Raw genomic sequence first — 63,459 nt, 5'->3', positions numbered from 1 at the left:
CACCATATTTTCACAAGGGACTTGTTGCTTTTGCCACCTATCAACAGACAGTCTATCATAAACTTTCATATATCGGTAATTCGCATCGACTTCAAACTGCAACCTTTTAAGTTTCTGCCAACCAGGGCCAAGCTTAATCAAGTCACCTTCACCAATAGCTCTACAATTCCTAATGGAAAGATCCTCAAGTGTTCCAAGTTTGCCAAGGTATTCAAGCCACTCCACACTACTCACATTAAGACACCTTATAAGGTGAAGCCTAGAAAGATTCTTGCAACCGACAACGAGAGACAATATTCCACAACCAGTTATTCTCTGAGTGAAATCCAACCTCAAAGATGCCAACTTGGAAGAAGAAGCCAAGTAACGAAGACCAACATCGGTAATAAAAGTGCAGTAACTTAAAGTAAGATCACATAATAAAGGGCAATGATTTGCAAGAATTAAAAGACCCTTATCATCCAATTGTTTCCCTAATTTCGACATCCAACCGGAATATGCTATCTCTACTTTAGACAAGTTGAGAAACCTAACACACAAACTCGTTAAAGCTTCATTGGCAGGATCCATTCCACATCCAACCTTAAGAAAATGTCTCTGTGCATTATCTATATAGTAAAGCCTTTTACAAACCAATGAAACATTGTTTCTGTCACTAGTTTTCTTTATTCTACTCAATATTTCCCATACTATATGATCTGGTATATTATCCATCAAACTATTCTTCTCTGCAAAAAATTATTAACACAAAATCATCATCTCAGATTCATACATTACATACTTATTGTGACACAATTACACAAAAAAAAAAACATGTTTTTTTAACAATCCAACATCATGTGTGTTTGATCCAGTGTCTGTCATCTAAAAATAAGATCATGTAATGTAATAATTAATTAATTAATCAGTCAGATCTGACATGAATTTCGAAAAAGGGTGATTAATGTGTAATTTAATTGGGATTAGTATAAAATTAAGCAACTGGGTATTTGAATTGTATGAGAAATTGAGAATCAGGTTGGTGTGGTGTAAAATTGAAACTGAAAAACAATATATTGTTAATTTTTGAGGGAGAAAATGATAATATGATAAATTAATGAAAGAATGAAGTGATGAATTGAATCGATTACCTTAGATATTCATATAATGGATCAGAATTCTGGAATGCCACACCAACAAGGAAGGAACAAAACTCATCGAAAGTCGGAAATGATATTTAGGAATGATTAGATATACTCCCGTATTTTATTTTTTTGGTCCAAACCCGTTTCTTTTATATCGCTAAGTGACGTTTTTGCCCACACTTGCAAGATATTTCGGTTTTTATAAACTGATTTTTTCCATCGTTTAAAAATTTTGATTAATGGAAACCGAAATTTTGTGTTGTTCTAAGAAAAAAAACCGAAATTTTATGTTTCAAACTTCGATTGAGAGTGAAAAAAATGCAGCTTGTGGAGGTAGTTGAAATGAGTTCCGCTATAGATATGATTCCATGAAGAAGAAGAAGAAAGGGTCGATGGTTGAAGGTTGAAGTTGCGCCTCCGTTGACGAAAACGAATGCAAAATTTGCACTTTATTCGGCGTAGATTTTTGAAAATTCAAAGTCTACGGAGTGATTTGATAAAATTTTCACTTAAACCAATAGGAAACAAAAAAAAAATGTGATCAAATTGCAGAACAGTGATTTTCTAACATTGATCTTATGTTTGTGACTTTGCAGTTTTTTTTTATTTTTTTATGAAATGATGAGAAAATTTCTCTTCCGACTCAAGTTTCTTTTATATCCCCTAACTGACGTTTTTTTAATTTTTGGTTGTTACGAACTCGATTTTTTTTCATCGTTTAAAAATTTCGTTAGAAGAAACCAAAATCTTGTGCTCCGAATTTTTTGAATTTACAAGGGCAAAATGGAATTTTAGATGGAAGAGAAATTTTCATATATTTTAGTACATGTTAATTCTTCAATGGATCCCAAGGCCCAAAACAACATCATATTATTATTGACCATCTAAAATAAGAGGATTTCTTTTTGCACCCTTTTATTTTTACCACACGCCCTACTAATATACAAAAATATTCTTGTCCGCTATTTAAGTAGCGGATATAATCCGTTAAATCATTAGCGGAAAGGTAAAAATATTTTAGATTCACCAACTTTTAAGATTTAACCCCCCCACCCTGCAAAAGCACCTTTCCATTTTTTTTTGTCATCCGCTACTTAAGTAACTGATAGGTTAAAAGCGTCTGCTACTAATTAAGAAGGAGATTGTCATAACGTATATAAGGAAACCCACCATCATCCCCCTAATTCTGTCAGTTTGATAAACACACACAAAAAACTCCAAAACTGTGTCAAACCCCCAAATCGCAAAATCAACTTCAAATTCATCGATTTCTTCACCATTGAGTTCAGAATCAACTCGAAAAGAGCTTCAACCATCATCATTGATGAGGTTGGTTCATTTCTTCAAATTTTTTCATTTTTGCAATTTTTTATGGGGACTGGTTAATTTCGCTATTTATGTAGCGGATTACTACGATGCATGAGTGAATCTGTAAAAAATGGTGTCTTTTTTTTAGGATTTTTTGCAAGGTTGTTAAAATAAAATTACATTTTGTAACCAATAAATTAAGAAAAAATTATGGATTTAAAAAAATACAATTGGTTTCGTAAAAAAAATATTGTGACTGGTTTTGCTAAGAAACATATAAATAGTGAGAAATTCTTAGGTGAATACTCACCTAAGCATTAATGGTTAGGCACCACCAATAATAATTTTACAACTCATTAATATATTAAATAATTATAAATAAATAATAGAGTATTAATAAAAACAAATCTTAACCAAATCTTGGAAAATAGGGAAATAATGAAATTCATGTGCCAGATTATTTGTTTTTGCGCCATATTATGAGTAACTTGTTTTTGCCCCAGATTTTTAGTACCATATATTCATCTCAATTTGTATGTGTTAGTTGTGGGTGACACAAAGAAATTGAATTAAGTGCTACGCTAAAAGTCTAAAACTCATTTTGAATGCATGTTCTTTCTTGATACAAGTTGTATGCATCATCCTTATTATTCACAACATGACCAAGAAAAATTTCTTTAGAGCCATCATTTTCCATATTTTTCCTACAAATAATATAAATGTATTTTAAATGGCATGAAAGAAAATAGATATATAATTCTATAATTAAAAAATATATGTACGGTTTATAAACATAAAAAAGAAGAAAAAAATAATATGGATTCCAGTAAAAAAGATTACATATACAGAAGAAAATATACAGAAGAAAATACAATGATTTTTTTTTTGGAAAAACAACATTTATTTTAACGGCAAATATATTAGTATTATTAATAATCGGTCTCCGCACAAGACGAATAAATACCATGAAAAATGAAACTACAAAACAAATGCGTCATAGCGGAACACAAAACAATTATTTTTTTTATTGAAGAGTGGAATAGGTACAAAGAGTGCTAAATTCACTTAAAAAAAAATTCGGATACAAAGAAACCACCAAACAGTGCTATACTCATCCCTTTTGGCAATGATCTAAATATATTTTTTCCTTATTTTCCGGATTTGGTCATATTTGATTTTATTAATACTCTATTATTTACTTATAATTATTTAATATATTAATGAGTTGTAAAATTATTATTGGTTGTGCCTAACCATTAATGCTTAGGTGAGTACTCACCTAAGAATTTCTCATAAATAGTATGATGTTACTTTCTATAATTAGGGTTTAGACTAAGTTTTTTTTTTTGGATTAAAAAAGTTGAATTTGAACATGGACCAAGTTTTTTTTTTTTTTTTTTTTTGCAAACATTATACATTTCCAACACCTTAATGCCCCAACTTAGGTTACAAACAAGCGTTACCAAGCTCGGCTGGACCAAGTTATTTATATCTGCTGAATTTTGTAATTAATTATATAAAAAAAAGAAGCGGGTCGCGGGCTAACCCACGAATTTAACCCGCATAACCTGCGATTTTAACGGTCCAACTCATACGGGCAAAAATGTAAACGGGCCAAAAAAATTTGATTTTAAATCCGTGCGGGCTGCGGGTTAAACGGGTCGCCCCGCGGACCTTAGTCCGTATACCCGGCTCTACCTATATCTAATCGGAGGAGATTACGGAACGGATAAGATTAAGAACACACGTGTTTATCATGCGAGATGCGGACCGGACTGGTGAAAACGCAAGAAAAATAAAATCACATGATAAATGATAAGAGATAGAAGAAAAAAAAGAAGGACCATCGTTTTCTGGCAATAAATATGACAACTGCGTGGTTAACATATATCCAGCACAAGGTGGAGTAGTGAGTGATAAGTGATAATGGTGAGAGGGAAGAAAAATAAAACGCAGGACCATTTTTGTCTGCCATAAATAGACATATCTGGAACAGTTCCAGGCTGGAACCTCTCATCAACCTTAACCATACACATAAATAGAAATTTTTTTTATTATCTTTAGGATTTAATTGTTATGCACCGACGGTGTAAAATAATTTTACACTGTCAATCAATACCAATCATGTTTTCCGCCACATCACCCCCACTCCACCCCACTTTCTTGATATGACATGGCAAAATAATGGTTTTTTATTGGACGATTGTGCAAAACTATTTTACACCGTCGGTGCATATCAATAAAACTCTTATCTTTATCAATATTATTTTTTATTGTGGTTGGTGAAAACTAATTTTTATTAAAAAATATGTATGATGGATATTCTCCCTTCCAATAAAACACAAATTATTTTCATATAATTTAAATCTAACTTCTCACTATCTACTTAACAAGTTAAGATTCATATAAGGACCAAAGTTATGTACACTTCTATATGCATAGTTCTTACCGTGCTAGATACATGGGAGAAATTATTTTTATTTAAAAACAATTTTCTTTTTCATTTTTTAATTAAAAAATATAAATAACTACATTTTTGTGAGAGGAACAGGAAAAATTGCATCTTAAGAAATGCATATAAGTTTTGTCTTTCATATAATCCGGACAAATTCACTATTGATAACATTAATTTTTTTACTCTAATTTTTAATGTTAAAAAGACATCTTACAATTTTTTTTACTCTAAAGTTTAGTCCAAGTTTATTTATTGATTTCCCTAATTTTATTTTCTCTCTTTCTTTTCTTTAAACCAAACACACCATTAGTGTTGGAAGTATGACCCAAATGGTTATTTCTGAGTTAAGTCGGCTTACTTTGTCTTTCGTCAGTCCACAACTGATGAGATGTTTTCCTCTAAAGACAAAACACGATTACTCCCAAAAATATGGAAAATGTGACCCCCCTCAAAAGTGACGGTCTTCTCTTGGCAATTTCTTTAGGATAGATTGCCGACTCGTCTTAATATCTGGAAGTGGGGTGTCATTACAAATGCTAGTTCTTCAATGTATGTCTTATGTAGTTTAGAGTCTGAGTCAGCTGATCACTCGTTTGTTTCTTGTAACCAAATCTCATATGTATGGTATGATATCCTTATAGGTGTTGAGTGTGTGTCTCCTCGTGGTATTCTAGGGTGCTTTGAGGGTTTCTTTGACATAAGTATGGGTATGAGTAGGAAAAATAGATTGTCGTTGATGTTAACCTGACAAATTATTGTGTTGACTATCTAGAACTCCCGAAATGACATTTTGTTTTCTGAATGAACTTTTCTCCTAAGTGCCTAGTCGATAGGGTAAAACTTTCAGTTTAGAAAATGCTCCTAGGTAAAAAAACGGACTCCCCCTGTTCCTTTTACGAGTGGGGTATACACTATCTTTTGCTGGAACCGATGTCCGATAAAGTTTGTTGGGGGTGTTGAGGTGGGTATTCGTGAGGTCTGGTTGATAGTAGATGCCTCTTGTGTCTATCCTACTTAGTGGTTTGATCATTGTCTCTTTCTCTCTGAGGGGTCATTACTCATTGGATCTTCTTTATGGCGGTGAGTTACAACTTACAAGTGTTACAAGTGTTCAACTTTAATATTGGTGTGTCTTCTTGTATGACGGTGTGTTTTTTAAAGTTTATTATGTGTTGAGGGTGTGTACTTCTAGTACCTAGCTCTTTTTTTATGTGTTGGCGGAGTATACTTCTAGTACCTATTTGTATTCTGAAATTTCTCTTGTTTTATTTCGTATTATATATAAAATAGGGTTAAAAAATGCACCTCTTTGTATTTATGAATTTTTATGTGCAAAAAACAAAAAAAAAAAATCATATTTAATTCAAGAGAAATTCATATAATGTACTAAATATGACCGCGAAAAAAAAATTCGAATAATATACCAGAGTACAAGATTACGTCATCATGTCGGATGATTTGCAGAACCATTCGACAACAATTGCCTTATGTTATCCACTAGATCGACCATCTTCATTTTGTATGCATCGTCCATCTGTAATTCATCAATATACATAAGTATGTTTTTCACTGTTAAATTAATATAAGCCGTATTATATTTATTTGATCAAACGGTAGAAATTTATTAAACAAGTTAATGATAAAAATAACTTGTACATTATGCCACGTCATTTTTATTACTAATTTATATGTATCTATATATAAAAAGAAATAATATTTGAACAACTATTTTGTGATCCTACGTACCTTGGCAATGATAGTGATGCCAAGAGTTGAACTACCAAACGGCAATACGCTGGTGCTGGTGACAAACAAATGAAGATTTTCAAGCATTTCTAATATGTTGAGTTCAATGCCATTTTGTTTCTCACAATTGATGTAAATGAGTATATTTTTGTCCAACACTTTTGCTTTGACATAAGGGAGCAATTCATTGTGGAGTGTTATAGGTTCTTTGCCTCTATTGTTTTGCTGTTCTAACTCCTTCACTCGTTTTTTGAGTTGTTCCACGTGATTGATAGCTCCCATAACTATAGAAGCTTTGTCTGTCTGTATATTTTTAAAAAAAAATAATAATTCATATACAAAAGGTATAAAAGAAGAAAAAAATTAATTAATTCATATGGTTTTTTTTTTTCAAAAATTTAGGTGAGGAGATGGTGCCCCAATCCAAGGCAGGGAACACCTTGAGACTATTAGAGCACTTACAAAGGTAATTATATTTACCTCCCTCCAAGAACAGTAGTGTGGCTCGAACTCGAAACCTCCGAATCCAAGACCTATCTTTTTACCACTAGATCAAACTCTTGAAATTAATTAATTCATATGGTTGTAGCTCACCAATTGGAAATCTTACTCTTTTTTTGACAAATTGAAAATCAGACTTATACACCGAAAATCAATCATTAAATGGAGAAAATTGGTCACTAAATCATTTACTGATTTTTTTTTTTTGTTTATAAGCAAATCATTTACTGATTGAATTTACACGCAATAAGAATTAATAAACTTCCTCAAAATAATATTGTACTATGTAAGATATAAGTCTTTCACCATGCACAAGTTATGAAATACTATAATAACGAATACGAATTTTATAGAATCCACCGTTGGATTAAAGTTTATATCATATAGATCATCCATAAATTTTTTATTTTTATTTTTTTGAAAATCTTTGATATGTTATATTGAGACCCATCGAATTGTGGTTGGATGTTCTGCAAATGTATTTGTGTTGCTGGCTGGATTTATTGCGTGTAACTTCATGATATTACTACATATTTTTGAAAATCTTTGATATGTTATATTGAGACCCATCAAATTGTGGTTGGATGTTCTGCAAATGTATTTGTGTTGCTGGCTGGATTGAGATTAATTATTGCATGTAACTTCATGATATTACTACAATAGCAAATTTAAATATGTCGCATGGGTTGATAAATGATAACACTACTACTTTCTTAGGCATCTATTATATGCACAACTTGTACTAGTATGCATCTAATAAAATTTGCTTTGAAAAAATCAAATCAAAAGAGAGATCGAGTAAATATAATTTGTTGAAATTAATAGTATGTATTACCTTCTTGAAGCGAGGAATTGTAGCTGAAAGCTCTTTGAACATGTGTGCGAGTTCAAGTCTCCTTTTCCTCTCTACCATAATCTTCTTTTCTCCTTCTTTCGTAATTGCTTTTGCTTCTGAGCTCTTTAGTTTCTCAGAAGTCCTCTTTTTTGCTGAACATGGAGGACGCGGTGGTTTGGACGATATCACAGATGATTTTAATGGTATAACTGCAGAATTATCAAAAGGGACAGTGCAAGTTTTAGAGGATGTGGACGGATGAGGTAGCTGCTTCGTCATCTCACTAGAAACTACCGATGGTATGTGGCAAATTTCTTGTAGTGTATTTTCTGTGGCTGCCCCGGCCATGGCCGGGGCTTCTAAAGACAATTGATCATGTACCATGTAGTCACCAAGGTAGTCTTCTTCTTGGCACATCTCCAACCAATTTTCAATATCCATTTCCTGTAACAATCATTGGGATTAAACAAAGTGTCATGTTATTAAATTATTATACGTACATATTGAAATATTAATATTTTTCAAGTTCTTTGAATATATACTGTATGAAGATGCCATATATCCTCCCACGACTGCTCCATGAGAAATTAAAGACTAGATATGGCTTACTCCAATATGTTCTTTGTTTCTACTTTCCCAAGTCGAATGAGGAAAAATTACGTGTACGTATATAATATTAAGTTATTTAATAATTCAACAACAATTTTAATGACTCTCATTTTTCCACCTCAACTCTCAATTTGAAAATACTTTACAAAATCTAGAAAACGTGTTTTTTTATTTTTGAAACGGAAAATCTTGAAAACGTGTTAAAAATAAGTCATTAAAATTGGTGATCAGATTGTACCAAACGAAAAATTAATTGCAATAAGATTTTTTTTTTATAAGAGCGATAAGATTTTTTTTTTGACAAATTATTGCATAAGATATTTATTGATAAATTATTTAGGTATATATTAAAAATTAATGGTAATATTCTTTTTTAGATTTTAATTAATTCTTTGTGCTTGTTCAAAAAATATTCTATTTTACATAAATGATTTGTGTGCAAATTTAATGGGTTATTGTAAAATAGAGAGTAACTTATTTGAGGTTTTAGGATGTTTGTTTGATAGTATATATATGCTATATTAAAAAGAAAGATAATATTTCAACCAAAACATTGAGTTTAAGTGGTTAATGAATCAATCTTAAAATGAATTATTCGGAAAAAAATTGTGTTCGATTTATGGTAAAAATAATTTTTGGTCAGTTTTAATTTAATTACCTTATGACCGAATTCTAATTTATTGATGGTCTCTTTCCCTGAAAAAGGTTAAAAATAAAAAAGAAGATAACATTATATGCGTTTATAAGTTGTCTAATTAGTTGTGGATAGTACTCAATCGAGTTTATGCATATGGGTTGGAGTTAAGGTTTTTTTCTTCAAGTAGTTTAGTAGTTAAAAATTTATCTCTTAAAATAATACAGAAAAAATGTCAGGGAAAGGCATTAATGAATACTGTCGTCTCTACACGTGACATTCAGGAGATGTGAATTTGACCTATCAATCAGTTGGAATATTCAATAGTAAATGTGATGTAAATGCAACCAAAAATAAATCCAGGAAATGTGAATTTGACCTATCTTTAATTTCCCGCCGCTAAACAACAATTTCCCATCAATATATCTTATCGGTAGTATCCTACTTGTTAAAAAAAATTGTCTTTGCTTTCGAAAACATAATCACGTGAGATCTCAGAAAAAGAAGACAAAAGAAAAATAAAAGAGAGAGAACTTAATTATGGCAAACTCCAAAGTGGATAGAGAATAATATAGAATTTTACACCATCAAAATTATTAAAAAAAAAATTAAAAGAAAAAAATGGAGAGGATCTATAAAATATAGAATTTATTTTCTTTTTTTGTCATATAATCACGAATGATCATTAATTAATAATTTGAATTTTATCTTATGTAGTGCATAACCTTTATAGACGAATCAATTATGATCACGAGCAAAGTAAGTGTAGTGATTTTTCTTTCCGTCCACATGAACAATTTTTTTTTATGACTGATGCTAGCCAAATCGAGCGGAGCTTCAGAGAGTGGGTGCGGAGCTCCATTCCATCGCATTCAATCAATCCAAACATAATCTTTTATATGCAATCTTATATGTTCTTGTAATATTGACAATAATATTAAATCATACATCTAATATTATAAACAACGATAGACATCTAGCAATACATTGCTGCCACACAAATGACGAGAATGTTATTTGATTTGACAAAAAATTTCGTGATAACAATCCTATATATGTATAATCACCTAATTCACTATCTATATTGAACATAAGAAATAGATTGTGTCACTCTTGTATAGTCCAATATAATTTTTTTTTATGCGGAATATATTGAGTAACAAATAAATTCAATATCCCATATTGACCTAGTTTAGCATGATGATGCATTAAACTATCTGATTTAATTATTCGCTGTACCACATTATCTTATAAGTTATACACTATAAATCCATCTATTATAAGTTATCCAATATTTTTTTGTCAAACAAAACCTTGATATAAGTCTTTTCTTTTACAAACTAATTATACAGTCTTCAAAATGATTAAATATAAATACAAGTCTTGAACTTCAACATAATTATTTCGATTTACTAGATTATTACAAGATGATATTGCATCATCAAAAGTTGATTCATTATTTGCATGATACACTAGTACGGATCGATGGTCCTCAAGTACTCCTCCTCATATTAATCAAAGGCACTTGCTGTAGGGTTTTCACCAGATCATCCACTGTCAATTTGTACCCATCACCCATCTGCACCAAGGAAATTATATAATGTTATGTTAAGTATTTATTGCATTGCAATAATTGGAATATCATGTGACTGATTTTACTTCAATAATTAATGAGACTCATAGTTAATGTGAATAGGCCCAACGTAAGTATCTTATTCATTTCTATGATTTTTATTTCTTTCATTACTAAATTTTTTAAATATTTTTTGAGGTATAAAAGAGATTTTGACTTATTTAATGTCATACTTTTACGTCCAAAACTAGAGCTGGGTATGCGAGCTAGCCCGCCCCGTTTAACCCGCCCCGCATAAACCTGCATATTAAACGGGGCGAACAAGTCCGTCAGCAACTATAAACGAGTTATAATATTAAGCCCGAGTCCGGTCCGCATAAGCTCGCGGGTTAAACGGTTAACCCGCGGACTATTACCCAAAAAAATAATAACTTTTTTCAAAAAATAAACTAAATTAGTAAAATATTGATATAATGAAAGCTTAAAAAAATATATTATTAATAATTTTATGTTATAACATATAAATTGTAACTAACAAATAAAAATAAATAAAGTTTGTGATATCATTGAGTTTATTTATCTTCTCTTTGTAAGTAATGCAACTAAAATTAAATTCAACCAATTCTTATCGTCATTTTTGTACCGTCCATTTTAGTGAGAAAAACTTTCTAAATGTACCACAAAAAGCATAAAAAGATTAACAAATTCAACTTAACTAAATCACATCAAGGTAACCAAATTATTCAGAACATAATAGCGGAAAATACCCTCAAGAAAAATAACTACCCATTTGGACATATATCTTTTAAATACTAGCAAATGTATATACAGCTAAGACAAAGTAAAAGATAGTGAAAAAGAACAAAATATTATAAGTAGAAGAACATGTCTGAATCCTGATGTTTTGTGTTGTTGTGTACTTGATTAAAATTGGAGTGTGTTGTTGTTTTTTATAATTAGGGTTTAGACTAAGTTTTTTTTTTTTTTTTTGGTGGTTAAAAAAGTTGAATTTGGACATAGACCAAGTTATTTATATATGATAAATTTTGTAATTAATTATATATAAAAAAGAAGGCGGGTCACGGGATAACCCGCGAACCTACGGATTTAACCCGCATAACCCGTGGTTTTAACGGTCCAACCCACACGGGCAAAAATGTAAAACGGGTCAAAAAAATTGGTCTTAAGTCCGTGCGGGCTGCGGGTTAAACGGGTCGGCCCGCGGACCTTGGTCCGTATACCCGACTCTATCCAAAACTATATACAGTAGTAATAATGGAAAAAATAAAAAAAATACAAATTGGAGAGGATCCCAACTCAACTAGTAGTGTTTGTTTGTTTCAGTAGTAATAATGGGAAAAAAATACAGTACTACTATAGGCGTGTTTATTTGTTTGTTTCATTTCAAGTGTCCATTTAGGTTGTTGTCAAAAACAAAAAGTATTCCAAAGAAAATAAGAGGACAAAAAATAGTGAAAGAAAATTATATAATAAAAAATGAAGAAAAAAGAAAGACAAAATTTAGTGTATGAGGTAGCGATCGCAATATAATTATAGGTACGTACGCGTACCTGAGCAACAATAGTAAAGCCAAGATTTGAATTCCCAAAAGGAAATACAGTGCTTGCAGTGACAATCAAATGAAGATTTTGAAGATGGTTCAATATTTTGAGCTCAATGCCATTTTCCTTCTCACAATGCATCTCAATGAGTACCTCATTTCCCAAAACTCTTGCTTTGACATCAACGACTGATTTCTCATTTGTTTTTAGGTTTATTGTTGATTCTTTGCTCTTCTTGTTTGGTTCCTCTAGCTCCTTCACACGTTCTTGAAGTACCTTCACATAATTAATTGCTTCGCAAAGTATAGAGGTCTTGTCCGTCTGTACGTTCGTTAAACATTCACAATGTATGATTAGAGCGTGCAGTCATATATATATATATATATATATATATATATATATATATATGTTCGGACATTCATCCTCGATAACACTTATAAAAACTAATAATACTAATATTGATTTTATTAAAAAAAAATATTAAAAAGTTCAAACTTTTACTTCACATATTAATTTTTCAAACTTTGAGTTTCTTAATTAATGGTATGGCTATGTAATGGTGACATGTTAATGCTATGTAAATGGTGGTGATAGATATTTTTTTTAATTAAGGTAAAATCTTTAGTACCAAATTTACTTTGTTGGCCGGATACCGGTACATCTGAATAAAATTATTTAAAAATTGAATTTTTAAATATAAATTAATATAAAAATATGACATAATATTGAATTTTACCTAAAGTATACTATTATATTACAATGTTAAACTGTTTTTAAAGACAAATAAAAAGAACACAAGTAAAAACAAACTTAAACTTTACAGTTTACACCAAAAAAAATAAATTAGACTAGGCAATAATGTAAGGCATCAAACAAGATTTTCAATACAGTAACAATCCATAAAATTGAATTGACTATGGTTAATAATTTGTTTTGTTTTGAATTATGTCTTGGGAATGTCAAGATCCGATGTCATCACATCACAAGTGTGTGAGAGTATCAATGTGAAGATTTTTTTCTCTATGTGCTTGTTGTGCTTTTCCAATTTATAGTGCCAAGTATATATGATGAGTTCAAAGAAAATAAGTGACACATATGATATTGGTGTGTCCTCAATTATTGCTCCCTCCCGTACTAAAATACCTCGAGTCACATACTGTAAAGGTATATATAATTGTACAATTTTCTCTATAAACAAAAATTAAATTGCACTATATGATCAAAATAAGCAAAAATTAAATTCCACTATGTGATCAAAATTTGAGTTAAATTTCTTGTAATTATCTTACGTATATAATATATAATAGAAGATTATATATCTAATAAATACTAAAAATTAATAATATAGAGATAAATATTATGTTGACAATTTTTTTTTATTATAATGAGCTGGGGATCGAACTCATGACCTATATTTATTCATCTGAGAGGGGTGGTTTTAGGTCATTTTGACCTAAAATTACCCATCTACATATGTTTTTCTTTCTTTTCATATAAATAAATGATCTTTACACTGATCAAGTTTTTTCTTTTGTATTTTTTTTTTTTTGTGATTTCATCGTCCGAGTGCGGCGTTTTGTTGGTTATCTTGTGCGGCGCTATTTGATTTCCTGTATTGTTGTAGTGTTCATTTGATTTCTATTGAAAGACAAGCTTCAGCCAATTAATGATTCAATCAATTATTTGAGCATCAACGTTACAGATCCAGAGGCATGGATATTTTCATGACTAATTTTATCATATTATTTGTTGTAGACATTTTACCATTATATACTATTAACTTTGATGCTATGAATTTGTTCGTAGATTACTTTACGTTTTTAGCCATATCAAATAAGGGATTGCATTTGATGTACTTTCAATTTATTTTTGAAAAAAAGAAAAATATAACACTATTACTACTCCTCTTGTCCTACATGTAAGAAAATGTGGTGTTTATAGGTTGATCAATCTAATCCAAATTTCAAATCAAATACATATCAATTTTTATCAACTCAACTTTTTTCTTATATTTACAATCAAAGATTATATAAAATAAAATATATTTAATAAAAAACAATTTAAATAATATTAATTAGAACTCATATTTTTTAAAAAGTCAAATATATAAAAAAAAACCAACAATTAAACACAAGACGTGCCCAGCTAAGAAAAAATTCTCATACAAATATTGTTAGAACTCCGGATTCCCACAATTCTCCATATTTAAATGTGTGAGACTCTAGCCACTAGACTATTTGATAAAAAAAAAAAAAACTCATTGAGAAAGAATGAAGCAAATGCTAACTACTAACTAGTGTTCATCCGGAGCATTAATTCAAAGTACAAATTAAAAAATTAAGAAAAAATTCTTAAAAATTGTATAGTCAAATATCTTAAAAAGTCTAGTTTCTTAGCTAGTATACTGAATGTCCTAGTTAGCAAAACCCGTTAAAAAATTAAACAATCATCAGAGATCTAAAAATAAATACATAGTATAAACAAAGATAGCAAAGACACAATTTATATGTTAGATGAAAAATGAAAAGTTTAATTAATTTTATTAGTATAGTATTAGTATTATTACCTTCTTCAAGCCAGGAATAGTAGCTGAAAGTGCAATGAACTTTTGTGCTATTTCCAATCTCCTTTTTCTCTCAGCCATAATGTGATCCATACACTGAGAATCACTTCTACTTTTTTTTCCACTTTTTGTACTACTACTCACTTTCACTTTTGGTAATTCCAAACTCCTCTTATTATCATTATTAGATTTTCCACAGCTTCTACTTTTAATTCGTGGTTCTTCTTTTTCTTCATCTTCATCTTCATCTTGTGTAGTAGTAGCTGGTATTATTGTTGATTTATCAAAAGACAAAATAAATGTCCTAGGACTAGGAGTGTTACTTGACAACGTTGTTGAAGGGTTATGAACCTTTTTTCCTGACCAATCTGAACCGTCCATCTCATTAGAAGATGATGATAAACTGCTTCCAGAATATGTAACAGGTGGCTGCAATATTATGTCTCTCAAAAATTCTTCATCATCACCAAATTCCTATATTGCAACAATTAATTCAAAAATTAATTAAAACACACATGATTATTTATGTAACAAAATAATACTAGTACTAGTTTTGTTTTGAACGGCAAATATATTTTATAGACATAATAATAATTAAATAATATGGAACATATTAATTAATTAATTAGTACTACATATATATAGCTATATCTAGTAGTTTTAATAATTAATTACCGAATGAAGAGGCCAATTTTCCCAAGATTGGTCCATGGGAACGTTGTGTTGAATGAATGAATGTAGGGATAAGGGACAGAGAGAAGGGAGAAGAAGATGAAGAAAGAAGAGACAAGATTCGAGAACGACGATCTATAACATTAATTAATTTCGACTGATATATATATATATATATATATATATATATATATATATATATATATAAATGGAAATGCAAATGCAATGCATCGTAATTCACATTTTTTAATCAAAATTATAATTGTGGACCGTATTGCCAAACAATCGGTCGGCCCAATATCATGTGGCCCGTCTGTACAAATCAATTGCATCATGCCAATGTACATATATCATATCATATAATAGCATGTGTTTTATTTTAAGGTAATGCTATTAAATATTTTTTTAGATTTTTAAGGTACTAAATGTATACGTTTTAAGATAAAATTTATGTTTAACATTTTTCTTATTTTTATGGCAAATAATAAATTGAGAAGAAAAAAGTGAGAAAAGATAGAATTTGGCACTCTAAGTAAGTAGTACACTACAGTTAATAAGATGAGAAAATTATTTTTAGTCAAAAAAAAAAAAAGAGAAAATTAATTGTTGATATTGTAACCATCAACTATATGTTATGAATAATATGTGCATGTAATATTAACTATTCATTTTTTTGTTAATAATTGATATTATTCACTTCATTTTTAAAAGTGAATTGTTCACTTTAAATATCCTTTTTAGAAAGATAGTATGATAAGGAAGGAAAATAGGAAGGGAAAGGGGGGGGGGGGGGGGGAAGGATTTTTTTAATGTACTAAATCTCATAGAAAACAATTATAAATTCCAAACAAACACATAATCAAGGCCTAAAACCTCACAACTCTTTGTCAACGAAGAGTGTGATAGAGTATTTTGGCCCGATTTTAGGTATTTTGATGTGGAATTAAAGATGGTTGCATAAGTTAGAATATCAATTTTAGTGTGATGACTATTTTTAAAATATCAATTTTTCATAATTTCTAATAATACATAATTAAAGATATTAATGGTCAAAATTGTGAATCAGTAAGTGTGCATTAGTCAAATGCGATACTTATTTTGGGACAAAGATGACGGTTCTTTGACTTAATTTTATGTAACAATTTAGTTATTTTTTTAAAAAAACTAAATTAACAATTTAGTTATTTATCCTGTATAACTTCATTTTTGTCCTTTTTAGGCCTTCGTTGAGGTTTTTATTTGATTTTTCAAGCTTGCAAACCTATAATTTTCTTTTATCATTGAACTTAAGATTTTATATGCATATTAAACAAATTTCTCACTAGACCAAACCTAATGATTTAAACATAGTAGAATTTGTTTGAAAATATTTATTAAGAAAATGAAATTACAATCATGTCCTTCTCAATTTAGATTTTTTAAATTGCACACGTGTTTAATGAAATGATTAAATGCATTTTTATAGTAGATATATCCTTCGTTTTTAATATGATGATGATGATGACGATAAAAAAAGAGTAAGATGGGAACAGAACAGAGTAAATGGGAAATAAATTGACCCAGTATGTATGTGAATGAGATTGACTGTAAATGGGAACAGAACAGAGTAGTACTGTACTGAATTTGAATGTAATAAATGCAGATACAGGGATGTAGATTTCCTGCAGTAGTTTTTCACAAAGTTTTCACACAGTTTTAAATCTGGACCGTTGAACATAGATCGGACGGTCCAGATCAACGCAGTTAACAAATCACATGAAACAATCTCTACCACATGTTTTTGATCGGATGGTCAGTACTGTAATTACTACATGAATCATGAATGAATGAAAGAAAGAAATGAGAAAGTGTGAAAGTAGAAGAAGATAAAAGGACAAATGATTTGGTAACTAAAAAGTAAAAAATGAAAACGACGTGTCTCTACCTTCTTCTAGAGAGTACCGACCAAAACAAACACGTGAACGATCACAAACAAAGAAAACAACCTTTCCATTTTCGAAGGATTATATATTTATTTTTTTTCTTTTGTCATTAATCATCTGATTATCAGAAAAAGAGTTCCAATAATTCGGTAAATATTCTCTGTCTAACTAATGTGTGACGAGTCTGGTCTAACCATAAATATTTTTGTGTCCAGTATTTGAAGAAAAATAGAATTCTCTTTAGTATTTATCACCGTTATTGTTTTTATTAGATTTGTTTGTGTTGGCGGTCGATTCATTAACCATTTTTTATGGTCGCAAATTTTCACTCAACATCTTTTTTTGCTATCCTAATTTTGAGTTCGTGTGCGGATTCGCGAGCTAATGTCTATCTTGGGTTTGGTTTGCTTCTGTTTTTGTTTTATTACCTGTTAAAGTTTTTTTTTTTTTTTGATAACATGTTAAAGTTGTTTTTAGACCACTTGTAGTCTATGTCTCCCAATTTATTGTATTATCTTTCTTTTTTATTTTATTTAATATATTTAGGGTATTTAAGTTGGCTTGTCATATACATTCTTTTTGCTTGAAAAAAAAAATAGTTACATTTAATATAAAAATCTAATATGATACTATTATGGTGTATTTGATTTGTTAAAGGGTAAGTACTGGACAGAACAGTACAAGATAGAACAACACAACACATGACAGAACAGCACAGAACAAACTTTTGGGATATTGAACATTTTTTTGTCTTATACGATATTTTGTTAATAAAATGGTATTTTGGCATTTTAGACAACTTGTACTGCGGACAAAAAGTTGTGTTGTGGTTTAGTGAGGTACAAAAAATCCTGTTTTTGTCTTATCCATTGCTTCCCAGTTTGTCCAGTTCCTGAAACAGTTTTACAATCAAACACAGTACAACTACAGTTGTCCTGTCCAGTCCCTTATATTTAGCGAATCAAACGGACCCTTAGACTCTATCTCTTCAAGATACTCAATATTTATAGGTGAACACTTCGGTATACATATTATGTAGATCTGTACTGGTATACGGTTTAGATGGATGAATGGATGATTGTGATTGGTCTACAAATAGTATTAATATAGAAAAATCAATAAACATTAATATTTGTAAACCAATCAAAATCATCCACATTTAACAAATGTACAGATATATATCCACATAATATGTGTACTAAAAAATTCACCATATATATATATATATATATATATATATATATATATATATATATATATATATATATATATATATATATATACACGCACTGAACTCGATAGTGTTTGGCGTTATGAGTTGATGTTCTTTTAATTTTTAAGTTGTAAAATTATTAATAAATTTTTTTATAAGTATATGAGTTTAACCTGTAAATTAGTGGAAAAGAAAGCAAAATTAGGGGGAAATAGTCATTTTCGTCCCTCATTGTGCAACTCGCTGTCAATTTAGTCCCTCACTGAGGAAAAACTATTTAATAGTCCCTCAATGTGCACTCCGTTAGTCAATTTAGTCCCCGACGTTACATTTGGCAGTTAACTGAACAAAAAAGCTGATGTGTCATTTTTTTGGGGACACATCAGCTTGTTGAGTTGGCAATGAGGGACCAAAATGACTGTAGATACCAAATTTTCCCAATTTAAATTCCTAAATCTCACATATAAGTTTAATTAGCCATAAGTTTACTTAACTCAAACAAAAAGTGACTTATTCTATTGAATTGGTTCTTTTAAGATGGATGAAGTGGAGAACTTTGTCATTGTGATTAAACTGTGGAGGACCTTCAAGCACTGGAGTAACATTAATTTTAGCTGTTGTACCTCTATTACTCCTTAACAATTCATTTGCATAGTCCCAAATCAAACCATATTGCCCTTTATAACTTCCCTCTGCTTTTTCTTTTGCTTCCTTTAATGCTCTGAATAATTTGGTGTCATTAATTTGAATTCCAAACTCCCTCTTCAGGTATGAGTAATTGTCATCAGCAACTTCCTCTTCAACATTTTGATCGAGATCAATACTTATCCTTATCCCTTCATTTTGTCTTCCCCTTTTCCTACTACTTCGAGGTTCATCTATTTCAATCTCATTCAAATCAGACTCAACATCCATAAATGACTCATCATCTTCACTTAAATAAGATAAATAAGAAGGCAAATAATCGGAATCTTCGGAACTTTCATCTTCATTCTCATTATCAGTCTCACTCACATTATCACCTTCGTTAATAACATTATCAGTTTCATTAACAACATCATCACCTACAGCCACATTAGCATCTTTAGCTTCATTAATACTATCATTAGTTTCATCCACATTAGCCTCTTTAGCTTCATTAATACTATCATTAGCTTCATTCACATTAACCTCCTTCAACTTTTCATCACCTTCAGCCCCATTAACCTCTTCAGCCCCATTAATACTATCATTAGCTTCAGCTCCATTAACCTCATCGGCAACTTCGTCAAGTATTTTCGGCTCATCAACGGGATGTTCAGCATAGATGTGAACTTCATTATTGTGGCGTATAGCAGTGGTGCACATATCATGGATGTCTCCATCCTCAAGCAATTCAATGTAACCACACCTGTCAGGAATCAACCACCATATGTTCTCAATCCTACTGTACTTTCCAACAGACTTTAACTTATTTTTCAGGATCATCTTGTTAAGGTTGTCACAATCATAATCTTTCCAAACAAAAAAATCACCACCTTCATACTCCATATTACCGTTACCATATTTTCGAAAATATCCACCATGATGCAAAATCAGAGTAGCCACAGGTTCCATTCTAAAAAAAACAACATGGATATGTATTAACAACTATGAAACTTAGTAAAAAAAAACTATGAAACAAACCCTAATATTCAAAACTAATAACTTTAACCCTAAATCATAAATCCTAAATACACAAAAATAACAGCAAATAACCTAAACTAGTACACAATCAGAACTATGGAGATCAAAATATTTGATATTTGCATGCTCAAACAAAAAGGAACAAATAGTTTTTCACTAACCTTGTGGTACTCAGTTGTGATTTCTGAGATACTCAAACAAACTTCAATGACGTTTTCAGAGAATGAAGAAGCAAATGAAATAACGACGGCGGCTTTGCGGTGGTTATGGGGTTAGGATGATCGGCAATGACGGTGATTGAGTGGAAGACAAAGTGAAAAAGGTGATGGAAAGGTGTCGTGAGTCAAATTGGTCCCCTTGTATTTATAGACAAAATCAATCTTTTGTTTTTTGTTTTTTTTGTTAAATAATCAATTTTTTTTTTTGTTTTTTTTAAATAGAAAAACAATCTTTTTTGTACCAAAAAAAAAAAAAAGAAAATCAATCTTTTTATTTTTTTAATAAAATATAAATTTTGTCATTTTGGTCCCTTTCTTCACTTTGGTCCCTCATTGCCAACTCAGCTCCTCATTGCCAACTCAACAAGCTGATGTGTCCCCAAAAAAATGACACATCAGCTTTTTTGTTCAGTTAACTGCCAAATGTAACGTCGGGGACTAAATTGACTAACGGAGTGCACATTGAGGGACTATTAAATAGTTTTTCCTCAGTGAGGGACTAAATTGACAGCGAGTTGCACAATGAGGGACGAAAATGACTATTTCCCCGCAAAATTAGTGAGACCATAAACTTGTGGCATTCAGTTTGCAAATTTTACATCGAAGTATAAAATGCAAAAAAAAAAAAAAACACACAATACATTTGATATTTTTTATTGTTACTAAAAAACTATAAACAATTGTTCACTTCTACTTTTATGTTCTCTTACTTTCAATTGTTACAAAGTGATGAAATAAAAATAAAAAAATTAAAATTGGGACCTTTGTTGTGGTGTAAAAATAATGTTTTTTTATTATAAATTGTCTTGTTATCTAAGATTTATTCATGAAAGAGTAAAAACAATTTTTTGTTTGCTCTCATTGTTTCTTATACAAACTTTTTTTTTACTAATTCTTATACAAACTTTTAAAAGCATAAAATAGAGTATACAAGGAACTCTTTTGCAATCAAATTAAAAACAAAATTGTTTTCTCAAACTATATACTCCATCCGGTCTTTAATATAAGGAAAAAAAATTACTTTTTAGATTCATTGAGAATTTAATATATCTGGTTCATAATATAGGTCAGATACATTAGATTCTCAATGAATCCATAAAACAAAGTTTCTTTTATATTTAGGATAGGAAGGAGTATATTCTAAGTTTCCTTTCCTTCTCGCTTTGTTTCCTATGCTCCAATGGTGAGACAACACCTGTTCATCCTACTTGTGTCTATATCATTGTATCTGGTTAATAGTTAAGAATGCCCTCCGAATACAATGGCACATGCATACATTTATGGTGACCCAAAAGAGGGGGCTCCATGTGCACATGAGGAGGTGCAGCTTTCACAAATCACATACTCCTATCTTCCACATAAATATTAATTTCATATTTGCTTCTGTATAGGGACTGTTTCTTTATCATAGGATAAAGTGACCAGTTCTAAATCCATAGGTCACTTTGCTCGTGCTCTTGTTAATGTTTGTGGAATAATATGCATTCTTTGCCCTATTGAGTATGCAAGTCCAAGAGTGCTAGAAACGCTCTTTCTTGAACGTTCATTTTTTAATTGAGTGAAACTTACGTGGTCTCACCACTTTTATGTGGGACCTATTTTTAAAGTGAAATCCATATTAATTTCAATCCTATCAAAGAATGAATATTAGAGAGAATGTTGAAAAGAGAGTTTTCTAGGCATTTTCGTGCTAATAATATGCAAGATTGCCTTTGTTGTGCATTCTTGATTCTTGAATCAACTCAATGTATTATTATAGATTCATAACATGTAATAACTTGTTTGATAAATTCATCGGACATGGGTTCAGTGCAGTTAGAAATATATTGACTATAGTGCAGTCGGCTATTTGTAGACTGTTTGATCAAGATCAGACGGCTCCGAGTTTAAAATTTGATCTTGAAATCTGAGCAATCTGATCTTGATCTGACGTCAACTACACATAATCCAAATCCCTCGTTCATCCCCTACCAACTATAAGAACTATTATTACTTGTTCGATACACTAGCATGGATCACATGTTGCATGTCAAATAACTTCAAAAGATCCTGTCTCAACTTTTTCACCAATTCTTCCTCTTTTATCCTGTATTCCTTACCCATCTGCCACATAAATTCCATCCAATTAACATTTTATTGCTTCAAAATTTTCAAACAAATATTCATAATTGAAAAGCACATAAACATTATTTTATTTTTACCTTAGCAATGATGGTAATATGGAGGGTATTCTTTCCAAATGGAAGCATGCTGCTAGTGGAAACAGATAGGTCCATACTTTGAAGTAAGGCCAATAGTTTGAGCAAAATGCCTTTAAGTTTCTGACACTGATAAGTAACTCTTTCTCTGACTCTATGCCTATGGCTTCCACTTCAAGGAGCCCTTCAATATTACAATCCAAATTACCATTACTTCCATTTGGATAAGATTGAGATTTTCTAATAGAGATTATTGATTTTGTACTTTTCCTCTCAAAACTCTGTTGCTCCTCTAGCATTGATATGCGTTGTTTAAGCTGTTTCACGTGATTAATAGCTTCACCAAGGACAGAGGCCTTGTCTATCTATACAGGTATGTATATATACCAAGAGGTTAAACAAATGATAAAGTGAAATATTATAAGGAAAATATAAAATGTGAGATATGATACCAAAGTCAAATTCTTTAAAATAGCATATTAGATATTGTTTTAGACTGGGCCTTACCTAAGGCCCAACAACCGAGGAACTCGTCTTCTAATGTGTCGAACTCGGCCCAACCGGACGTAGACCCAAGGTCGCGTCCTCCTGCTCAACGGTCAAGGAAATCAACCTAACGGCCGACATCGGAATGCTTGACAATTACTGTCAATCATGGTTTCTCAGCCGCTATTCCGACAATCATTAATGGCAAGGACGTCTATCCATCCTCACATTAATGGTCTTGGCTCTATGTTGAGGACTATATATATCTTTCTCATTCAGAAGATTCGGGTACAATATTTTGTATCCTAAAACTTTCACTTCATGCATAAACTGACTTGAGAATCGGAGTGTATATATGCAGGTGCAGCCCCCTTTACCACAACGTGCTGCAGAGGACAACTACTGACTACGTCGATTCTGATCAGGTAAGATCAAATATCAAAGCAAGACATAATCCCATTGATCTATTAATCGGTTAATCCATTTAAAGATAAGTCGGATTACTTATTTAAATATGTTTATATGAGATAAACATTTAAATAAGCTAAATGTAAGTACCTCTCGGTTGAGACTCAATTATAAATTTATCACGTTGTGAGAATCTTACAATTATAAATGTAAGTACCTCTTTAAAAACCCAGATAAAAAGAACAAAATCTGTTTGACCAAAGTTTTATGTGATCACGTGACTCACTCAGCAAGTTGAATCGTGTAATACTACTAATACTTAATTTGTTAAAGTAACAATTTTGATTTTCTCACTTTGACAGAGTAAAATGCTGTGGAGTTAAATTTATCAAGGACCTTGGTTCTGGAATCTCGAACCTTGGTACATTGTTATTAATCTCACAGTAAAGAAACTCAACTAAAACCGAAGAGTAAATAAATTTATACGACACAATCTATTCTTTATATTCAAGATATATATTATAGACTAAATAAATTAGTTGTTAATAATGAACCTAAAAAAGTAAGTTATTTTTCATAAAAGAGATCGGAGGAAATATGTTTTTAAGAAAATGTTTCTAAATGTTAACTGCAGAATGCCCGCCCAGGGCACTAGTTAAGAAAATTAAAATAAGTAATTCTTTTGTACTTTTAAAAAGTAAATTATACTAGTTTCAATACTTTCATACTTTATTAAGTTCTTTAACTAATATATATGTGTGTGTTGAGATAAAAGAAGCAGTGACAGACTAACCTTCTTCAATCCAGGTATAATAGAGGAAAGTTGTATGAATCTCTCTGCCATTTCATGTCTCCTTTTTCTCTCTGACATTATGTGATCTTGCATCTCCCATGAGCTTCTCACCCTCTTTGTTCCCTGTATAGCAGCATCAGTCCCTGAATCAAAAGAACAATGGCCCAATTTGGGAGAATTCCTTTGGCATTCATTGAATGACTTATTAATGTCCATATCCATATCCTATAGACACAAAGAAGAATGAGATAGCTACCTAAATTCTCATACATATACTCTGACAATTAATATTTAACAATGAAATTCATAAATTGATGACTAGTTAAATAAATTACCAAATCAGAGAACCAATTCTCCCACCAATCCTCCATGTTAGCAATAGATCAGAAAGGAGAAGGAGGAATTTCTATGATCTATTTTAAGTGTGTGAAGGAGAGGGGGATTAAAGTGGAAGACAAGATGGGAATTAAAAAGATATAATGAGAGTACTTTCTTTTCATTATTATCATTGAAGTGAAAAATGGTAAAAACAATCATTTTTCACATGAAAAATAACCCATCGAGTGAGTTTATGATGACATGACTAATTATACGCCAATCATTTGACCTTGGGAATCCTCAAGTAGTCTGGGTGACCATAATTTTACCCTTCAAATATATAAGTAGATTGTCCGAAGTTCGAACGTCATCCCTGCATATATACATGCATTAAAAATTGGGCATAAGATAAGCCAAATAAATCAACAATGAGTGGTATGGTAGGAGAAAGACACATCTATTTTGGCTTGTTCCATTTACTACTCTTCTTTTGCTACCATTTATAAAAGATAAACACAATGATATATTAATGAGATCCATTTTAATACAATAATAAATAGAGCAAAGGGAAACTCATTTTCATCCACTGGAATTACAGCAGTTTGCAGCTTCCAGCGACAGTAAATGACAATGGTAGATTGGTAGAGATGTGTAAAACTTACAGTTACAGTACATAGAAAAAAAAGAATGTATGAATAAAACTTTGTAATTTAGAAAGCAGTAACGCAGTCTGTATGATAGTGACACTACTACCCCTGACTTGTAGTAGCATGGTATGGGCAATGCTGTAAAATATTGTGACTGCACTCTGGTAATTTCGTTGACAGGAATCAGTGATTCTTAAAAGGTACGGTTCAATGATTCACTATCATATGTCACCACCACTACTGCTTCATTTTAATGAGACATAAATAGATACACTACAATGATTCTTAACATGTGATAGATAAACATTCAAGGCGATTACTCAAATAGGAGTACAAATTTAGTAGAGGCAACAAATACATACATATAGATACATGTAATTTCACTCTAATTTTAAAATAAAATTAATGGTTACAAACTCTTGTGAATTAAGGTGTATATAGTCTAATTAGAGAGACTTGAACAAGGATGAATTTAAAATTATTTATATTTGAATATTTATATAAAATTGAGTCTAATAATATATGTAAATCTACAAATCAATTCTAAAAGTAAAATGCTTCAAATTTTAATTTCAATTTAGAATTAACCCTGCTTTTTTTTTTAAAGAATTAGATAACCATTTGAAATTTGTGACCTTCAAGCTACGAAGCCTCATAAACTATAAGAATAGAATTTATGTTCTCTTCCTATGTATTGATTAAAATGTATTTTCCACTCCCTACAACCCTCAATTTGGTGAAGTAGAAGGAAGTATCTTTATATTCCTAACAACTAGAAAGTTTTTTGGATATTGTCAAACATTAATTTTAGTATGAGAGGATTGCCTGAATAGGATTTTCTAACTTGTAGTATATCTTTAGTGACTGCCAGATACTTGTATGTAAACATTTGTCTATTTATTTATGTACAAACAATCAAACATGACATATTGAAGTTTTAACAGAAAAAATTCAGGTGGAAGCATCTCAACTCGTGCCTCCATCCCCCAGTTCAGTTTGTATAAACTTGTGAATATACGGAGGGGAATTTAGGAGCAGACGAGAGAGGAAGGAAAACATTACAATAGATGGTTTCCTTGTTTGTTTGGGAGCATTTAAAAACAAGGGATTGCAATATTTTTTAAAATCTTCCAAAGTCTTCCCCTTATATTTCAATATCCCTCGAATTTGCAGGGGTGTGTTTCCTTCCCTTCATCCCCTTTTCCTTTCAACTCCCAGCAAAGTCTAATGGAATGATTCAATTTTCTATCATGCTTTTCTTCCCAGCTAAGAGCTTCAAGTTGACGAGGATCCTTTTGAAATGTCAGAGACAGTTCCACCATTTGTATCATTTGACAATGGCAGCTGTTCTACCGTCGTCCCACCCTCAAGACAAATCATGAGGTTACTAAGCTGCGCAGTTTGAGAACAAACCAAACAGTGGTTTGATTAGTTTGATGCACAAATGTTATTGTACGCCAAAATCAAACTCCCACCCCTCATTTAAAAATAAGAAAGAAAGAAGTGAAACAGTATATTTTACCTTCTTTTCTAGGCCCGTTATCTTATCATCAGTCAGTTTTAAAGCTTTTTTCTCCCTGAAAAATGTACATTATGCATCAGTTTGCAAACATCTGGACCTGATTTGCAATTACTTGAGTTCAATACAAGGGAATTTATAGCATGACAATTACAAAGTTGAGAAAAGGAAAGGAACATCCCTAAAATTGACAAACGCAGCGCACATTAAAGCAGCAACTCTTCACATTTGGTTTTATGAGACAAGAGACATCTTAAATAAAACATTATTTTGAGAAAACATATCACCGATGACAATGAGTAAGAGGGAATGAATAAAACCATACCTCTCTTCAATCTCGAGTATCTTGGCTTTCCAAATCTCCTCGTTTTTCAAAAGATTGTCATTAAGCTACAAACATAAACACAATATAAACATTTGCAAGAAGATTTCATGTCATTGTGACATATTAATGAGACAACACAAAATCCTAGGACATGGTTATAATATTTTTTTGACAAAGAAGTATGGTTATAACTTGGGTATCATATTATTGTGAAAAAGAGATTCACAAGCATGACTTACAACTTACCTCGTCCAGAAATTTCTTCTCTTTGTTACATCTATCAATCTTGGACTGAATCTTCTGTTGTTTAAGACTGACAGCCTTCTGAACAGCTACAGAAATTTTTCCTTCAGTTTCTTGTTCTACTTGTTGTAATAAGGATTCAAAATACTACAATTAAAACAGGTTTCAAAATTTAATATTTATACAAGACAGGAAGAAATCTTGAAAGATATGATGTGAATGCCAAATGAAATACACTCACCAATTTTTGGTTTTCAAGTTGAGTAGCAAGCAATTCATTGTACTCGCTGACAATCTGTAAAAGAGAATAAACACATTAATATAATTTAATCAAAATTGAAACTCATTATATAGATAAATCAAACTAAGATTTGAGAAAATTATTAATTAATCTTGCAACATTACAGCTTCGACTTTACTATTAAGTATAGCCTCTCTCATGGCATTATCTCCACAGCTACCACATCCACTGTCTGCATGCATGCAGTGAGAGTTCAGCTCAACTAACTTCCCATCAGTTTTGGACTGAATAAGTCTATGAACATAGTTGTCTCCCACATAATCCCAAACACGCTTGGTTTCCACTTCTAAGGAATAGCAATGCTGTGTTTCTTTCCAGTGTATTATAGCATGCCCTCCTTTATATCTGAATCAAGATGATCTTGAGAGTTCCACAAAATATATATATATATGGTTGTGACCAATACATTTGAAAGGAAAAAGGAAGGAACAAAATGCAACACAAGAAAGGGTTGAGGGACAAATATCACTAACCTTCCACAGCCAACAAACCCACATATAACACATATCCAAAGGTTCTCCGTGGTTTGACAAACGAAACATATAGATTTTTCAGCTTGCTGTTGGCAATAGCGGCATACCTGAAGATATAAGCAGGGCACTGTTACTGAATACTTAATTTACTGATAGACGGATTCAAAAAGCAACACCTACTTTCAAACTGATCAAGAAATCCCAGCTGAAATTAATTATAAACATGAAAACATTCAATTTACATCGACACCCTAATCCCCAAAGCAGTTCACACATGCCCTACAACATCCTCTCATGCATACATGGAAAGACAGAGGCAATGGAGCCACTTACAGGACAAGAAGAATCTGCCCATTTTGAAATACAGGAACAATGAAAAGAATGATTGCATATAGTTGTAAGAATTCCACTCGTGTCTTGATCTAATCGCTCTGCAAAGTAACGAACACAAAAGCTAGTCACAAACTGCCTATAAACTCCAATACATTAGAATATAGAGATATGTAATGTACCAAGGCAAACTGGACATGTAGGCTGTTCAGTTGAAGTAGCATTGGATGGTTGTGCATGTTCAATTGAGCCAGTATACTGTACATCTATGGTGAAAACAACACGGCACACTTCAACCTATATGCATGAAATTAAATCAAAAACAACAAAATTAATAAATAGAAAAAATGTATATGAAATAGTGTAGATTGGAAAATGATTAAATAGAAAGAAAGACCTCAAGAGAAGAGAAACGTCGACCATTGTAATGAGTGTAGAACGCATCAGTAGAATTTTGGTCATCAAAACGAATCAAAACACTGTAACGATCTTCCATATTATCCATTCTAACAATACGCAATTCAAGCATATGTTGAATAAAAGAACCACAAAACTGGCAAAAATCAGCATAAGTCATGTGATTTGGTACTCCAACAACACACGCCAATGGCTTACGTTCAATCTAAGACATTGGAAATTGCAAAAAGATGAATATCGAGAATTGAAAAATGAAAATCGCGCAAGAGTTAGTTGGTAATGAATGAATGAATGAATGAATGAATATACCGACCGGAAGAGAAGGAGGAGATTCGTGTGGGAAGACGTGCATGAGGCCGCGAGTTTCTTCGATTCTAGGGTTTCCAGAAGAGAAATTGAAGAGACTTGTTGTTGAGAAACAACAATCTTCTTCGGAGACTTTGCTTGAACTCCACATCGTTAATTCAATTCAATCTTTCATCAAATCAAATACGATTATTATCAACATCGGTTTCTTCTTTAATAAACTTTTAACTTTTTTTTTTTTTTTTTTTTTATGAATACTTTGGTAACAAACAAAGCTAAGCAAGAGCAGAGAAAAAAGACAAGAAAAATTAGTCTGTTAGAAACAAAATTCATATTGCATTGTTCCTAAGTAGATCGCGAAACACCTTCCGGAGGAGAGTCATGCTAGAGAAATCGGAAATCGGTATCTGAGGAAGCTTCAAGCTTTAAGAAGAAGTTTGCGTATTGATTAACTTATCTAAGAGTGCGGCAGAGAGAAACATTATTATGAGAAATCAAATATTTAATGTCCTGGATCGAAACTGCATGGATATGGTACTCCATCCGTCACAAAACATAAGCAAAAATGAATCAAAGAAACTTTGATGTATTTTATTAAAGATTTGGACCAAATACATCCACTTTTGTTGACCAACTTTTGATTACATTTTGGGATGAAGGGAATACTTCACTTGAGGCCTTTTATGAGGTCTTGTAGATAGCAGACAAGCTCGTCAATGCTCATGTTAATGTCCAACAAGAGGCCCTTGTAGATAGCATACAACTCATCATACAAAATGTCAGAAGACTCTTAAATACTATAATCCGAAAATCCTGCCAGATAGTAAGCAAAAGTGTTTCTAATAATTCCACCAAAACCTTGTGGAGTTGGGGAATCATCATCTGAACTACCATTAGAGGCGAGAGTGAAGTAATTCAAGATATGTCATTATAAAAATAAAAATATAAAAAGTAATAAATCAACATAACGCATATAGGGATTAGATTTAATTTTTTTTAGGAATAAATTAGTACAAAATTATTTATCAATTTTTAGCTAATTATGAACAAAATATAATATATAGTATATAAAAAATAAAATCATTTCATACAATTTATTTTCGTTTAAAATAAATACATATTGTTTTTTTGAATTAGTGAAATTCATCGACTATAATAAGTTATTAACCAGAGTCAATAGAAGCTCACTATCTTTTTTTTTAACCAAACAAAATTACTACATTTCATTAATTATCAAAAGTTCAATACATAAAGGAATAATCTCAAATCTATGGAAACTAGTCCAAGAATTGGCCGCCCTAACTAAAGTGTGAGCAACCGAATTTACTTGTCTCATAATAAACTTAACTTCAAATTTCACACATCATAATTAAAGAAAAAAAAAAGTCCTATATGTTTACTTTTTTTATGGGCAAAACATTAAAGACTACCATCAATCTTTAGATACACATTCTTATATGTTTACTTTGAGCATAGCCTTTAACATACAATGATATAAGAGAGAAATGTAAAAAATCCCTTTAAAAGAGAGGAGGATATTAATAAGATCATAAAAAGAAGATGAATACAAATCATACACATTTTAAAGCTTGGAATATCCTTGTATGAGTGTTGTGTGCGTGCCCCATGGATTTGTCAAGGTAGTTGCTCAGTTTTTCAGAATGGCATTAAAAATTCTAACCTCTATATTTCATTGTTACACTATTATAACATGCATAATGAAGGGAACTAAGTAACTAATAATCCCGGATTCAATGCCAGTTTGGAAAATACATAGGTTGGTGTTGAAAACAACATACAAAACCGCAGATGAAAGCCAAAGCACTCAAAGACTAGGGATATCTATGCAGAGTTGGTCTTAAAATCACACTGCTGCAGCAGCGGGAGCATGAGATTCAACAGACTTAAGTATCTCTTCGCCTAATTGTTTGCATCCTACCAGCTTCTGCATTATTAACACCCAGTCCAAACATCAAGTTTATGCAGAAAAATATAGCCAATACACATTTCATGTACTCGTTATGAGAATAATCATTATTCTTTGTTGACTAGTGATTGAGATCATCTCTGATATGAGTTGTTTATAGAGTTCTTAAACTTAAAATAGGTTATTATAGAGTATCACAATCAGAGCAAGATAAATGCTTACTGTCCCGGCAGAATATATGTCAGCAGTTCGAAATCCCCTGTTCAGTGTCTCGAGAACTGCACTCTCTATTCTTTCAGCAGCCTCTACTTCTCCAAGGCCATATTTCAAAAGCATAGCAGCACTAAGAACAGTAGCAAATGGGTTTGCCTTGTCCTGTTATATAGATAATGACAATGATGTTGTTAGCATGTTACCGAAGGTAAATAAATAACAGGAGTAGAAGAAACCAACCTGTCCGGCAATATCAGGTGCAGAACCATGTATAGGTTCAAAAAGTCCAGGTCCCTGATCCAATAGGAATCCAGTGAACTTTTTAGTGAAATCAATAATACATGGATATAGCATAAAAGGAATTACTGTGAGAAAACTTGAGAAACATGCTCGTTATTTGTATTATAACTTATTCTAAATATTCATTTCATACCGAATCACCAAGGCTGGCAGAAGGAAGCATCCCAATACTTCCAGTGATCATTGAAGCCTCGTCAGATAATATATCGCCAAAAATGTTGTTTGTTACAATAGTGTCAAACTGCAAAATTCAGTGTTCAGATATTGTAGTACTTGCATTTTCATCCTTTAGACAGATTTTTTACTGTGAATATAGCTTTGCATATCCAAAAATAAAATCAAAGATGGGTGTTGTTAATTTATTCCATAAGATAACCTGTTTTGGATAGCGAACTAGTTGCATTGCTGCATTATCAACATACATGTGTGAGAGCTCAACATCAGGATATTCTTGTGCTAATGCCACAACTCTTTTCCTCCAAAACATGGATGCCTGGTGAATTCAAATGTAGTTAGCAAGCATAAAATGGACCTAAATCTGTCAGAAGTATCATTGTATCCATTCAAGTAGCCAAAACATGCACAAGTCTTAATCATTCAGTGGACGTGCAATTTTCACATCAAAGGTTACGAATATACAAAGACTAACCAATGCCTATCACAACACATTATCACTAACATCATTCCTGAAAAGAAGCTACCGGATCTCAGGACCAAGTGGCTATCAAGCAACAATAACAAAAAATCCAAGCTATAAGCTATCATACTTACAAGTGTATATACATTATCTACACATTGGAATGGCACAAAGTATTTGAACCTTTTTGCATTAAGGAGTAATTCGAACCTTTTTGCATTAAGGAGTAATTGCAAAGGAATCAAGTAGCAAAACTCTAATAAAAATAGGTCTATAGAAATTTGCATTTCTTGGTGACATGAAAACAATAACAGAATGAGTGTGGTGACGTCTTATACAAAAGTAGCCTCATAAGGTCCATGACCACCCAATCTAACCAGAATCTCAAACAAGGAAAAAGCAACTAAGAGGTATTCTCATTGAAATTGAAGTATTTATATATTCTTCCCAGTTGAAGTTTAATTACTTCAAGGCATACAACTCGGTTCTAATTGTTGAAAATATAGATTAGCACCAATCTCATTCAGAATAAATTTGCTATGACTTTTTTACACATATCACAACAGTGGCAAAAACTTCACAAAATTACAGAATAAGCTTCATAGCTTAGTCCAGCGATAAGTACCTCTAGTACATTGGCTTTGTCAACAGAGCAAAGTTTCCCACCACGCTTCCGAGCAATGTTAAATGCAACACGAGCAATGCGATCAATCTGATATACATATGCCACTACTCAGACAATCATACATACATACGGAAACAAATAGAAAACAGTTATGGACAACAAAAAAGCAACAGTCAAGAAAACGAGTAAAAGCTCCGTTAAGAGAGAAAGAAAAACAGTGAAATATTCATATAGTACACTCTTATCCCTCATTGTAGACAATGCTAACTCCATAAAAATAATAACAAAAACAAAAAAGGGACTAAAGATCTAACAGAAACATACACCACCATTTTGTAATTGCAAGATACCTCATGTGCAGCATAAATCTCAGTATTAAAGCCAGTCTCTTCACCATTTTCATTGGTACCAAAGCCCCTTGGTTTTCCAAAATAGATACCTGAATAACAACAGAATAGCAACAGGGCATAGTCAGGCAATAACCTTCCGATATCAACAACCAAATGAAATGAATGAAGAATTAATATTATGATCATATGAGACGACGTAGTTTTCTTTAAATAATCCGCTGTACTGAAACTAGAATGAGAACACCACAGACCTCCAGTTAGTTCCCTTACAACCATGAGATCAACCCCCTCAGCAATCTCTCTCTTCAAAGTTGAAGCATCCACTAACTACAGAAGAATAAACAAAAATTAAAAACACACTAGAGATAGACTGAAAACTAGTAAAAAATTGTAAGAAACTTAAAACCTCTCTAACCATTCTACAACATATCCTTAAGGGTCTTTTAAGATTGATTTATTTGAGCTTATTTACTAACATAAACACTTGTGAGACAGTTTGAGAGAGCTTACGAAAATAACTTATAACATGCCGATAAGTTGTTTTCGTCTTATTTCCCTAAGCTCTACGCGATAACTTATTAGAAACAATTTGATTTGATCTTATCTTTTGTTAATACTCAAACACTATAATGATACACCCCCTTTAAGTGAAAGCCCAATTCATGTCATGGATGAATCCAATCGTGATGAGGAGTCACATAGCCCAATACTTGGGAAGAGATAAACCATGAAGCCTTTGTGGGTGAAGGATTATCCGTGTGAATAAGAATTCATAGTGTGAAGAGCACAAGCTACTTCTTTTTATCTTTCCGTTGTTTTTACATTCCCGCAAATTACGCAAGTTTGTTATGCTACACTTGCATTATATAATCTGTACTTGAAACCCTTTTTTGTTATGATGAATGATAAGAAGATTATATTTCTCTCTCAAATTCTCTTTTTCTTCTCCCTAATTTCTCAAGGAGTAAACACTCACTCGAAGAGTGCTTCTTTTCGATACATCCAGATTAAGCGGGTTGTATCATTGGTGCTTTCATTGAGAGCTCATCCCTGCCATATCAATGTCTTCGGCCGACCAATATTGCCTTCATCTTAGAGACGAGTTCCAACATCGTTTCGAACACGAGATTCCGAACCTCGTCGCCAATGCATTTGCGCCCTTTTACGAAATGCTTGAGAAGCTTTCACAGACTTTGGGTCCTAATTCAGCAGTTGATTCAGATTCAGTCGCTAACTCTGATTCAAATTCATTGGTTGTATCAGATATGGTTTGCTCTGAGGTGACACCTGACAACGCCATCAACCATTATTGCCATCTCTCACAACCCTTTCCAGCTTCAGGTATCATTTCACATTCGTTGTTCACATTATCACCACCGTACACCTTTCATCCACTTCATACGTTGCCTGCAAAGCTGTGGCACGATGATGATGTAATAGGGTCACTCCAATGTTTGCTCTCTAAGCTATTTCCTCCTTACTTCAATGTTCCTACCTGCGACTATGGCAAAGCTGTGGCACTCTTAGACACTGTCCCGTTTGACCCGGGTCCTCTAATACATCCATTGCATTGTTCCTCTGTTTTTCCTAACAACATGATTGGTTGTGTTGTTGCGTCAAGTTTCAAATTACCCTGTGATGATGGATTTTCTGATCATGACTCTAGTAAATATTTCCGAGCTGGATTTTTTTCTGTCGACCAACACATGTTCGTTGAAATTCCCCACCCAACTTTTATTGATTTTGTGAAGACTCTTCATAATTTCACTGAAGCAATGGTGCTTATACTTGCTGCAACAGTCAATAGAGATCTCACTGTGATTGTTAATGGCAGCTATATCTCCGATACCTTTGTTGAAGTCTTTTACAACTTCAACACTCAGCTCCAAATTGTTGAGTTGCAAGATCATGGTCGTGTGTTTACTATTGTTAGTGTTGATGATAAGAGTATTTCTTACTTCAATTTTAGAACTTCCATACTTGCTAACAAATTTCTCGAAGGTGGCAAAGGTGGTACGTTTCGTTTTGTTGAAGAGGTCCAGGATATTGATGAGTTCTTCAAATTAACTCCACTTCAAGATGGGCTTGATGCAATAGGGGATTCATGGTTTCACTGTCAAAAGTTGACATTTCTCATTGGTGGTGTGTGGAGCATATTTTAATCGTATTTGCCTTAGTCTCTTGTACTCAACTAGAAAGTGAACTTTCTTATCGGAAGACTAGCAAAAATATTAATCCTTATTCTCTTCTTTTAGTTCCATATGCTACTATCAGCAGTTGGAGGAATGCCACACAGTTGTGGTTGGGTGCAGTGAGATGCATGTATAAAGAAAACTTTTGGAAAGTTGAACAACTCTTGTTTTCTGGTAAGATATTGATTATCTTGCAACATCAATTTCTTGTTCCCTTATATGGATAAAATTTTTATTACAATGTTGCACTGCTGCCTGCATACAAATATATTCTCAAGTCAACAAATTCTTATGACTGTCATTGGAATATTGGATTGCATCTTACCATGATGTTTTCTTGTGTATCCATTCATGTTTTTGTCATCCCACAAAGAAATGTGCACTATTTCTCTCTCAAATTCTCTTTTTCTTCTCCCTAATTTCTCAAGGAGTAAACACTCACTCGAAGAGTGCTTCTTTTCGATACATCCAGATTAAGCGGGTTGTATCATATAATACTTAGTTAAGTTATTTGTTTTGTTCAATTAGGACCTAACTCTATCCCCGACAATGTTTACCCCCAAACAGTGTTTACTTTCAATGCCACAACATGAATGGTAAAATACAGTTCGAGGAAATTGTTATACCTGCGGAAACACAGTTGCCGGTCTAAGATTAGCAAAAACTCGAAGCCCTTCTCTTAGCTGAAGCAATCCAGTCTCTGGCTTCAAATGTTTCTCATTTTTATCCCATTTATACCTTTGAAAAAATTAACAAAAACAATTACACAAATCATAAGTAACAAAGAATGCAAAATTGACAAAATAAAATAATCACCCTCCAATAGCACCAAGAAGAACAGCATCAGATTGCTTAGCAACAGAAAGAGTATCATCAGGTAAAGGAACTCCAGTAGCATCAAGAGCAGCACCACCCAAAAGCTTCTCTTGGAACTCTAATTTAATCCCTAATTACAAAAAAATAAAAAAATAAAAATGAGAGAATTGAATACCCAGTTTAAAAAAGAATGAAAATTTGGAAACAATGTTGGGAGAGAAAGATACCATGGATGGATCCAGTGAGGAGAAGAACGTCTTTAGCGACGGAAACAACTTCGGGACCTATGCCGTCGCCGGGAAGAAGAGTGATTTTGTAGGATTTTTTGGTGGAAGAGGTGGCGGCGGAACATCTTAAGGAAGTTGGTTTTTTCGACGAGGAAGAGCGAAACTGAAAGGGTGTGTGGAGAAGTTGTGTTTGAAGACAAGTTACCATCTCTTTTTGGTTTGTGATTTGGTTGGTACTGCAACTCTGCCGGCGCAAATAAATGGACGAGAAAGAAGTTGGTCGGAGCTGCGGCGTCAGTGGCTCTGCAACTCCGATTGGAGTGGATTGAAGGAGGCGACGGCGCTGTTGGATTGGAGGGAAATAGTGTGTACACTCGCTCAATATTGATGTGGCAAAACGGTTGTACTATAGTCAATGGTTAGAAATATTTGTTCTTTTTTTTGCGCCCTTCAAATCTGTTTGGATTTAGCTTATTTACTAGAACTTCTATCCGTGCGGCAGTCCACGAGTCTAATCAGCCGTAATATGTAACAATAAAAAAATACTTTGATAAAATTCATACAATCAAAATTATGTTATATCACGAAATATTTTCTTATAGACTACATTGAAAGTTTTATTCGTATTTTTTTAAATTTATTTTGGAATGGAATTAAATAGTGCAAGTTTCTAGTAAATTTTTTTTTTGATAGAAAGTGAAAATTTATTTAGTTTAACGTGAAAAATGAAAAGGTGTCCAAAATAAAACTTTATGTTATGGTGGTCTACACGATCCGTGTCCTTTACTCCCTCCGGTCTCATATATAAGAAAATTTTCAAAAAAAACACACATTTTAAGAAAGTAGGTAAATGCATTGGTTGAGGAGAAAAAACACATTGGAAAGTGTAAACCATTGCATTTATTGGTTGAAATTGGAATAATGTCATAAAACATAATAATTGTAATACACTTTTGCTTATATTTGAGACTTTCAATTTTTTTGTTTTGTTGCTTATATTTGAGACCGGAGGGAGTATCTTCGATCTTAATTGCTTTTAAATTTTGTATATGAATATTATTCTTGTGTTGTTAATGATGCACAAATCAATTGGATTCTGACACTACATCAATTTTTTTGCATCTCTGACTTGGCCAACGTTACTTTTTTAATAGGACTTTTTATGCAGTATCAAGTTCACAATCAATGGCAGCAACATCCTATTCTTTTGCCCAATCAGCCCCAGTCACTCCAACAACAGTATCTGTACCAAGAGCAGTTATATCAATCACAAAAACCCCTTCCAGAAACTTCGTCAAGTAAGTAAAGTTGGAACTTCACAATTTTGTGTCCTTTTATCTTTCATCATTTGAAATTGTGGCTCAAGAGGTAGTCCAATTTTCAAGGTCCTACCTACTACATAGTACATAGCATCATTGAGGGTTAGATGCATAAATTGTGAGATCGTAAAATCTTTAAGGTCTATGTCCTGTATGTCTAAGGGAAAAAAAGGCAAAAAAAAAAATTGATGGTCTATGTCCTCTAATAAAACTAAGGTCCAAAGTTGATGTTACAAATCAGAATCTTAAAACACCAAAAGATTGAGATTTTAGTTAATTGCATGGGCTGGGCATCAAATATAATATACCTAAATAGGTCTAGGGTTGGATAGCAATATATAAAAGAGAAAATCAAGTTGTTGACCATTATCTCAAGATCAAAGGTAGAATGGCACCCCCCATCAAAACAGAATCAGAGGCTGGCAGTTCAAAATAGAGGCAAAAATAAAACAGCAACACACAGAACCACATCCAGTCTCAAGCTTCAGATCAATCAGGAAGTGTTCTAGCATGTAATAGGGTTTTGCTAGTTGTCGATGTCGTTCTAGCATATAATAGGGTTTTGCTAGATGTCAATGTCGTCAGGTTAGTTTCAATTTTGGAATATGAGATGCCAAATCCAATGATTTTATTGGGATTGGTTTGGTTGCATAATCCCAGTGATACTGTTGGCTGGGATGTAATTCATGGAAAACCTCAGCTGAATGAGTTTTCTTCTTGTATCGGGATGCCTCGTGCCTTTCTAGTATTCAGAATCATAAGGTTCTCTAGTTAGGATTTTGATTGTCTTGGATAAAACTCTTATCCTTTCAATACAGTTCTTGACAAACTCTTGCAAAGAAAAGGAAAAGTGAAAAACCGAATTACAACATGAATTGTTTTTTTTTTTTTTTGTATTTAAATTTATTGTAGGGTGAGGAGTGCCTCCCATTTATAAACTCTTCTCAAGAATCCTATCTATCCGATGTGGGACTAAATCCCACCGAGTGTTGGCCGCTAACACACCCCCTCACGCTTCAGCCCGGCCCAATGGGCCTGAAGCGTGAACGATGTAGGAACCCAACGATAGACTCGATAGGCTCTGATACCATGTCATGAATATCGAGGCCTAACTCATCCATACAAAACCGGCTTGTACGGTGAGGAGTGCCTCCTCTTTATAAACTCTTCTCAAGAATCCTATCTATCCGATGTGGGATTAAATCCCACCGAGTGTTGGCCGCTAACATTTATAACCTTGATTTTTGGGCCTCTCCTGTTTCTTTAAATCCTGATAATAATCTTATTTCATTTAAAGAAAAATCGAGACTGATGTCTTCATTTTTCCATTTCTTGAATGTTTATCCTTCAATTTTTTTTGGCCCTGTCCAAATTTCCGTGGTATCCCTGTTTTACTGATTATGGCACTAAATCTGTGCCCCTCGGTCTATAAATCAGTGGTTTGTAGGATTACCCCCAACTTCCTAAAATTATCTATGCTGAAACATAGGAAACGACAATATTTTAGGAAGGCATTTTTTCTAATGGGTAGAATGAAGTTTATGCAAGTTAATTCGTGATTATCCCATCTGTTCTATATCTCTTAAAAAACAAAGGGAATAAAAAAAGCAGATTTCCACTTTTTTTAGCCTTGTATGCTTATGTGTGTATCATAATAATATATCTGTTGTAGATTCTATGGATTCAACAGCACAGACTCGACAGCCAAGCGGGGGTGATTGGCAAGAAGAAGTATATCGAAAAGTAATATGCTACTTTCTCTTCTCTATTTATTGGGTAAATTGGGTTAAACCACAGAAAATTGTCAAATAAACGGCTTTTGTTCCAATATTCAATGTCATGGTATCATGGATAGCCAATGCATCTTCCCAATTTCAGCATGGAAATGAAACTTGCAATTTATGATGCTTCACAAATGGAAAAAATTATTTTACTTGCTGTGCCAATTAATAGAACAGTAACACAGATATTCCTGCATAAGAGATTTCGTGGTTTCTAACGCATTGATTATGATGATTTAACAATAGATCAAAGCTATGAAAGAGAGCTACTTGACAGAGCTTAGTGAGATGTATCAGAAAATCGCAACGAAACTTCAGCAGGTACATTTTGTTAGCCAACTTTTTAATAGCTTATATGGACAAAGAAGCCTTTTCTGTTAAAATTATCTCGGAAAACTCTGAAGGTTGCAGTGTGTGCTAGACACTATCAAGTCATCACCCTTTTTGAAAGGAATCCCTCAATTGTTTTTGTTTAATTTGCTTATAACTTATTTTTATTGTGTTTAATGGTGTATCTTTTTTTTCTTTCAGCATGATTCTCTTACCCACCAACCGAAGTCGGATAAGATTGAAAAGCTTAAGGTATTTAAAATGATGTTGGAACATCTTATAACCTTCCTTCAGGTTTCCAAGAGCAACATCTCACCTAGTTTAAAGGAGAAACTGGGTTCATATGAGAAGCAGATTATAAATTTCATAAATACAATTAGACCTAGGAATATGTCTCCATTGCAACCGGGGCAGCTTCCCCCACCTCACATGCACTCAATGTCACAGACGCAGTCCCAAGTTACTCAAGTGCAATTGCATGAAAATCAAATGAATAATCAGTTGCAAACAACAAATATCCAAGGCCCTGGAGCAACAATGCAGCAGAATAATATGACGAGCATGCAGCATAGCTCTCTGTCAGGTGTATCGTCAGCACAGCAATTGATATCACAGATTCAATCTCAGCTTGCACAATTGCAACTGGGTTTGCAACAACAACCAGAGAGCTATGCTAGTACCCAAGTCAATGGTTTAAAGCTGCAAGTGAATGGTCTTGAGTCCGAGATGGCCAACTAATCATAGCCAGCGATGAAGATGAAGGTGATGGTCATGATGAAGAGGATACTGGTAAGAAACTTGGTGATGTGCAAGATGACCAAATCCACGCAGTTATGAAGAACGGGGTTAAAACCTGTATAGTCCTGTTTGATGTTACATCTTCATCTAGATATGATAGGTTTTTGAACCTGTATTGGAATTCCTTTTTGCTTTCTTTATTTAATTTCCTGCATTGTAATGTTAGTTGAACCGAAATAAATAAATAAAAAATCTTTAGTTGAATATCAATTAAATCCTTTTTTTTTATTGCATCAAAATCAATACTATTTGAAAATAAGTCTGTCTTTTTTGGATATGGATTGCATTCAATTTTGACTGCAATTCTGCTCAAGAGCTCTATGACCGTTGATCTTTACTTAGATGACCAGCATCTCTTAAATGTTGAAGATTGCAATGCAGGGATGAATCTTCTCATGTGTACTCATCTGTAAATTACACATGAGAGACTAAACTGTGAAATAATAGATCACACATGAGAGTTAAATGTGTGATGATAGATCACACTTTTTTTTGTTAACCCTTCGATTTTTAGGAGAAGAGGGTCCTATTCCTAATAATCTGAAGTTCGGCTGCGAACTAAAGTCTAGTCAAGAACCATACTGTATAGTTTTCTATCACATAAATTATGTAGCTTGTGCTCTAATTACACTGGATAGGTGCAAAATAATTACAAATTTGTTTGTTTTTATGTCAAACTAGTGTTTATTTGAATTTGTGCTGATTATAAGTTTTTTTAATACTATATTCGAAGTTCGAAGAGAGTCTTGGCACATCAAATGCAGTTTTTGGCATATGATTACAATGTCAAGGTTTGATTTGTGGTATAATGAGCCCTAGCATGCCAACATTAAGTATACTTAATACTTATTAGATCTGAGAGTGGGACATGACCATACTTGTGTGTTCCATAGAATATGGATTATGGACATATCTTGCTTATTCAATTTAGACCTTAGAGATCTTGAAGGAGCAGGAACCAGTTTTATGTTTTCCATGTGCTATCTTTGTATGCATGTGGTGTGTTTGGTTGGGTATTGATGTGATCATGTTGTTAGTTTTGAATAAGAATCTAATGGTCCGTTTAGTGCACAGGATAAGAGACCTGATAAGATAACTGTATCATATCCTGCCGCAATCCAGTGTTTGGTGATACAGCAGGATATGATAAGTTAATCCTGAAGCTTATCCTATCATGTCTCTCTAGTTATAATTTTTATCCTGAATTTGAGCAGGGTTACCAGCAGGATAGGATAAGAAGAAAAAAAATTAAGTATTTATTTTATAAAATATATTTTAAAATACATAAAATAAAATTAATAAAATATAAATAATAAAATAATTAATTTTTAAACATATATGATTTTCTCACAGGGGTAATTTTGTAATTTATATTTTCTAAAAAATCAAAATTTTACTAAAATTACAATATTTTAAAGTAAAATAATTATTAAAAAATTGACAAATAGGGATATTAATTTAAATTTTATAAAAAAATTAAATATAATTCTTTTGCAATAGTAATTTTATTATTTACGTATGAGATATATCATATATTTATTTAGCTTATCTAACATGTATATATTATTGAGTTATTTATTTGATCATGATTCATATAAAAAAATTAAACTTTATTATTTTCTCATGATTTTTATTTTAAATTATATAAAGTTATTTGATTACTTATTTATATTTTTTATTTATAAAATTTAAAGTATTACAAAATAATTTTAAAAAAATAAAAATTATTTTACAAGAGTAATTTTGTCAATTAAATATGTTATATATCTTATCATATTATTATGAGCAAGTATGTATTAAAAACAAAATATAATAGTTATCATGTTTGTTATCCTGTGTGCACCAAACATATGATATGATAACTGAGTATAACTGTTATCCTGCTGTTATCATATCCTTATCCTGTTTTATATCCGATCCTGTCACTATGCTATCCTGCGCACCAAACGGGCCCTAATGTTTTCTGCATACTATATTTTAGGACTGTATATTTGGCTCTCCTATGAATTTATTTATTTGTTTCATTTTCTTCACAAGTTATATGGAAAATTGATGTTTATTGGAAAACTACAGTAATTTTAATAGGATTTATTTTCCTTACTTTACTAATTAAGAAAATTTCTTAAGAAGGACACTATCCAAAAGAGTCACTGTGAAAATTTTCAGTCCCTGTAATCCATATATGACGTCTATCCTACTACTTTTTTTTTGGACAAGTAATGAGAACATGTCTAGATGATTTCAATGAAGTCTTCTTCATGTCAGTTATATTCTATTTACATCATCTAAATACAATAACATATTAATAATGCATGTTATTTAATAATTGAATCATTGTTTTTTACTTTTGCAGAATGAACACATTACAGAGACATCTTTTTGTCCTTAAGGGATTGCGTGAACTTCAAAAGATTGCCCAAAGGTTTGAAGATAAGTAATTCACTGTTGCAACAAGTAAAGTATATCTCTAATTAGAAGCTACATGATTATGAAATTATAGTTAAATGTACAAAACACATACCATATGGAAGATTGACAATTTATTGTGGCATTCCCTAATTTCAGTCTGATTATCTACGAAAAATATCTACGAAGATGCTTACAATTGAGACTAGACCTCAAGGCACTATGGCCAACAATCTACCAGGTTACCATTTAAGAGTCTTGGCATGGTGATAGTATTCTGATAGTATTCAACTCGCAGTTGTTTCGTGTCTTTCAAGCATTAGGTATCTAGACTATATATATTGTGACATGCTTTGAAATATATATCATTAAAACTTGTTTTTTCCGATCCTACATGATTCTTGTCCTTTACCTTTAATCTTTATTGCTTTTGAATTATTTATATTATGTAGAACACTCACCAGACAATCTTCTAGTGCTGATTTGATTAAACTTCGTCATTTATTTAAGTTTATTATACCTGATTTTAAAATAAGTTTTGGTTTGGATCAATTGGACGGATAAGAAAGTGGGAAAAAACTGAAATGCTTGTTTTTGTTTATTCAAACTTTTCATTCTGTTGATTTAGTCATGAACTGTGCAACAAAATAAAAAGGTTGAAATTGTTATCAAAATTATTTATATGCGCAAATAAAAATAAAGATAATGATATAGGGAAGAGTGTTATAATGAATTTATTATGTTTGTTACATTGCAAATAATTGTGTTCATTTGATAGTGTGTAATGCATGAGTATCGAGTATGAACGAATATGTTTAAATTAACTAATCCTACTTTGTGTGTTTTGAGTATGAATGAACGAATACATGTAATTTAGCGTTCTATATAGATTCTTTTCCCTATCCTTTGTAGTATACTCTCATGCATCATTGAAATATATGGAGCATTGGTTGCATGTTTGCAGAATTGTTTAGTGGCAAACCATACAATTTTACAACAGGGTGGTGCATGTTTAACAATGTGTTTAGTTGCCTTAGCTTGGTTGTTGTGCATAGTACTCGACCGACTTTATGCATATGGTTGGAGTTAAGTTTTTATTCTTCTCCTTTTTATAAGTAATTTAGTAATCCCTCCGGTTCTATATATGTCTATATAAGAGAAAGAGAAAGTTCACTTTTTAGATTCATTAAGAATCTCATGTATCTAGACCTAAAAGTGAACTTTCTCTTGTATATAGGACTAGAGGGAGTAGTTAAAAAATTTATCTTTTAAAGTAAATAAATGGAGAGTTTTCCATCCGAACTCCATCCAGGACACGTTGGAGTTAAGTTAACCAAATAAAAATGTAAAAAAATATTACTTTTGTCCTTATTTATAAGACTCTGTTTGACAAAAATGTAGTTGACCATAACCGTATATATGGTAGTGGACAATAAATCCTACTATGTAAGGATATGCTATAAATAGGACTATCATGTGCTTTTCAAAAGGAACTTGGAATATAATCTAATTTGAGAGTTTCTATTGTGAGAAATTTTTCTTTGTTCTTGTGATTAGAACATTGTTCTTGAGATAAGAACTTTATAGTGTTGGTTCTACCGGCAGATCGCGGTTAGAGTCGCACTTTCTTTGATAACTTTGGTTCTACCGGCAGGTCGCAGTTAGGGTCAAGTTCCCATTTTCCTTGATAATTTTGGTTCTACCGGCAGGTCGCGATTATGGTCAAGTTCCTCTTTTATCCGTTTTCAAGACGATCCTAAGCAGTCGCTTATTACCTAATATACCCACACGTCAGAGATGGGAGGAGAAAAAATAAACACAGTAGAGGCAAAGCACAAATGGAATGAAGTTGCAGCAGCGGCAACCATATCTGAGGGAGGTGGTTAAACGGTTGTGGTTTGAATTGAAGGATTGGTTGTTACAGGGAAGGCGGGACACAGAAACCAAATATTCCAGTAATATCGTGACACGTGGTTCGTGAAAAGTTTCGCTGTTTTTTTTCTCGCGAGATGTAGCATTTTCCTAGCTATTCATATTTATACTCCAACTGTGGTGCTGTTGCTAAGTATTATATTTTTTATTTAATTTTTTTATAATAATGACAAAAATATAATATTTTTTTACAAAAATAAAAAAAAAAAACATTTAATCCCCACTCACCCACCTACTTTGATCAAAATACACCCACTTCTCTGTACTCTTGGTTTCAATCTACTTTTGGTTTTCTCCTCTAGTTTTCTCTTTCAAGGTATCAGCAAACCAGTTCGTTCTCCCCAAAAATTTGAAAGAAATCATTGTATGCTTTTTGATGGAGAAGCTTGTAGATCTATCATTTCTGTTTCATGGTCGTGGATGTGTTACTATTCCCTTCATCTATTTTTTGTTGATATATCATTTTTCGTATTGTTGAACCTCCATTTTTTCAGATTTTCCTTCTTCCTCCTTTTCTATCCATTTTTGTGAAATATATATATATATATATGGGGGCTGCTAATTTAGACCCAGTTGGGTCTAAATTAGCAAGGTGCACCTTTTGAGTTGGACAAAAATACCCATTTTTTAATTTTTTGGAAGAATAGAGCAACAGGGGCATTTCTGTAATTTTCTGCAATTTTACACGCACCCCCCACTTCTTTTTCCCCCCCCAGGACACGTGTCACGCGATTACAGGACAAAATTCACGCGCGTGCACCACACGCGCCGACAGGCACGCGTGGGTGGAAGGATGGGAGGAGAGAGAAACTTGCTTTTGAAAAAGGCAGCCACGTGTCACGCTATTATTGGGTCTGCGTGATTTTTTTCATTTTATACTTTAAACTCGATTATTTCGTCGTAAATTAATTTTTTATTTTTTAATTTTTATACCAAAATTCATAATTTTTTTTTCTCTACAAATAGAGACTTGGTTTGTTTGATTTGGACACCGAAAAAAAAACGCAATTTTTCACTACTTTAAACTCGATTATTTCGTCGTAAATTAATTTTTAATTTTTTATTTTTTATACCAAAATTCATAATTTTTTTTTCTCTACAAATAGAGACTTGGTTCGTTTGATTTGGACACAGAAAAAAAAAACCCAATTTTTCACTACCTTAATCTCATCAAATAACTAATAATCAACTTACTGAAACCATTTTACCAGCAAAATGGTTTCAGATTACAACTCTCTGAAACCATTCTACCAGATAAATGGTTTCAGAAGCAAACACAATTAATAAATTACTCACTGAAACCATTCTACCAGTAAAATGGTTTCAGAATACAACTATGTGCAACCATTCTACAAGCTAAATGGTTTCAGAAGCAAATAACTAATAATCAACTTACTGAAACCATTCTACCAGCAAAATGGTTTCAGATTACAACTCTCTGAAACCATTGTACCAGATAAATGGTTTCAGAAGCAAACACAATTAATAAATTACTCACTGAAACCATTCTACCAGTAAAATGGTTTCAGAATACAACTATGTGCAACCATTCTACAAGCTAAATGGTTTCAGAAGCAAATAACTAATAATCAACTTACTGAAACCATTTTACCAGCAAAATGGTTTCAGATTACAACTCTCTGAAACCATTCTACCAGATAAATGGTTTCAGAAGCAAAAACAATTAATAAATTACTCACTGAAACCATTCTACCAGTAAAATGGTTTCAGAATACAACTATGTGCAACCATTCTACAAGCTAAATGGTTTCAGAAGCAAATAACTAGTAATCAACTTACTGAAACCATTCTACCAGCAAAATGGTTTCAGATTACAACTCTCTGAAACCATTCTACCATATAAATGGTTTCAGAAGGATTTCGGTGTCCAAATCAAACGAACCAAGTCTCTATTTGTAGGGAATAAAAAATTATGAATTTTGGTATAAAAAATAAAAAATAAAAAATTAATTTACGACGAAATAATCGAGTTTAAAGTAGTGAAAAATTGCGTTTTTTTTTCGGTGTCCAAATCAAACAAACCAAGTCTCTATTTGTAGAGAAAAAAAAATTATGAATTTTGGTATAAAAAATAAAAAATAAAAAATTAATTTACGACGAAATAATCGAGTTTAAAGTACTGAAAAATTGCGTTTTTTTTTCGGTGTCCAAATCAAACAAACCAAGTCTCTATTTGTAGAGAAAAAAAAATTATGAATTTTGGTATAAAAATTAAAAAATAAAAAATTAATTTACGACGAAATAATCGAGTTTAAAGCATAAAATGGAAAAAATCACGCAGACCCATTCATATGCTGACACGTGGCTGCCTTTTTCAAAAGTAAAATTTTCTCTCTCCAGCTTATAATCTAGTGTGGCGCAGACAAGATGGTAGGATGATCTGGGCTGTCTGATCAATCAGACAGCCTTAATGAGATCACATCTTGGCTGTCTGATGGAAATCAACGGTCTGTAACCATGGTCCTTCCGTACGCGCGCGACACTGGATCCACGTCTATTAATTTTTAAGAAGGTGGGGGCGCGTGTCAGTATTTTTTTTTTTATGTAAAATTACAGAAATGCCCCTGTTGCTCTATTCTTTCAAAAATTAAAAGAATGGGTATTTTGGTCCAATTGAAAAGGTGCACCTTGCTAACTTAGACCTAACTAGGGTCTAAGTTAGAAAACCCCTATATATATATATATATATATATATATATATATATATATATATATATATATATATATATATATATATATATATATATATATATATATCTGAAATTTCTATTTATAAGAGTTATTATTGTTGTAGAAGAATCGTATGTTTGTGAAATTTTATGATTTTATTATATCTTTTATTTTTTTTTTTTGTATTGAACGAGTGAGACTATATTGTTTATTTTGCAAGTATATATATAAATTTTGATGTTCAATTTATTCTATTTTAACACTTCATCATAGTCATTGTATAGTGACCATTCTAAAGTCAACTCTCTTTCTCATCCTTATTTCTTCATTTCTTTCCCTTTTAATATTCAATATTTATTTTCTTCTTAGCATTCTTATTCTCTAATTAGAACATCGACCCGTGCGGTGCACGGGTCTGATTAACCGTAAGATATATAATGATTAAATAAGATATGATAATTCCAATAATGTAAAGTATATGAAAAAAGTTGAGTAATATTAAACGATAGTTCAACCATAATTTTGGATAAATATTCATACAAAGAAAATTATGTTATATTACGGAAGACTTCCTTATAGACCACATTTGAAGTCTTAGTCGTATTTTCACCGTCGTCATCGTTGATCAATATTTTTAATCTTTTTCTAGAAGTAACTCTTGAAATTGCAACATACAACTGACCATATAAAAACACCGGCGACAGAAGATATATCCCAACATGCTTTAAAGATTGTCTCTGACTCTTATTAATAGTCATCACAAAAGAAATCATTATAGGAAATTATCTCCGTTGAAATTTAAAAGGAATTCTCACGTCAGATGGTATCAGAGAAAATCTTGGTATGAAAACCTGATCACCAATATTACTTTCTGAAATAATTTTTCCTTCAAGAGCACGTTTTTCCAATCTCGTAATAATAAGTCTTGTTCCATTGCATAATCCTAATTTTTTATTCAAATTCCTTAATAGCATAATTAGAACTCCAACTTTAAGTCTCAACTTGTGATTTGGAAGTCCCGACGTAGAAATCGTGTTCAAAAATTCGGGAGTATGAACATCATCCACTGTTTGACTGTCTACATTTTGTGTGAGTGAAGTATCATAACTCAAATATGTTTTTTCTTCACCAGGAATCAAATCCAACATATAATCATTTTTATTGTGTCGACTATTGAATTTTTAGAACCTAGTATAACTCTATTTTGAAAAAGTTGGGGATATGTGCTATCAACGATAGAAGCAAGATGATCAATATTTAGAGGAATATACAAAACCTTGAATGTGATATTCTACCGCCAGGTATAAGCAATGCAGCGATCCCACTTGAGGCAACTGTTAAAACTATTTCACCTTTTGAGCGTAATGTGGTTGACATGGCCCTCCAGATAAATGTCTTCCCTGTACCACCATAACCATAAAGAAAAAACACATCAGGTTTGTTTTCGTTAACTCTTGTCATGATTGTTGAAAACTTGTCAACATTTAGAGAAATACAAAACCTTGAATGTGATGTTCTACCGCAAGGTATAAGCAATGCAGCGATCCCACTTGAGACAATTGTTAAAACTATCTCACCTTTTGAGCGTAATGCAGTTGACATGGCCATCCAGATAAATGTCTTCCCTGTACCGCAATAACCATAAAGAAAAAACTCACCATGTTTGTTTTCGTTAACTCTTGTCATGATTGTGTCGTATACTTTACGTTGCTCTGAAGTCATAGTTGACATCAATCTAACATGTTCCTCAGCTAATGATTGTCTGTTATAATTCAATTCTTCGTGTATTAAACTATTTTGTATATCAGGAACTAATGATGTGTCTGCTCTAAGCATTGGAGGATAATCTTTTAAACTCTTCCCACAACTACGTAACATCATCTCAATATATGCTAGTGCATATTGTATCAATTGATCATCGGTTAATATTAAATCTACAATGTTAAAATCAAAATAATGAATGTGATTAGTGACAAGACTATGGTTGTGTTTGGTTGTATTGCAAAAAAAAAACTGATTTAGCAGAATTGAGTTTGATAGATTTGATTTTGGTTAAAAGTGAGTTAAACATAATTAATTTATGTTTTTTTTTTTGAAAACAAACATAATTAATTTATGTTTGGATACATTAACGTAAAAATAAAGGGTATTTATAAAAAATATCAATTTTTTTTTTTTGACAAAATTCTTTTTTCAATTTTAAAAAACTACAATTTAATAAACTGCATAATAAATAATTTAAAAAGTGATATAATCAAGGTTACATAATGAAATTGAAATGTGAAAGATATTTTTTTTTTAATGTATTTCAATATTGTTGAAGGTGTTATAGTATGAGAATATATATATATATATATATATATATATATATATATATATATATATATATATATATATATATATATATATATATATATATATATATATATATATATATATATATATATATATATATATATATATATATATAACTTTCCAAATAACACGTGATAATAACTTTTCAAATCTCACATGATAATTATTCTCTAAAGTTATGATCCGGTAGAAAAAAAATCATTGATCAGGAAAGACATAAAAATATTTCGTGATGAATAATATAGTCAACAATAATTTATGGTGCTTATCAATTATTGCACATAATTTTAATCACAATTGGTATATTTGTCATAATGGTTGGAAATATTGTCATGCATTGAAGGGTTGTGAGTTTGAATCCTAATCAAGACAAAATTGTATTATTTTTTTAATAAAAATTGCCTCATAAAATGGAGGGAAAACTGGAAAAACAAATTAGGGTTGCTTGTGTATACAAGCTTATAATATAAAAGATCTGTGATATTTTTGTAGTGGGACTTTGTATGATATTTACGAAACACTACAAATAAATTGTTTGAAATGCAAATACAAATATAATTGATATTGTTAATATTTTTAATTAAGTTTTATTGTTAATATTATGTCGATAACATCAATTGTTTCAATTTTTTTTACTGCATTTTTTGTTTCAATTATTAATTTACTATTTATACAAATAATTTTTTGACGCTTTGTTATAAAACAACGCATAATGCCCGTGCATCACACGAGTAAAACGTCTGGTAATACTTCTTCAAAAAAAACGTCTAGTATTATAATAAAGTTAATTAGTATCAAACTTACTAAATTATCCTAAATATTCCAAATAATTATTTTAATATTTTTGTAAAAAAAAACTTCTAATTTTTTATTAAAAATATACACGAGACCATTATTTGTCACTAAAACATAAAAAATTGAATAAATAAGTCTACAAGAAATAATTAACACAATAATTACACTTATATTTTAACAATATTATATAACAAATTTTTAAATATTTAATTTAAAATAAATTTTCTACTGAAAAATTCAAATATTGAATAAAAATCAATGGACCCGTGCGAATGCACGAGTCTTTAAACTAGTATATATATATATATATATATATATATATATATAATGGATGTGTAACAATAAGACGCACAAAAATTATTGATCATATTTATAATGTTGAGTTTGAACACTAAAAATAAAATAAAAAATAAATCGGCCTGACCCGAAAGCTCGACCATCCGTACCAGGCCGGACTCTGGTACTAATTTTGATAGTTTTTTTTATCCGGGTTGCTCGTTTTGACTGATCTAGTTTAAACATAGTAGTAATTTAATTTGTTTGAAAACATTTATGGTAAGAAAATGAAATTACAATAATCTCCTTCTCAATTTAGATTTTTTTAATTGTACACGTTTTTAATGAAATGATTAAATGCATAGATATCCTTCCTTTTTGGTATGATGATGATGAAGATGATGATGATAACAAAAAAACAGTAGAGAATGTATTATAAAAAATGGTAAATAATTTGACCCAGTATGATTGAGGGAACAGAATAGAGTACTACTACTGCTACAGTTGAATGTGCGTGAGTGCGTCTACAAGAATGAATAAAAGAAATGACTCAAATGAGAAAGTGTGAAAGTAGAATAGAAAAGGACAAATGATTTGGTAACTAAAAAGTACTAAAATAAGAAACCGACGCGTATTGACTGTAGATGGGAATTGGGAATAGAACGGTACATAAAAGAAGTACGTTGAATGTAATATTACTAAATTAGTACTAGTACTAATAAGAAGTTGGATTTGTATGTGTTAATGTTATGCAGTGCTTGATAGCTTGTTATGTGAGAGAGAAATACTCCCTCCGGTCTCATATATAAGAAACAAAAAAAAAAAATTAGAAAGTCTCAAATATAAGAAAAAGTTACTACAATCATTATATTTATTATGAATATTCCAATTTTACCCTTAGTTTTACTTTTCCAATACTTTTCCTACAAGTCAATAATCATGACTTTTTAGGTTTCCAAGACTTTGCTAAGGGTAAAATTGGAAATGACACATTTTTTCTAAACTTTATCCACTTTCCTTAAAAAGTGTGAATTTTTTTTTTGTTTCCTATATATGAGACCGGAGGGAGTATATATAAAAAGATGAAGTTGATAAGAGACATGAATGTGTGCCTATGTGGTATTCATGTGAGAGAGAGAGTTGAATAGTCTCATCACGTGATTAAACTAAATAATATTAGTTATATATTCATAATTAAACTAAATAATTAGTAGTATTAACGGAATATTGTGTTTTAGTTGAAATGAGTTATAATTTTAATTTTAATTATATTTTAATTTAATAATTTTAAGTCTTTTTTTTTTTTTGAAGGAATTACTAATATTTAAGTCATTAACCATAATAATGTGATTTTTTTTTGACAAACATAATAATGTGATTTATTAACCATCAATTTCAGAAAACAAGTTTTGGCACAAAGGCCACGACCAAGGCCCATGTAGATAAAAAAACACGAAGGCCCATAAACAAGTCTTATAAATAGGCTTTCAAGTATATCACAACAACTCATCTATTTAGTTTCACTTCTGCGCTTTGGTTTTCTTAGTCAGATATATGTTTCTCAAAGGCTCTTTAATTTCTAATCGGAATACTTTATGGATAAATTTTATTGTGAAGATGTGTAATTTCTCCTTTTTTTTTTTGTTTTGTTTTTCTCCTTTTTTGTTTTGTCACTGAGATTGTGAATTATTTTTTCGCCGATCTATGATTTTACATATAAGTTTTTCAAAGGCTCTTTCTCTTAATTTTCTAAGGGTTACCTCTACTCTTTAATTTCTCAAAGGATAACTTTACGTATCTATTTTGTTGTGAAGATCTGAATTTATTTTTTGTTTGGATCGAGATGATATGTATACCTGTTATTTATTTCATTTATTTTTTGTACGGATCTATATATTTTTTTTGTGATTTGAACAATTTTAGCGTAACAAAAGCTATCGATTATTTTGTATGTTGACATGTAGTATTGCTATGTTCTTGAGATTGTTCATATATTGATTGATGAATTTCATCTAGATCTCTTAGTGTTACTTTGACATGTTATTAGTTTGACTGTTTGAGGATCCATTTGAGTTTGTATTTAGACTTAATTTTTTTATATCAATTAATTTTGTCATGTTCGCTTGATGAATTTTATCTGGATCTCCAAGTGTTGCTTAGACATATTTGTTTCTCTAAGTTCTCTACTCTTTAATTTCTTAAAGAAAAAGTACCCCACACACCATGTGATATGCACGTTGCCATGAACAAATGAGTGTGCTGTCAATTGTATATACTAGTGGTGTTAATATTAAAACGCGGCCCAATAAATTGAGCCATTTATAATTTCTGGATCTCTAATGGTCGGTCTGGTTGTATGGAATGGAAGGAAAGAAAATTATGGAAACCAATGAATGAACTAATATTACTTTATAGTCATTGATTTTCATAATTTTATTTCCTCGCATTTTCATTTTCATAGAACCAATGGACCATAAGGGTTGTTTCGACATCTTAAGCTAATATTATTCTGAATATCTATATTTTTTTTTTTGGCTTTCGCACCGGTTCCGACCCACCAAAGGTGGACGACTAATCCAGCTCGTGCGTAGAGGCATGCGCACTGGCCAAGCGTTATATCTATATTTGTTCTCTAAGTCCTCTACTCTGAATCTGTAATTTTTTATCGTTGACCTTTATTTATTTATTTATCTATTTTTTGAAAATGATATTTAAATACACAATACCATAATATGCACTTGGGGCAATGAACAAATGAGTGTGTAGTATTACCCTTTTATCTATTTATTCAAGTGTCAATAGCACAGTTAGAGTGTCAATATGCACTTGAGCCCGTTTATATTGTTTACAAAAATATTGTATACGAATCCCTAATTCCCCTTTCAGAAATTGAGTTCGTTTGTCCAGATTTGATCAACCCTAATTCCACAATCACTTCTTTGTTCTTTTTGAAATTCAAGGAAGAAACTATGGAAGGTTTGAATGCTATGGAAGGTTCGAATCCATCACTTTTAGAGGAAGAAACTATGGAAGATTTGAATGCTATGGAAGGTTCGAATCCATCACTTTTAGAGGAAGACTATGCACCCTCAATGAAACCGTGGATTCGGATTCAACATCCTTTGCCTTTGAAAGATGATGTTCCTATGGATGATGAAGGTCTTGAGCCTTTTCCTATGATCTCAAAGAATCCGCCGATTTCGAATCCAATGCTGTTGGCAGCTGTTAATGCTATCGTTGAAGGTACATTTGTTGTTTTAGCATTTATAACACTTTATTCTTGCACTTAGGGTTAGAGATCGCATGATGCTAAATTAATTCCCAATCCCCAATTCCCGTTTATATTGTTTTCAGAAATATTGTATACGAATCCCTAATTCCCCTTTCAGAAATTGAGTCCGTTTATCCAGATTGATCAATATTATATATGAAACCCTAATTCCCCAATCACTTCTTTGTTCTTTTGAAATTCGAGGAAGAAACTATGGAAGGTTTTTAGAGGAAGACTATAACACTTTATTCTTGCACTTAGGGTTAGAGATCGTATGATTCTAAATTAATTCTTGTACTTTGTATTTATAACACTTTATTCTTTTACTTAGGGTTAGCATTTATAACACTTTATTCTTGAATGCTATGGAAGGTTCGAATCCATCACTTTTAGAGGAAGAAACTATGGAAGATTTGAATGCTATGGAAGGTTCGAATCCATCACTTTTAGAGGAAGACTATGCACCCTCAATGAAACCGTGGATTCGGATTCAACATCCTTTGCCTTTGAAAGATGATGTTCCTATGGATGATGAAGGCCTTGAGCCTTTTCCTATGATCTCAAAGAATCCGCCGATTTCGAATCCAATGCTGTTGGCAGCTGTTAATGCTATCGTTGAAGGTACATTTGTTGTTTTAGCATTTATAACACTTTATTCTTGCACTTAGGGTTAGAGATCGCATGATGCTAAATTAATTCCCAATCCCCAATTCCCGTTTATATTGTTTTCAGAAATATTGTATACGAATCCCTAATTCCCCTTTCAGAAATTGAGTCCGTTTATCCAGATTGATCAATATTATATATGAAACCCTAATTCCCCAATCACTTCTTTGTTCTTTTGAAATTCGAGGAAGAAACTATGGAAGGTTTTTAGAGGAAGACTATAACACTTTATTCTTGCACTTAGGGTTAGAGATCGTATGATTCTAAATTAATTCTTGTACTTTGTATTTATAACACTTTATTCTTTTACTTAGGGTTAGCATTTATAACACTTTATTCTTGGCCTTGGCTATTTAATTTCTAGGAAAATGCTAACCGGGGCATTTGTTAAGGTAACTAAAGATAGTATTATTATCTTGAAACTTGTGAAGTCAACGTCTTAAAAGTTTAAATTTTTGTTTTTTTATGCAATTTTTTCTTTTCTTTCCCTTTTTAGTTCCTTAACAAGTGCCCCAGGGGCACTAGTTAGCATGATCCTAATTTCTAATAGATTACTTTTGGATAAGATCAATTTTATTTGAAGATCTGTAATAACTCCTTTTGTTAGTTTGTTTGTTTTGTCCTGAGATTGTGAATAATTTATGTAGGTCTATGATTTTACAACAAGTTTTTCAGTTTTTGCCACAAACTCTTAATGCTTTTTTTTGTATTATTTTTTCCAGAGTTCAATGCACAACTTAACGATGCACAACTTAACGATGCACAACTTAACGATGCACAACTTAACGACGGATGGTTTTCTGATGAGTGCAATGCACTTTATTACCGATACTTTAGGCATCAGGGTCACTTTATTGCGATTAAGAATTGCATTGAGCTGTCTAACCGTAGTGTTGAAGAATGTATGTTCAAAATATTTGAAGACCACAATTTTTGTGTTGCACAGATTAGTGAGCCTCCTTGGGAACAAATTGATGAGCTCTTGGATATCCAGATTGTGGAACCAACTGGCCATCATGGTTTAATGTTGAACGGAGGAGGATGGCCAGCACTTGATATTGCTGCTGCTGCAGCCGCCCTCGAGGGAGGCGGTCTAGCTGATGCTCTTGCTGCCGCCTTTGTTCATTTTCTTGCTGATAGTCATATCAGTGGTTTTGTTCGTGCTGGTCTTGATCATGCTGTGGTGATATATAGTGGCTACATGGGTCCTTTTAATGCTGTTGCTGAGGGAGCTGCTGTTGCTGTTGCTGATGGAGCGGCTGTTGCTGTTGCTGATGGAGCAGCTGTTGCTGTTGCTGAGGGAGCAGCTGTTGCTGTTGCTGAGGTAGCGGCTAATTCTGTTGCTGAGGTAGCGGCTGATTCTGTTGCTGAGGGAGCGGGTCCTGCTGCCGAGGGAGCTGAGGGACATGATGCTTCTAGTCTTGCATGCTATGTTGCTGTCTTTTCTGCAGCTGCGGTTGCTTTAGGGTTTCTCTTGTTCAAAAAGAAGAACTAGTTGTTGGTGCTGCATAGGTTTATTTTTATAGTTTTCTGAGATATTGTGTCATTCTTTGAAATATCATTAGTACTTGTTTTTCCTTTCCTACATGATAATGTAGTTCTGAACTATGGTAAGAATGCTGCTTCTGGAGGTCATATACAAGATGAATATGATCAAGGATATTTTCTACCATCCTTTTCACCTGCCATTTTTAGAGTAGCTTTACAAATTTTATAATTATATGAAGCTTAACAAGTGGTTCATCAATGATGTCTGAATACAGGTTAGTCAAAAAATATGTTTCAATTCAACGACTTGTGCAAATGCATGGGTTTTAAACTAGTTGTCTATAATAAGTTATTAACTAGAGTCAATAGATGCTCACTATGTTTAAATATGTCTAAAATCATTAATTCTGTTGCGATAAACTAAAATGTCCTATATGTGATATTAAAAAAAAAGAGTCCTATATGTTTACTTTTTTTTATGGGCAAAACATTAAAGACTACCATCAATCTTTAGATATACATTCTTATATGTTTACTTTGAGCATAGCCTTAACATACAATGATATAAGAGAGAAATGTAATATAAATCCCTTTAAAAGAGAGGAGGAATATTAATGAGACCATAAAAAGAAGAGGAATACAAATCATACGCATTTTAAAGCTTGCAATATCCTTGTCTGAGTGTTGTGTGAATGCCCCATGGATTTGTCAAGGTCTGCTCAGTTTTTCAGAATGGCATTAAAAATTCTGACCTCTATATTTCATTGATACACTATTATAACATGCATAATGAAGGGAACTAAGTAACTAATAATCCCGGATTCAATGCCAGTTTGAAAAATACAAAAACCGCATATGAAAGCCAAAGCACTAAAGACTAGGGATATCTATGCTGAGTTGGTCTTAAAATCACACTGCTGCAGCCGTGGGGAGCATGAGATTCAACCGACTTCAGTATCTCTTCGCCTAATTGTTTGCATCCTACCAGCTTCTGCATTATTAACACGCAGTCCAAACATCAAGTTTATGCAGAAAAATATAGCCAATACACATTTAATGTACTCGTTAAGAGAATAGTCATTATTCTTTGTTGACTAGTGATTGAGATCATCTCTGATATGAGTTGTTTATAGAGTTCTTAAACTTAAAATAGGTTATTAAATAGTATCACAATCAGAACAAGATAAATGCTTACTGTTCCGGCAGAATATATGTCAGCAGTTCGAAATCCCCTGTTCAGTGTCTCGAGAACTGCACTCTATTCTTTCAGCAGCCTCTACTTCTCCAAGGCCATATTTCAAAAGCATAGCAGCACTAAGAACAGTAGCAAAAACGCCTTGTCTTGTATATATAGATAATGACAGTGATGTTGTTAGTGTTTAGGCAAGTGCTCTTGAGTGTTTTAATTAGTCAGGAACAATTAAGCTTCTAATCTCAATGATATTCATTATGTTTCGGCAAAAAGAGAAGCTTTAGGATCAGTCTGAGAATGATCTTTGGTTTAATTGCAACATTCTCCTTATGAACAAAGAATAAATGCAAAAGCACTTATTTCATTAAGTCAACCATATACAAGACAAAGAAGCACTTTATCATGGCTTTAACTCACAATATCACAACAATCCATGATCAATTAAGGCAAGGAATAATTGGAAGAAAGTGACTTTCCTCTTTGGACAAATTTAATGATCAAGCATGTGCAACATGATAAATTCTCGAGGCATCATCTCATCATGTGATCAAGAATGTTTAGACAAAGAATTACATAGACCAATAAGGATGAGACAACACACATTCAACTCATAGTTGTCATGTACCTTTAATGTCATTATTTAATGAACATTCTCCAAGAAATTAATTCTTAATCAAGAAAAGAAACTACATGGAAATGACAAGTGAATAGTTATGCAAGGACATCACAGATGCATTTCCTTCACACTACAGCTGGCCACAGTTCTGCATCATTCTCCATTTGAAGATCAAGTGTAAAATTCACCCAGATTGAAGAACACTCTCAGAATGATGCTGAGAATGACTGTCCTTTGCTTTTGATGTTGCAAGCTTATCTACAGCTGGCCAAAACGTGCCTAAATGGTCTATAACGGATATACTTAGTTCAGATAGGGGGTTATCAGAGGTTGGAGGGTCAGATGTTGGTAAGACAGTTTTGAGAGGTTTGGTGTAGCCTATTCCAATCTCTTTTGCATTGAAAACATACTTAGCAGACTTACCTTTACCTTGGGGAATAGGAGCAGGCTTCTTCTTCAATCTTGTAGCCAGGGTCTCTTCATCAGATTCAGTCTCATCTTCTGACTCAGATGAGCTGGATACCTCAACCATAGCAGGTTTTTTTGAAACCTCTTTAGTAGCTTTGGAAGCAGATTCTTCATGTTTTCTCTTAGTCCTCTGCTCAGCTATGGATTGCTCAACTTTGACTCTCTTCTGAGCCAAAAGGTCTGGCTTGGGTTGATCATCTTGAGCTTCAGCTTTTCTCTTTTGCTTCCTAGAAGGATTGTACATGTTTGTAGGAGCCTTTGGAACCATACTCCTGTCAACAGTATAACCTTCTCTTCTGAGCTCTTCCAGATAATCTTGAATTACATGCTCAGCATCAGCTTCAGATATAACAGGGTAACCTTCTATGTACAGACGATCTTCCAGCCTAACAGAGAATTGCTGAGGAGGAGCAACAGGTTTAGATGCAATCAAATTCATCTTGGTCAGAAAAGTAGTTTTCAGAACCTCTGGATAGAACTTCTTCTGAACCAGTTCAGGGTGAAACTTCTTGAGATTAGAAACCACATGACCTTGATGCAGAAGGTCTGATAACAGCCTGGGATAGATGATAGTAGTATGTCTCTTAGACTTACTAGCAAGGATTGCTTCACAAATCCTCTCAAAGAAGTAGTCACCAAGGTTAACTCTTTTCCTTGTCAGAAGGAAATACAGCAGATGCGTCCAGGAGATTGTATCAGTCCCTCCTACTCTTGGACAGATAGCAGCAAGAATAATCCTAAACATGACTCTGCACTCATCAGTCAATCCTTTGACTTTCCCTTTCAGCTTAAGGTCTGTGCAGATGAGATGCAGAAGATCTTCTCTGTATCTGGTATCCTTTTCAAAAGCATCTAACTCTATCCCTGAGTTAGGTAGACCAAGAAGAGCATTAAAATGAATTGGCGAGAATGCCATGTTCATCCCACAAATGTTAGACCTAATCTGAACACCTGTAAATTCCAGTAAGCCCATCTCCTTCCTAGATTTACCCTTCAGACTAGGATCCCTCTCAATTGCAGCTAGCTCTTCCTTCTTAGCTTCAAACTTGTCAAAAACTTTAGCTTTCATCCAGAATTTCTTGAGCAAATCTGGGTAGATAGGACCATTAAGCATGACGAAATACTTATCCCAACCTTGTGAAGAAAAGTGTTGCTTGACTTCAAAGCCATAAAAACGACCCTAAAATAGGGTTTTGGCCTATTTTAGGGTCGTTTTTATGGGTTTTTTTGGGTTTTTATGGTTTGGGTACTAGAGTCCATACATCATTCCTTTGGAATTGATTCAGCTCTTCTTGCATTGCCACTATCCAAGCATCATCTTTCAGAGCTTCATCAATCTTTGAGGGTTCCATCATAGAGATAAGACCAACTAAGGATTCCTAATTTCTCAGTTGAGACCTTGTTTTTAATGGACTATCCTTGTTGCCTAGAATCAGTTCCTCTGGGTGAGATGATTTGTACTTGAAGGTATTTCTTGGGGGTTCATCATCTTCAGACTCATTATCAACAGGTTCAGCAGTTGCTTCAGTTCTTTGTTGTTCAGAGTCAGTAGGAGCTGATACATTCACAGGTTCTTCAGAGAATGGATGTTCTGGATAGATTGGAATATCTGTATACTGATCCTCTGATACCTGAAATCTAGACAAACCTTCCACAAGCTCTGACACTTGGTCAGGCTCTTTGTCATCAAATTTGACATGCATACTTTCTTCCACAGTATGTGTTTCAGAAATATACAGTCTGTATGCTTTTGAGCGTTCAGAGTATCCTATAAAGATACCCTTATAACCTCTAGCATCAAATTTATTTAGATGGACTTTGTTGTTTAAGATGTAACAAGTACAACCAAACTGATGAAAATAAGAAATATCAGGCTTTCTTCCTTTGAACAATTCATAAGCAGTTTTGTTCAGCTTAGATCTGATATAGATTCTATTCTGAACATAACATGCTGTGTTTACAGCTTCTGCCCATAAAAACTTTGCTACATTTGTTTCATGCATCATGGTTCTGGCCATTCCTTGCAGAGTTCTATTCTTCCTTTCAACAACCCCATTTTGTTGAGGTGTTCTAGGAGAAGAGAATTCATGCAGAATACCATATTTTTCACAAAAGTTTTCAAAAGGTTCATTTTCAAATTCTCCACCATGATCACTTCTTACTTTTAAAATAGTGTAGCCTTTTTCATTTTGAATTTGTTTGCAGAAGATGCTAAACTCATCATAAGCTTCATCTTTTGTTCTAAGGAATTTTACCCAAGTCCATCTACTGTAATCATCAACAATCACCAATCCATACTTCTTCCCATTGATTGAAGCAGTGGTAACTGGTCCAAAAAGATCAATGTGAAGTAGTTCCAATGGTCTTGAGGTAGAGACAATGTTTTTAGGTTTAAAAGAAGATTTTGTAATCTTTCCTTTTTGACAAGAACCACAAAGTGTGTTTGAGTGATATTTAATTTTTGGTAAACCTCTGACAAGGTCAAGCTTGCTAAGCTTAGAGATTAACCTCCAGTTAGCATGGCCTAACCTTTTATGCCAGATCCATTTTTCTTCACTCAGAGTCAAGAGACACAACACTTTTTGTTCATTCAAATCAGAAAGATTAATTTTATAAACATTGTTTTTCCTCAGACATTTGAATACAATGGAGTTATCAGATTGTTTGGTTACAGTACATGATTCCTTATTAAAAATGACTACATAACCATTGTCGCAAAATTGACTTATGCTCAATAGATTATGTTTAAGTCCATCAACTAACCAAACATCATTAATAGATAGGGAGGAATTACCTACTGTACCTGTACCTATTATCTTTCCTTTCTGATTTCCTCCAAAACCAACAGAACCACCTTCTTTCATGGTTAGCTTGGAAAACAGTTGTTTGTCACCAGTCATATGCCTTGAACACCCATTATCCAGATACCATGAATGATTCATGATATTTCTTTGAGTGATAGGCTGTATGAGAAACAACTTTAATCACTACGGTGGAACTCTTTATCACAGTTAATGATAAAGTCATCCCAATATTCTTCCTCTTCACATCTCAAGTTCTGATCATTAACTTGAGAGCTTATCAACCATTTGTCTAGGACATAAGCCCTTCTTCCTTTGTATAGGACTTGTTTCCATGCTCTAGGTAGGACATATCCTTTCCTAGTTGGTAAATCTGAATGGTACATTATTTCAGCTTTTGGTACCCATCTTCTGGGTCCATACTTGTTAGTCCACAAATGCTTACTGTGTTGTTGAGTGTGAGGAAAGGATTTTGGTTTGGAATAATAACTCTTTTGAAAATGTTTCTTAGATTGAGTTTTGTTATTATTCCAGGACTTGGATTGTTTATGATTCCAGAATTTGTATTTATCACCAATCCATTGATTTGACTGGTTATATTTACTGACTCTAGAATCATAAATAACCTTAGTCCTGTGTTGCCTCTGAGGTTTGAGGTTTGACTTTCTTTTAAAACCCTCTGAGCCTTTGGGTTGACTTTTCTCAGGAACTAGAATTCCTCTGGTTCCAGAAGTTGAAGTCTCAGATTTTGAAGCATTCAGAACATCTGAACTAATATTATCAGGTTCTGAATAGCTTTTATCTTCTGAGCCTTTCTTCCCAGATCCTGAGGAACTTGGTTCCTCTGAATTGTCATTTCCCAAATCTCTCAGATCATCCTCATTTTCCAGAGAACCAAATTTCTTTCCTTCTTCACTCTGAGGAACAACATAGTAAACCCAAGATTTTCCAACCTTTTTGGGATAGGTTTTTAGCTTTGAATATGTTCTACCATATTCATAGCCAACTCCCTCTCCCCTATTTCTCATGACATTATAAACAAGATTAGCAGCTTTGCTCTTACCAAGGTTGAGATGCACAAACTGTTGAAGAGCCATTTCTTGCTCATCAGTAGGTTTGTGACACACAACACAACCCTTTTCAAGATCATTTACTCTATTCAGAGTTTCTTGATATAAACCTTGAAAATGATCTGTCTGTCCATCCAGAGTGTTAAGCTTTTCTTGTAAAGCTTTTTGTTTACTTAACACTCTGAGATGTTTCTCAATCACCTTGTTAAGTGCAGTTATAAGTTGAGATTTAGAACAATCAGAAAATACCTCATCTGTAACTTCTGAGTCTGATTCTGATTCTTCTTCTGAGTCTGCATCTGAGTCAGTTGAAGCCATTAAAGCTAGATTTGCCTCTTCCTCTTCTTCAACTTCTTCTTCAGACGATAGCTCCTCAAAGGTAGCCATTAGACTCTTCTTCAACTTACTTTTGAATTGCTGCTTCTTTGAACTGTATCTTTTGCTCTTATCTTTAGCAGACATTTCTGGACAGTCAGCAATGAAGTGTCCAGGCTTTTTGCAGTTGAAACAGTTCTTCTGATCATCCTTTTTGCTGACAGAGTTTCTTGAGTTG

The 63,459-nt window shown here is 32.5% G+C and overlaps 6 protein-coding genes, 1 long non-coding RNA gene and 1 pseudogene across 11 annotated transcripts in view; 2 read left to right on the top strand and 6 right to left on the bottom strand.

Moving 5' to 3' along the window:
* LOC123899816 (F-box/LRR-repeat protein 14-like) overlaps positions 1-1,315 on the bottom strand; it is a 2,218-nt gene extending 903 nt beyond the window's left edge. Inside the window, exons 1-2 of the mRNA XM_045951045.1 lie at positions 1,131-1,315; positions 1-728 (exon numbers count right to left, since the gene is read on the bottom strand). The exon at positions 1-728 is cut by the window's left edge and continues 903 nt beyond it. Coding sequence (XP_045807001.1) covers positions 1-714 — 714 coding nt within the window. The 5' untranslated portion in view covers positions 715-728; positions 1,131-1,315. The remainder of the gene's footprint in view (positions 729-1,130) is intronic.
* A 4,963-nt stretch (positions 1,316-6,278) lies between these two features.
* LOC123896700 lies at positions 6,279-15,715 on the bottom strand. Its single transcript, XM_045947059.1, has 8 exons — positions 15,586-15,715; positions 14,914-15,384; positions 12,357-12,668; positions 10,713-10,791; positions 9,237-9,274; positions 7,970-8,419; positions 6,634-6,936; positions 6,279-6,421 (listed from the first exon to the last, which is right to left on the bottom strand). The coding sequence occupies exons 1-8, from the start codon at positions 15,619-15,621 to the stop codon at positions 6,332-6,334; spliced, it is 1,779 nt and encodes a 592-aa protein (XP_045803015.1). The 5' UTR covers positions 15,622-15,715; the 3' UTR covers positions 6,279-6,331.
* A 6,614-nt stretch (positions 15,716-22,329) lies between these two features.
* Positions 22,330-25,085, bottom strand: LOC123899815 (annotated as a pseudogene).
* A 1,240-nt stretch (positions 25,086-26,325) lies between these two features.
* Positions 26,326-29,925, bottom strand: LOC123899814 (BRAP2 RING ZnF UBP domain-containing protein 2). The gene is made up of 11 exons (XM_045951044.1): positions 29,372-29,925; positions 29,039-29,263; positions 28,824-28,938; positions 28,645-28,742; positions 28,312-28,418; positions 27,943-28,183; positions 27,779-27,832; positions 27,541-27,684; positions 27,295-27,359; positions 26,973-27,027; positions 26,326-26,842 (listed from the first exon to the last, which is right to left on the bottom strand). The coding sequence occupies exons 1-11, from the start codon at positions 29,513-29,515 to the stop codon at positions 26,726-26,728; spliced, it is 1,365 nt and encodes a 454-aa protein (XP_045807000.1). The 5' UTR covers positions 29,516-29,925; the 3' UTR covers positions 26,326-26,725.
* Positions 29,926-30,906: 981 nt separating this feature from the next.
* On the bottom strand, positions 30,907-37,098 carry LOC123899811 (3-isopropylmalate dehydrogenase, chloroplastic-like). Its single transcript, XM_045951040.1, has 11 exons — positions 36,652-37,098; positions 36,425-36,554; positions 36,235-36,346; positions 33,668-33,743; positions 33,417-33,505; positions 33,067-33,153; positions 32,181-32,297; positions 31,938-32,045; positions 31,745-31,798; positions 31,514-31,666; positions 30,907-31,309 (listed from the first exon to the last, which is right to left on the bottom strand). Exons 1-11 carry the CDS (start codon positions 36,857-36,859, stop codon positions 31,229-31,231), a joined length of 1,215 nt encoding a protein of 404 aa, XP_045806996.1. The 5' UTR covers positions 36,860-37,098; the 3' UTR covers positions 30,907-31,228.
* Positions 37,099-37,757: 659 nt separating this feature from the next.
* On the top strand, positions 37,758-41,083 carry LOC123899812 (mediator of RNA polymerase II transcription subunit 15a-like). Of its 2 annotated transcripts, none has more exons than XM_045951041.1 (4): positions 37,758-37,949; positions 39,643-39,713; positions 39,998-40,072; positions 40,283-41,083. In XM_045951041.1, the coding sequence occupies exons 1-4, from the start codon at positions 37,814-37,816 to the stop codon at positions 40,817-40,819; spliced, it is 819 nt and encodes a 272-aa protein (XP_045806997.1). In that variant the 5' UTR covers positions 37,758-37,813; the 3' UTR covers positions 40,820-41,083. The 2 variants fall into 2 exon arrangements, with proteins under 2 accessions (XP_045806997.1, XP_045806998.1); XM_045951042.1 differs by having other exon boundaries at positions 37,861-38,555.
* An 11,754-nt stretch (positions 41,084-52,837) lies between these two features.
* On the top strand, positions 52,838-56,943 carry LOC123899809. 4 transcript variants are annotated; one of them, XM_045951036.1, is made up of 4 exons: positions 52,838-53,988; positions 54,295-54,577; positions 54,978-55,226; positions 55,994-56,943. In XM_045951036.1, exons 2-4 carry the CDS (start codon positions 54,304-54,306, stop codon positions 56,764-56,766), a joined length of 1,296 nt encoding a protein of 431 aa, XP_045806992.1. In that variant the 5' UTR covers positions 52,838-53,988; positions 54,295-54,303; the 3' UTR covers positions 56,767-56,943. The 4 variants fall into 4 exon arrangements, with proteins under 4 accessions (XP_045806992.1, XP_045806993.1, XP_045806995.1 ...); XM_045951037.1 differs by having other exon boundaries at positions 52,855-54,328; positions 54,386-54,577; XM_045951039.1 differs by having other exon boundaries at positions 52,855-54,328.
* Positions 56,944-57,257: 314 nt separating this feature from the next.
* Positions 57,258-58,073, bottom strand: LOC123899813. The gene is made up of 2 exons (XR_006805738.1): positions 57,955-58,073; positions 57,258-57,750 (listed from the first exon to the last, which is right to left on the bottom strand). It is a non-coding gene; the product is annotated as an uncharacterized LOC123899813 (long non-coding RNA).
* Positions 58,074-63,459: the final 5,386 nt, after the last annotated feature.

This window comes from Trifolium pratense, linkage group LG7 (assembly GCF_020283565.1).
Source record: "Trifolium pratense cultivar HEN17-A07 linkage group LG7, ARS_RC_1.1, whole genome shotgun sequence".
NCBI classification, from domain to species: Eukaryota; Viridiplantae; Streptophyta; class Magnoliopsida; order Fabales; family Fabaceae; genus Trifolium; species Trifolium pratense.
Note: the sequence above shows the minus strand (reverse complement) of the source record. Positions and strands in the feature narration are given on the sequence as shown.

Excerpts from the sequence above, each read along its gene's own strand:
- LOC123896700 (XM_045947059.1), bottom strand. The coding sequence starts at position 15,621 with ATGGACCAATCTTGGGAAAATTGGCCTCTTCATTCG. Across the intron at positions 15,385-15,585 it reads AAAATTGGCCTCTTCATTCG|GAATTTGGTGATGATGAAGA; the intron begins GTAATTAATTAT and ends GTTGCAATATAG. Across the intron at positions 12,669-14,913 it reads CTATTCCTGGCTTGAAGAAG|ACGGACAAGACCTCTATACT; the intron begins GTAATAATACTA and ends ACGAACGTACAG.
- LOC123899814 (XM_045951044.1), bottom strand. The coding sequence starts at position 29,515 with ATGTGGAGTTCAAGCAAAGTCTCCGAAGAAGATTGTTGTTTCTCAACA. Across the intron at positions 29,264-29,371 it reads AATCTCCTCCTTCTCTTCCG|ATTGAACGTAAGCCATTGGC; the intron begins GTCGGTATATTC and ends CCAATGTCTTAG. Across the intron at positions 27,360-27,540 it reads AGAAGAAATTTCTGGACGAG|CTTAATGACAATCTTTTGAA; the intron begins GTAAGTTGTAAG and ends TTATGTTTGTAG.
- LOC123899811 (XM_045951040.1), bottom strand. The coding sequence starts at position 36,859 with ATGGTAACTTGTCTTCAAACACAACTTCTCCACACACCCTTTCAGTTT. Across the intron at positions 33,154-33,416 it reads AGATTTATGCTGCACATGAG|ATTGATCGCATTGCTCGTGT; the intron begins GTATCTTGCAAT and ends TATGTATATCAG. Across the intron at positions 31,310-31,513 it reads ACATATATTCTGCCGGGACA|AAGCTGGTAGGATGCAAACA; the intron begins GTAAGCATTTAT and ends TTAATAATGCAG.
- LOC123899812 (XM_045951041.1), top strand. The coding sequence starts at position 37,814 with ATGCAGTATCAAGTTCACAATCAATGGCAGCAACATCCTATTCTTTTG. Across the intron at positions 37,950-39,642 it reads CCTTCCAGAAACTTCGTCAA|ATTCTATGGATTCAACAGCA; the intron begins GTAAGTAAAGTT and ends TATCTGTTGTAG. Across the intron at positions 40,073-40,282 it reads TCGCAACGAAACTTCAGCAG|CATGATTCTCTTACCCACCA; the intron begins GTACATTTTGTT and ends TTTTTCTTTCAG.
- LOC123899809 (XM_045951036.1), top strand. The coding sequence starts at position 54,304 with ATGGAAGGTTTGAATGCTATGGAAGGTTCGAATCCATCACTTTTAGAG. Across the intron at positions 54,578-54,977 it reads TGTTAATGCTATCGTTGAAG|GTTCGAATCCATCACTTTTA; the intron begins GTACATTTGTTG and ends ATGCTATGGAAG. Across the intron at positions 55,227-55,993 it reads TGTTAATGCTATCGTTGAAG|AGTTCAATGCACAACTTAAC; the intron begins GTACATTTGTTG and ends TATTTTTTCCAG.